Genomic DNA, 72,089 nt, shown 5'->3' on the forward strand with positions numbered 1-72,089 from the left:
CGTCAGATTGCAAGAACCTCACTATGGGTGGAACATGGTAAGCGGGTGAGACAGCTAGAGGTGAAAAGGTAAGATAGAAGATATAACAAGGTAAGATGAAAAGAACCTAAATACAAGGGTAACTAAGAGAGATTAGATCTCCTCTATTTGTAAAACAAGCTAAGGAAGTAGAGACATACTACAGGTGGAATAAGGTAGGAATGGAAGCTACAGAATGAGCTGAACAAGGGCCTAGAGCAGGACCACTTCCTGGGAAGAGCAGAGAACCTTGATCCAGACACTGGAGAAACCTGTAGTGGCTAGCAGTAGACCTTTTACGCAAGTCGATGTCATCTCATTATGGGGCATGTGTATACGGTTCAAGTGTCAACGGACCAAGTTAAAAACACTGAAGATGCCAGAGGCAACTCTTCCTGGCAGGCAGGAGATAAAAAGGCATGCCACACTGTCAGTCTTCTCGAGCCCACTGAGCTGCTGGTAATCACACTTAGATAAGGAGGATGAAATCTCATTATGGGGCATATGTACAAGAAACTGGCGGAGCGCAGTGTTACTTCAAAATTAGTAACCTTGCGCTCTGTAAGTTTCAAAACGCAGGGATGCGCTGTATTTACAAAAATAAGGCGCAGCCTGCGCTTCCCCTAGCGTTGGCGCTAAATAAGCTGCCTAGTGCCAGTGCAGGCACCGTGGCGCCGTTTTGCTAGGGTGTCTGTGCTGCAGGAGCAATTGTTTTATGCAGGAAGGGACACCTCCCTGCACATAAACAATCTTAACAGGTGATTTGCTCTATCCATGTGTGCTGCAGAATGCAGCACATGTGGAAAGAGCAATATACGAGGAGAAATAAAAAAATCCTACCGGTATCGGCTGTTTAAGACCAGTTATTTCCTGTTCCTAATTTTGGCGCTGTCCCATACCTTGTAATTATGGGGCAGCCTCCAAAAACAAAGGCAGTAAAAAAAATCAATGGGTGTTGCGGCGGAACGCCCACTGCAACACCCATTGCCAGCCCCTTTCACGCTAAGTGCTGTGTTAAGTGGCTTAACACCGCCTTGTAAATAAGGCGAAGCCCCTATTGCCACAAGAATGTTGTAAAAAGTGACGTAACTATGGCAATAGGGGCTTGTAAATATGCACCTTTGTGTCTGGCGTTTGTGATGTTCGAGATGTGTGGTAATTACGTGATATTCAGTGAAAGCAGCTGCTGGGTAAAGTAGAAAGATTTTATCATCAATAGTCGCACATTTTGGACACTCACGGTTTTCTTTTTGAGACTTCGACTAGTACTTCTATTATTTATCTAATCCAGTACACTGTCAAGAAATAGCTTGAAGCTTTTTTTGTAAATATGAGGAAATATTAATATACACTCACATTTAAGGTGGTTGCAGTAAACAATGCTTTTTTAAGTCTAACTTTAGTGTTTGGGAGTTTTGGGCATTGCTTTCCAAAATACATTTTAATGCAATTTATTAAAATCAAATCTATATTCAGCGATAATGTTTATTGGTCATTTGATTTAAATAAATAGTAGGCATGAACAAAATGTAAATTACACAATGGTAATTGCGCTTTAGTCCGAAATCAGTGGTTTTACATATTTCGCATAGGTAGTTCTACTTCATCTTATGATGTTTTACATAATTTTTCCTCACTATATTCTGGTCCAACCTAAAATGTCTTGCAGGAACTCTGAAATTGTATGTGTGCTGCAGCACATGTTACTTTGCAAACTTAAAGGAACATATTTTGATCACGTATTACATGTGACATTTTTATGTGATGGCTACCGGTTTTGGAAATCATATATTTTGACGTTAAATTTCATTACATTTCATGAATAGGACATGAAATCAAATTTTCATTTTGTAAAATGTATTTTGGGGTATCTCGAGTGATGTGACGAAAATGGACCACTGCATGGCTCTGGAGAACATGTGCCCCTTCTTCGAATTCTGTACAGCGAGTTTCTTTTGCTTTTAGATTTCTGGCCTCAGTGCACAAGGCAATCCTGCATGTGCGCTGTAGGCCCACTATTAAAGAACGCCACCCACAGTGGTGGTCTGTGGTCCTGAAGCGCACACCACATGCACCCTCCTAATCTAAGTTTGATTACCGTCAGCTCACTGGGCTCTAGAAGACTGACAATCAGGCAGGCCTTTTATCTCTTGCCTGCCAGGAAGAGTTACCTCTGGCATTTTCTGTGTTTTTACTTAGTCTGTTGACCCTTGAAAAAGGGCCCTGGATATGTGTAGTGTGTGTGTGTTCTATATGTCACTGTGGCGGCTCAGGAATCCATTTTGACTTCCTGCACTGGAATGTTAGGTAAGAGAATCCATATAGTAATGTCAGTTGCATAGCTTCGTTAAAGCATTCCTGTGAACATTTGTAGTGGACCAGAGACTACGACATAAAGGGTGGGAGACACAGGGGACCAATGAAATTTAGGTAATAACCCTAGCCCTTTCCAACTCTTGTTTTTCTGCTCCATTGTTCCCTAGAAGACTTAGGGCCAAATGTACGATCATTCCAATTTGCGCTCAATTGCGACTCACAAATTGAGAGTCGCATTTTGGAATGTACAACAGTGTCAGAGACACTGATTGCGATTCCCAGTGGGCTCGCAAAATGTGAGGCTCATGAATATTAATGAGACACTCGCAATTTGCGTCCCCATTGAGAATGGCTGGCCCTCCCAGGGATGGTGGACTGCTGGGCTCAGCAGACCTCCATGCCTGGGACTGCTTGTCAATAAAGCAGTTTTTAAAAAAAATGCAGCCTGCTTCCTTAAAGAAAACGGGACGCATTTAAAAAAAAAAAAAAGAGATGCTTTTGTTTAATTTTTTTTTTAAGGCTGGTAGTGGTCCCTGGGACCACTGCCTGCCCTTAAAAAATATATTTAGAGCCCGTCACTAAGGGGAAGGGACGGAGTCCCCTCCCATTTGCGACTCCATTACCACCCTTTTGAAGAGGGCAGTAACTTGCGAGTGTTTTGCGACCGCAATTGCAGTTGCAAAACATTCATATATGGCTAGAGAGTTTATATTACAAAGGGAAAGCCCATTCCTAATAGGGGGTCAATTTTTAGCAACTCGCAAAACAGTGTTTGTACATGGCCATGTAGGTTTTTGCGTGTGCAAACGGGTCACAAACCCGTTTTACGCACGCAAAAACTGGTCGTACATCTAGCCCTTAATGCAAACTGTTTGAAAGTTAGAAAATGTCTCTCTCTTTGGGGGCCTTGCTTTGGGTTTCTGATGACAAGGAATTCCCAACTTCATCTCACCTTCCTGCTGACCAGTCTCTGGAGGGACCGGTCTCTAAAAAATACTCAAAAGGCAGGCATTGTCTAAAATTTGAAACTAGTCCCACACCTGAGCCTGTGGAATAAACAAAATCCGTCAGCCAATTTGGTATGGAGCAGAAACTACCCATCATGCTGGCAAATTTCCCATCAAATAGAAACTTGGGTCACACAACAGTGAACTTTTCTGTTCTCCAGGGTCGGAGTCGATGACTGACTGCTGAGGACTCACTGACTCACTCCATATCAAGGCTCACCTGACGTTTCCGCAGGAACGAGATGCAAGAAGTTGAAGCAGGTCCCCCCTTCCCTTTATCTCTAAGTATGTCCAACGTAGTCAAAGCAAGACCAGTGTAGAAGGGAAAGAGGGGAAACAAGGAAAATTGAACTGAAGAAGGTCCCTCGGTGTGACCAGTGCAGCAGGGAGGCGCCAGTGGAAGATGTGTGTGACCCTGCAATAAAGAACAAGAGTGAGGCCCTATAAGGGCAAAAGCAAAGTAGAGTGTATATATCAATAATGTAAGTAACTATCTTCACTACCTGTTTTACTCCCCTCTTCCACTATAATCCAAAAGTGTTCCCTCAGGAGACAGAATAGTTCTATAGCAAGAGGAAGAGATACAAAGATAGAAATAAGCCAGTGTATACATATCAAGTATGCAATTTAGGAGTCCATGACAACTTTCTTACGCTTAATGTAGAAAAGGGAAAAGGCAAAATATAGCCCCCCAAAAAATAAATCTCTTATAAATATGACCAAAAAGGAGACTGATATATGTATTTTCAGATGTGCGCAATATAAAAAGTGCAAAACATATGCAGGCTAATATGTTGTCTCCTTGACTTCAGGAAACTAGCCACATACAGCAATCTTCAGACGCAGCCTTCTCAAGGTGTAATTAAAAAAGAATACAGATGCCCTTTGTCTAAAGCCAAGGGGGACATCACTCAGATAAGTATATGTTTGTATTGAAGCATACAAATATACGTAGCAGCGCAAGTGCGTTAACGCAATGGGAGATCCTTTTGAGTCTTAAGCGTATGCTTGTCTTTTCTTTTTTTTTGTAGGCAGAGCAGACACAGGAAATGCCAGGACCGGCAAGCAGCCCCTGCGAAATGGATGCCACGCCTCCAGGAAGAATCCAGAGGATGAAGGATGCCGCAACCGATACCGGCCGCCTGGACTACAAGGCGCCCGCAATTGTAAAGTCGGACCAACCCACCACACGGTGTTGCGATGGGGTGGTCCTAGAAAACACCCCACGACGCCCCCCCAGTTAGGCTGGCCCAGCGTGTGCTCGGCCAGCACGTAAACAAAGTAATAAAAAGCCCAGGGGACCTCGGCGTGGTTGGGTAACATACTGGCCACTAACCATACAACATGTGTGAGCCTCTTTGTGTCCAGCTAGGCCTATAGCCCGTGACACCACACTCGCGACAAGGTTGGTCTGTCTACCACCCCGCCATGCCTCATTGCCTCCTCAGAGCTCCATTGCTGGCACTGTCTCTGCGGGAGCACCCCTGCCGCGCCTCCCGCTCCGCCTACCTTGCCTGGGTATCGGCGTCTCGCGCCCTCATCCCCTGTGGGTGCGGCCGCGTGTCAGTCTCCTGTCCTGCAGGGCCGGTGTCCCGCAACTGCCTGCTAGTGCCCGGGTCCGTTTCCACTCTCCACTCTCTTAATGCGAAGGCCGTCCGCGCCGGCCTTCGCATTAAGAATCTGTGCCGCGCATGCGTGACCGGCACTATTGTCCTGCAGCCGTGGCATTCCTCCGCTGAGCCCTTCCAGCAAGACCCGGGGAGTGCGCCCTGCGCGCCAAAAGACTTGAGGACTCTGGAACGTTTTCTCCACATGCATTTGGCCCTACTGGTATCCTGCTGTGCATGGCGTGTCCCGCACTTCCTGCTGCGCGTCCGGCGCGTGTGCTGCCTCACGTAGTGCTGCGATCTGCCTGGCCTCACTCCCCAGCCACCAACTGTGCCTCCATTCGTCCTGCCTGCCCAGGACAACTACAGCTGGCAGTCTGCTCCTCATCTCACGCAGTGTGCATGACCAGCACCCACAGGTGCCCCATAACTCGCTCTTCGGCAGCAGCTCTACCTGCCACAGCACCCTGCTTTGCCCCCCAGCGCAAGCTCATGTACAGTGGCCCTGCCTGCCACCACAGCCTGCCCGAGGTGTACCTGAGGAGCACACTGCTAACCGCCCACAGTGTGTTTGTTTCCGCCTGACATGGCTATGGTGCCCCCATTGGAGCCTTTTGATATCACTGGACCCCGCCCTCTCAGGCAGCGCGCTGGAGAGACTGGGTTGAGCGCCTTGAGAATTTCTTTGAGGCTGCTGAGATTGTTGCCCCACGGAGGAGACACATGCTCCTGCATCTAGGGGGTGCGGAAATTCATAAAATCTCCAAATGCATCAGAGAACCTGGCCCACCCAGGAACTACGCCACGCTGCGCGATGCCATTACAGCATACTTCGAGCCACTTGCTAGCCCCGACTATGAACGCTTCCTGCTTCGCCAAGCCCCCCAACTACCTGAGGAGTCCGTGGATGTTTTCTACGCCAGGTTGAAGGAGCTAGCCAGTACCTGCACACTTACCGATGAAGATGATGAGATACGTGCCCAGTTTATCCAAGGCTGCGCGTCGGTCAAACTGCGCGAGCGCATCCTACAAGAAGACATTATGCCGATGAGGGACATCCTGAGACTTGGCCGTTCCAAAGAACTTTCGAAAGCCAGGGCTGCGCACATGGACCCCAAGCCGTCTGCGGTAGTTAAAGAAGAACCCGTATGCGCCCTCCGCACAGATGTCCAGGAGTAACGGCCCAGAACTACCCGGCCACGAACCGCCGTGCCCTCGCAGCCCTCCCATGGTCGATCCTGTGGTTGGTGTGGTGGCCCATCACCACACGACGGAGTTTGCCCAGCGCAAGGTAAAACCTGCAGTGCTTGCGGAAAAGTAAACCACTTCTCAAAGGTATGCCGGTCCATGCCAAGGAGAAGACAAAGTGGCCCACCAAGGAGAGTACGTGCGATCGAGCCATCACACGAGGGTCCCGCGAGCAGCAACATGGATGATGATGAGGCAGACACTGCAACTGTGCACGTGGTTCGAATGTTAAACACACTCTCAGCTACCCGACCAGCCACACCGATGTGTGATGTTAAAGTGCAAGACCAGTCAGTCGCCGCCCTGATTGACACAGGTGCCACCATCAACCTCATGGCAGGTAGCGTATACAGGGCCTACGAAACTCGCCAGCACTCCGCCCCACCCGGGTACAAGTCTACGCCTATGGCACCCGATCTCCACTCAAACTGTGTGGGGGTATTCCAAGCCGATCTATCCCATGAGGACGCCCACCGGCATGCCAAATTTATGTGTCACAGGAAGGATCCGGATTCCTGCTCGGCTGCAGAACCGTTCAAGACCTCAATCTGATCCGTTTTGCGTTCACTATTCACACCCTCAGCCTGCTGGACAGGTTCGACAGTTTGTTTGAAGGGATCAGATGTCTGAGAGGCCCAGCGACCCGCCTGCACATTGACAGGTCTGTTTCCCCTGTTGCGCTCAGCCACCGAAGAGTCGCATTTCACCTTCTTCCCAAGGTCAAAACGGAGCTACACATGCTAGAGCGAGCCGGGATCATAGAGCGGGTGAAAGGCCCCACCCCCTGGGTGTCGCCCATCGTCATCGTCCGCATCTGTGTGGACATGCGAGTCCCCAACCTCGCCATCAAGCGCAATGCCACCTGACCCCAAGGGTTAACGATCATTGGAGAGCTAGTTAGGCTCAAAGTGGTTTTTGAAGATGGACCTCCGCTCCGGATACCACCAGATCCCGCTCCATCCGAACTCTCGCCCTATAACGACATTCTCCACCCACGCCGGGCTGTGGCGGTACACTCGACTCAATTTTGGATCTCCAGTGCCACGGAGGTATTCCAAAACATCATCAAGAATGTCCCCCAAGGGCTGGATGGAGTTCTGAGCGTCAGTGATGACATTCTCGTGCATGCATCTACCCTGGAGGAACACATTCAACGCCTCCATGCAGTGTTCACCCGCCTCCTAGACAGTGGCCTCACCCTCCACTGCGAAAAGTATGAATTCTTACGAAGAGACATCAGTTTCTTTGGGTACCGATTTTCAGAAAAGGGCATTGGTCCCGATATAGACAAAGTGAAGGATATTCAAAACGCTCCTACCCCGACGTCCGTGTCCGGAGTCCGCAGCTTTCTGGGCATGGTGACGTACTGCGGACGTTTCATTAAGAATCTGTCGGACCTGACAGACCCTCTGCGGGACCTCACCAAAGCCTCCAGCCACTGGACATGGGAGACAGAACAAGACGAGATGTTCCAAAGGATGAAGGCATCCCTGTCCACCGATACCACCTTGGTTTACTTCGACCCCCGGCATGAGTCCCAGCTAGTGGTAGACCCTAGTCCCACAGGCCTCGGTGCAGTGTTGGCCCAAAAGCAGCCGTGTGGAGAGTGGGCTCCTGTCGCTTATGCCAGCAGAACCCTTACTCCAGTGGAACAGCACTACTCTCAAATCGAAAAAGAGGCCATTTCGATCTTGTGGGGTTGTCACCATTTCCACATCTACCTGTATGGACACCCGTTCGTCGTAGTCACTGACCACAAACCTCTCCTCCCATTGTTCCGGGGATCCTCTTCACGGCCCCCCCCCAAGAATTGAAAAGTGGGTGCTGCAACTTCAGGAGTTCCAATTCAACGTTGAATACCGACCGGGCACAAGCAATCCTGCCGATTTCTTGTCCCGCCACGCTCGACCAGTCACCAAGCCGGAGGCGACAGGGGCCTCCGCCACAGAAGAATACGTAAGAATGATCGTTGAAAGGTCCCGGCCTCTTCCCATCTCGCTAGACGAAGTCGTGCAAGCCACTAAAGAGGACGACTGCCTTCAGCTGGCTATCGTGGCACTCTCCTCAGGGGACTGGAGACCACTCCAAAGCCCGTCGTCATTACGCACTACAGAAGCCCAGGACACCCTAAGGGCCCTCTACAATGTGCGCAGCGAGCTGTCAGCATCCCCTGATGGCTGTCTCCTGAGAGGTCCTCGCCTGGTCCTACCCAAGTGCATGACCCAACAAGCCGCCCTCCTCGCACATGGTGCCCACCAGGGAATCGTGAAATCGAAGACTCGCCTCAGGAGCAAGGTGTGGTTTCCCGGCCTAAACCAACAAGTGGAGTCCATCATCCAGTGCTGCCCGATGTGCCTTGCAACTGGTCTCCCCAACCACCCTGTGCCAGTAATCACAGAAGTGGGCCCATCCTTTCATGGGAAAAAGCTAGTGCAGACTTCGGTAGTCTCCCAGGAGGGAAATACATGTTGGTTGTTATAGATGACTTTTCACGCTACCCGGAAGTGGAGATTGTCTCGTCCACTGAGGCAGGAGAAGTTATCCCGAAACTTGAGAAGATAATGGCAACTCACGGCCTGATGAAAGAACTCAAAACAGACAACGGACCGCCCTTCACAAGCACAGACATTTACGAGTACCTTTCATCTCAAGGGATCCAGCATCGCCGTGTAACTCCCAGTTGGCCACAGGCAAACGGAGAAGTCGAAAAGCTGATGCGACCACTGAACAAGACCATTCAGATCGCCCTGTCAGATGGTCGGGGTTTGGAGCATGCAATCTACCAGTTCCTCCGGGAGTATTGCCTCACACTGCACTGCACCACGGGAATCTCCCCGAGGCGCCTCTATTTCGGCAGAGCAGTAGCTGATACCATCCCACACCACCCTATGTGTGCCCAGTGCCCAAACCCTCTGAACCAGTCTATGGCATGGCGCACCAGCACTAACCAGGAAGCATCCAGACGATGCGTGTGGAAGATAGCTCCATAGCTGTCGGAGACCGAGTACTGGTACGTGATCGCCACCCGGGAGGAAAATTCAGGATGCCTTTTGAGGTGGACCCATGGACTGTAACAGAAGTCAAAGGTACCATGATAGTAGCCTCGCGAGGTACTGAGAAGGTAACCCGGAATGTGTCTTTCTTAAAAAAAATCTTCGCCGACGATTTTGATGAGTACACGGCACCCAGTGCGACCTACACCCCAGAACCCGACAGCTGCCAAGAACCACGAGAATGCAACAGTCAACCCATCACCATGCCAGGAGGAAGCAGCCAAGCGTCTGTTGCTTCTGGAGAAGACAGAATTCAAGAAAGCCCGAGCATCCAGTCGACGTCCGTGGTAGATGACTCACAGAGTGCTGCCTTGACTCCCCCAAGCAGAGGCAGCCAAGGTCGGTACAATCTGCGGCCTCATCCCAGGCCGTCCCAGAAGTACCTGGACTTCGTCACACGTTGCCGACCCCGGTGAGACGGAAGCCGAACTGAAAATCCGGGCTGACCAAGTAAGACTGTTCCTAAATGTTCCCACTGTCAGAGACTGATTATCTTAAGTTCAATGTTTGAAATGTTTTTCATTATGTTTATCTTATATTCTATGGGTAAAGGAGGAATGTAATGTCGGACCAACCCACCACGCTGTGTTGAGAGGGGGTGGTCCTTGAAAACACCCCAGGACGCCCCCCAGTTAGGCTGGCCCAGTGTGTACTCGGCCAGCACATAAACGAAGCAATAAAAAGCCCAGGGGACCTGGGCGTGGTTGAGTAATATACTGGCCACTGACCATACAACACGTGTGAGTCTCTTTGTGTCCAGCTAGGCCTATAGCCCACGACACCACAGCAATGAGGACTGACTTTCAGGGAAAGCTGAGACGAACTGGAAGAGGTAAGTGTGACCCAGAAAGAAAGGAGACGCCCGATGACTAGAAAGCGAAGTGCTCGATCTGTGTTCTCGGGTTGTTTTGTACCCGTGTTACTCCGCCCCTGCTGCAACTTTCTGCGGACGCAGAGCAACCATAACAGTACACCCCCCCAAAAAAAGTGCTCCCAACCGGTTTGGATTTACAGGGGTAACGTCTATGAAAAAGATGCACTAAATGAGGGGCATGGACATGTCCCACAGGTACCCAGGTAAGGTCCTCAGGGCCATAGCCCTTCCAATGCTCTAGATACTGTAGTCTACCCTGTGCCCTTCTGGAATCCACAATGGCTCCAACTTCATACTCAGGGTCATCTTCCAAAGTCACAAGAGCAGGAGGTACTGGCAACACTGTACCCTATACCACTGGTTTCAGTAGGGACACATGAAAACAGGGTGTATTTTCATTGTAGAAGGAAGTTCGAGTTTCAAGACCACAGGATTGTTTACTTTCAAAATCTTGTAGGGACCTATGAAATGTGGTTTACACTTTCTTGTTCCTTTAACCGTGATGTGGTGAGTAGACAACCAAGCCATGTCCCCAATTGCGTATTCAGGACCAGGTCTGCGATGGAGCTCAGTATTCTTTGTATACACCACTTTGGCTTTTTTAAGATTCGTTACTGCTGCCCTTTGTATTTCATGCATTTGCTTGACAAACTCCAGCGCAGCAGGAGTTGGCATGGAGATAGTAGGGAGTGACAACAGAAAGCGTGGATGAAACCCATCAGAGCAGAAAAAAGGGGAAATATCTATAGAAGAATGTATGCTGTTGTTGATGGATAATTCAGCTGCCCAAAGAAACGTGTCCCGATCTAAAGTAGATTGCAATAACTGACATCAAATGTGTTGTTCTAGACATTGATTTACCCTTTCTGTCTGTCCATCAGTTTGTGAGTGATGCCCTGAGGAGAAACGCACATCTATTTGTAAGAGCTTGCCTAACCCTTGCAAAAATTTGAAATAAACTGAGGTCCACGTCTGATATCATCACAGAAGTAACCCCACAATGGTTGTACAAATATTAAGACCAACTCTTTGGATGTAAGAAGTGCTTTCAAAGGAATAAAGTGGGACATCTCCGTTAACATGTCCACCACCATTAAAACAGCAGTGTTCGGTGGTTTTTGGTAACTCCACAATGAAATCCATAGAAATGGAATGCCAGGGACCGGGAGGAGTGGGCATTGGAACCAGAAGCCCAGCAGGGACCTTATGTGAACTCTTGCTTTGTGCACATACATGACATTTCTTTATGTATACTTTAGTGTCTGTTGTGAAATTAGGCCACCAGAACTGTCTTCTCAATAACTCTACTGTTTTTTTGTAACCTGGATGGCCTGTGAGTAGGTGAGCATAACTCCATTCCATGGCCTGTCTTTGTAACCCTACCATGGGACCTACTAAACCACCTATAATGTATAGGAAGTTGTGGACCCTAACCCCTTGATATTTTTCCTCCCAGGCCTTGACTTCCTCAGATGTTTGTGCTTGTAACACCTCCTGCAGGAAGGTGTCTTTGGAACACACAGCTCCAAGAATACGTTCCGTGGCAATAATAGGAGGGGGTTCACAGTTGTGTTCCTTAGCCTCATGTCCTAACTAGGACAAGGCAGCCGCCTTCCTTTGTTTCCTCCCATCTTGAAATTGTAAAACAAAATCAAATTCGCTAAAATACAGAGTTCAACATAATTGTCACATAGACAACGCCCTGACTGATTTCAGAAACAGGAGATTTCTATGGTCGTTAAGGACAGTAACTTTTTGTAAGGCTCCCATTAAATATTGGCGCCATTCCTCAAAAGCTTTTATTGTGGCTAGCAGTTTTTTGTCTTCCACAGAATAATTCTGCTCAGTAGTAATCAATTTGTGGGAGTAAAAATCCACCGGTTGTAAACACCCTGTAGTTACATCTCTCGCCATCTGTGAAGCATCAGCCTCTACAGTAACCGGTTCAGATGGGTCTGGATGTTTTAGTACTGGGGCATGAATGAAGACCTCTTTGAGTTTGTTAAAAGCTGCCTCGGCATCAGGGGACCATAGAAACGGCACTCCTTTCTTGAGTAGTTTAGTTATAGGGTGGGCCAGAGCTGAAAAGTTCTCAATCAACCGCCTATAAAAGTTTAAAAACCTAGAAAACTCTGTACCTCTTTCATGGATCTAGGAAACTGCCACCTTCAGATTCCTGAGACCTTTTGGGGATTCCTACCCACTCCATCAGGAGATAGGATAAACCCCAAAAAGGCAACTTGATCTGTGCGAAATTCACATTTATCCAGCGTCAAATGATTCTCTTTAAGTTTTGCGAATACTGCCCTAACATGTGTTTCATGCACAACTATGGTGGAAGAGTAAACCAGTATGTCTCTATGTATGCTATCGCATATATATCCAACATTTCTCTTGGTACCTCATTTATGAAAAACTGAAAGGCTGCAGGGACATTGCATTGCATAGCCCGAAAGGCATTACCAAGTATTCACATAGTCCAAACTTGGTACGGAAGGCAGTCTTCCATTAGTCCCCCTGCTACACCCTTACTAAATGATATGCTCCTCGAAGGTCGAGTTTAGTAAAGATTTTGACATGTTTCACTTGATCTAGTAAGGGTGGTATCAATGGTAACGGATGCCTGTTTTTTATAGTGGTCTCATTTAGTGCTCTATATTCAATGCAGCACCGGAATGCCCCCTTCCCATTTTGGAATAAAAAAAGAGGGGAGGAGGGAGAGGCCCAAGAAGGTTGGATAACCCCAATGTGCAGCATTTCGTCTAGGTATTCTCTTAGGTATATGTTCTCCTTTTCTGTGAAGGCATAGATCTGGCTGCACGGTCTCTGAGCTCCAGAGATTAGGTAAAATCTACAATCATATGGCCTATGTGGCAGAAGAAGGGTGGCCTTTTTGATTATCGAACCCTTCAGCTAAATCCCGATCACAAGAGGGTAATTCTGGACGTGTGGAATCCCAAGTTCAAGCTATGTTTGTTCGTCTTGCTTTTTTATACAAGTAATGATCACTACAATAATCAGGACAAAATGTCAGTGAATGCTTTCTCCAGTCTATAACAGGATGATGCTGAGTTAGCTATGGAATACCTAGTATGGCCGGGAATTGCGGAGACTGATAATGTTTCTGTATGTGAGTCAATAGCACATATAGTCAATTCTTCTGTAGCATGTGTAATGGGACCAGACTTGATTGTACTGCCAGCAGTGGTTTTAACGTCTTCTTTGGCAGACTTAAGGACAAAAGGTATCTTCATTTGCTTGGCCCATTGCAAGTCCATAAGCGTTTCCTATGGCGCCACAATCTAACATAATCTGCACCTTAATAGAGTGATCTACTCAGTGCAAACATGATGAAACAAACAAATGATATGAAGTTAGTATTGCGTTGTTCTGAGCGGTGTGTTGGGATACTATCAACCCTGATCCACCTGAAGCTCTAGTCCCCATAGGCTTCAGGCTTACAAGTTTCTCGATTCCTTACGTCTTTTAGGTTTAACAGGAAAATCCCATAAAAAATGGCCCTGCTTCCCACAATACAAACACAACTCCATTTCACGACAACATTGTCGCTCTTTATCACTAAGGTGACCAAAATACTTCCTATTTGCCTAGGTTCCATGTCAGACAAAGGATTTTCTGGCTCAGCTCTTTTACTCCTCTATTACTACCTGTGTGTCAGAACAACCTCTTTCTCTCTTTCTTAGATGAAGTCTATGATCATGTTTCACCACCAGATCTATGAGAACACTACATGCTTCTGGAGCGTCTACTACTTGAGCTAAAAGGGCTTTTAATTCATCCTTGAGTCCCTTGTAAAACAAGGCACTGCGTTTCGCTTCTAGACACCCTGCCTCTGCCACTAAACGGTTGAAATCTGAAATATACATCATCAGATCTTTGGTTCCCTGCTTAAGATTCAACAATTCAGAGTCATAAGATTGTATAAAAGAATCTCTGTCAAATAGTCTCTTTAATTAGTCCTTAAAAGCTGCGTAATCATAAAGAAGAGGATCATTACGATCAACTAAGGGAATGGACCAGGTAGTAGCTGTTCCCCCTAAATATGGCACCTTCCCAGTAGGACATGTGATGGCTTGACATTCATGGCAATCATGTCCTGCAGTTTTCCTCAAGAAGAGTGAAGCACCTATGGCAGATTGGTGCCAAAGAAACAAGACTGCTTATTGGCATTTATACATGAAAAAGCCAAAGTACAGTTATAAGTGAGGCACTACACCCCGATTACATACTGCAGTCAATAGTTACTTTTACCTCCCTTGATCATTGTTTTGACCCAGATTGGGCTGTTCACGTCTTTTGGGTTGTGAGGTTCTGTTTGGACTTGAGGACATTGGTGTCTCCTCCGCTAAGGTGGAGGGGCACCGCCCCACTTCATTTTTAGCAGTGCAAAAAGGAAAAAGAAAATGATAATTACACAATTTTATTATCATTTTATTTTTCCTCAGAGGCAGTTTTTGGGGCAGGTCTGTCATCACAGTCAGCAGTGGGAGGAGTGTTTGGTGCACTTAAGTGCGCATGATTGTTTGGCCAGCCGTCTTGGTCCGACCAGATAGTCATGCGCACTTAACATGTTCTCCAAATGGCTGTATTGCACAGCCTGGGTGCGGAACATGCACAGGCTCCCAGTCCCCGGCTCCCTGTCTGAGTGCTGAACCACAGCGCTCAAACCAATTGCGATGCTGCTGTCATGTTGGAGACAGAAGAGTTGTGATTGGCTAGAAGAGTCTGAGAGCATGTGTGCTTACGTGCGTCATGGACTGAAGAACGAAGGAGTGGTGGCGGATGGCGTTAAGAAGGTATGTTGTCTTTTCTTTTTCTTTTTTTTTCTAATCTCCCCTGCCCCCGCCATCGTTCCCTAACAGCTGCCACTGCCTGAGGAAGAACCCCAATGAATACCCATTGATCTCAATCTGATTTTCGAATCCACACCACCTCCATGAGTAAGCCTTGGACCTCTCGACTTTTCTACCAAAAATGCGAAAGGGTTGTACAAGGTACTCAGTTTTTCAGTTCAACAGTAAGGTAAAAGCCACTAAACACCCTTGATCAGTTAAATGTGTACCAAGTAAACCTCATTGCCCTGGGCACCTGAAAATGTTTCCACATCTTACATTAAAAGGTTACTTGAGGTACTGGTCCCGGGAACTGACTCAAAAAGAAAATGTCTCCCGAGAGATACTGTCTTCTGGAGCCATCCTTCTGCTCGAACAATTGCCTTGCAGCAAAAAAGCATGAAAAATTCCCAACAGTTTTCATAATATATGTAATTAGAAATTTCATAAACTATGCATTCCTTGTGTATCATTTCACATGGATGACCACCGAAGCATATTTTGTGTAATAAATATTGTTGTCACTAAAGTACATGTATTATCTAGGTGAAACATTTAACCCAGGCCCAACAAATAGGATCTTATCTGAGAACAGTAACAGAGCTGCTAAGCTCTATTTTGTCTTTCATGTGTGACTGTAGGCCCTCCTAAAAATATTCTGCCTAACCACAAAGACAAAAATGGTGAGTTACAACTTTTGGTTAATTCTCAGCTAAGCCAGGAATATGATAAGCATGCCATGCCTAGTAAGCTTCCATCCAACAAGAGTGATTCTATTGTATTCAACAGAGTTTTCTCGGGTAATAGTCGTCTTGGCAACTAAAGTGAGGCACTATTGAATTTCTGCATTAAACAAATACTTTTGAGTTTGGTGTGCTGGCATTCTGTAGTAAATAAGGATGGCCATCTTATCTAAGCATGGTGTGGCATCTTCATCAGATTTCACCGGGCATTGGTCTATGACTTGAGAATCCTGGCTCCTGCAGGATTCTAGAGCGACCTGATGTGAGGAATTGTGTCTGTGAAGTGACAGTTGGACAATGGCTGTGGCTGAGGTGTTACTAATAAATTTCATCTCCAATCTCTACTTGTGTGGAACTCATGTCTGTGAGTTGTTGCCCATTTTACACTGGTGGGGAGGGTGGGATGATGCCCTGAAACATTTCAACACGCTTTGATGGAGATGATGGGGTGTAGCAGGCATTCTCTGAAAGGTATTTGGAGTGCGTAAATAAATCCTTCCCCTACTACTAGTGATTACCCAGGGATATTTTGGGGTTTGCATCTGTGACTGGACTGGCACATTGACAATGTGAGTAGCCACTTCCTTTTTTGTCAGACTGACAAATATTAATTTGAAGGGGACCGCTAAATGGTGTATCACTTGACTTTGTCAAGTGGGGCAGAACAGAGATCAATTTGTTAATATTAAAGTGTTTTCATCTTAACCAGGCACTGGGAACATGTGTGTCCCCACTTACATTAATCTTCAAGGTAAGTTTATGGTGGAATGGGCTTTCTGACTGGGAGCTGGAGATAAGGGAGAGTGCAAGCCTGCTAAGGAGATCCATTTAATTAGCGTCAAGGAGGAGTTGCTACAGTTGCTGGTGTGTGCAGAAGCGCTGTGTAGAACCGGAGGTCATGCAACCGACAAAGTATCAACACGTGGGCGAGAAAGACCCAACACATGCTTTCTAGCTACACGGAGTGCCAGAGTGAGGGAAACTTTAACCCCTTGCATGCTCGTGACTGAACCATTCCGTCACGAGCCACGGTGGTGCTGTGCTGGTGACGGAATGGTTCCGTTACAGCCCGGCCGCCGCGCCTGCGCGGCGCTGATTACGCGCCTGCGCTGAGCGTTCTATTAGGCGGGCGGGGCCGTGACGGAACCATTCCGTCACAAGCAGAGCGCCACCGCGGCTCGTGACGGAGCGGTTACGTCACGAGCATGGCGGCGCCGAGCGGCCACCCCACCCCCCTAGCGCCGCAGCGGAATTACTGCCACGGCCAAGGGGTTAAAGACTCAACGCGCGGCAAAGAAAGTCTTAAAGCATGCTTTCTAGCCACGCTGAGCAGCGAAGTGAGATGGAGTAAGTGGCAAAAGGTTTTCTAAAACTATTCAATAGTTTGTAGGCCTAACTTGGGTTTGGAAAGAAAAACAGTGTTATTACTCCATTGCTTGGGAGCAGAAGGTCAAGAGATTTTAGAACATCTTCCAAACTTAGGGATTTAAGAAGCCAGGTGTTTAAATGATTATGCAGTGTGTGTATAAAGAAACTAGACAATCATTTTTTACCCAGAATTAGCACCATTTTGGAATGCTTACGCTTTGTTTAACGTTTACAAAAGGAAGGAGAAACTGCAGAGGAGTATGAAGTGGCAGCTCCTCCTCTAAGGCGGAGGAGCATCGCACCACAAGAAAAAAAAAATGATAATAACAATGCTATTTTCATTTTATTTTTCACTATTGTGGTGCGCTGTAAATGTGTGGGCGGGGTGGGGCTGTGCCTGCCACAGAGCAGGGGGAGGAGTGGAGAGCACACTTTAAAGTGTGCATGACTGTTTGGTCGGCCGTCTTGGGCCGACCAAACAGCCATGCACACTTTGCCTTTCTCCCCACTCTGCCCACCTCACAACTACTCCCCAGTAGCAGCCGCTACTGGGAGTTTGTCTGTACTGAAAAAAATTGCAGCTAAATGCAAGTTTAGAGAAAGTTGTGATGAGCACTTCAGAGACACCAAGGCAGGAAACCTAATTCCAGGTTGCTACAGGGGTAGATGTAATGGCATAAAGTATATGTGAAAATAGACTCGAACCAACCATGGTGGATAAAGGAGTTGGAATTACAGAAAACCCTTAAGGAATGTTATGATCATATGCATAAGACCAGGCTAATAGACTTTAAACTGGGTGATTGGGTAAGAGTGAAGGCTCCCACTGGTTACCCAGAGGGGTCAAAATTTACTTTCCCAATGAAGATAGTCAAACGGTTCCACAATGCAGTCTAGACTCAGGATGGTTGGATTTGGAAATTGGGAAGAGTGGGGAGGCATGTGTGGCCAAGTTAGTGTAGTGATGGCAAAACATAGTGCTGAATATGGGTCAAAAGATAATCATCTGGTTGGAAAGCATGATATGTCAGACAATAACAAATCTAAAGATAGTGTCAGAACCAGTGGGAGTGTGACCTGGCCCCCATGTTTTTTTACAAGAATATATGGTCAGTTGAATTTTCCTTCTTTCTAAAGTGATGATGGGATGGGAGATAATTGTTTTATGGATGGCCAACACATATTATTTTAGATATTAATGCAGAGCTAACTATGATGTTGTAAGGTAATCTTATATTGCTCTTGATTGTACATTTACATTCACCTTTAACCGCCTCCATTTTAGTTTTCCTTGTATAATATGCTCATGTAAATTTTGATATTCATTTAGTCATACTGCAATGTTTTCCAGTTCAAACATAGGATATAATTTGTTAGATGCTGGTATTTTTTGTATAAACAAAAGGGAGCTGTGTGGCATCTTCATCTTCATCAGCTGTCACAGGGGATTAGTCTATGGTATTCTGTAGTGATCCGTTGTGCCTGTGAAGTGACATTAGGACCAAAGCTGTGGCTGAGGTGTTACTAATAAACGTTGGGCCTCATTTAGGAAGTTTGGCCATAGTTGCAGCACCTGACGCCTTCCTGCTGCTCTGCCCTTCGTAAAAAAAAAGGGCAGGAATGCACCATATCTATCAGATATAGCGCATTCCTGTCCTTTTCCCCTGTGCTGTTGCACAATGGGCTGCCGTGCGCCAACGCAGGCACCTTTGCACCATGGTGCAAGGTTGCATGTGTTGCAGGGATGAGTATTTTTGTGCAGGAAAAACAATCACAAGAGGCTTTTTCCTCTTTCTGTGTGTGCTGCAGAGTGCAGCGCATATAGAACAAGCATTTGCAATGTAATAGGTCTCGCATTAGGAAAGTTTGAGCTATTGGTATGACACATTTTTTATTTATGTGTTGGTTTTGAAAATAGCGAAATTAATAGCGAAATTAATAGCTTTGTCATTTACAATGCCAATAGTTATAACTTTTGCAAATGTGACACCTACAGCATTTGTAATGCAATATGTATTGTATTTACGTGACTTTGTTGTATTGATATTCAAATAACAATGGCTTTTAATTTTTTTAAATAATTAATACTTAAATAAAAGTTATTGTAATTTATAATGGCAATAGCTTAAACTTTTGTAAATTACTTTTGCTGAAGATTAAGTTCAGTGTATTTTATTGTGACGCAAATCCAAGAACAGAAGTGAAATATTAACATCTTTTTGTGACATTTGTAATAAAGCTTGAAACATTGAGAGAACATATTTGAACCAGTTGTTGTTGAATGGTTGTCGTGGCGCTGAGTGATGTTGTGGTGTCGACGAGTGATGCTGTGGCGTTCAGTGATGCTGTGGTAGCGCATAGTGATGTTGTGGTGCCCCTGAGTGATGCTGTGGTGATGCGATAGATAGATAGATAGAGTGAGATAGATAGATAGATAGATAGATAGATAGATAAATAGATAGATAGATAGATAGATAGATAGATAGATAGATAGATAGATAGATAGATAGATAGATAGATAGATAGATAGATAGATAGATAGATAGATAGATAGATAGATAGATAGATAGATAGATAGATAGATAGATAGATAGATAGATAGATAGATAGATAGATAGATAGATAGATAGATAGATAGATAGATAGATAGATAGATAGATAGATAGATAGATAGATAGATAGATAGATAGATAGATAGAGTGAGGGAGATAGATAGATAGATAGATAGATAGATAGATAGATAGATAGATAGATAGATAGATAGATAGATAGATAGATAGATAGATAGATAGATAGATAGATAGATAGATAGATAGATAGATAGATAGAGTGAGGGCGATAGAGTGCATGACCTGCTCACATGCACTGGAAGCAAGCCACAGCTCCAGTGTATGACCTGCACAGGCACTGGAAGCAAGCCACAGCTCCAGCACATGGCCTGCTCACATGCACTGAAACAAGTTACAGCTCCAGTGCATGACCCTCTTACACTCATTAGAAGCGAGCCACAGCTCCAGTGCATGACCCGCTCACTTGCACTAGAAGTGAGCCACAGCTCCAGTGCATGACCTGCTCACTTGCACTAGAAGTGAGCCACAGAACCAGTTCATCGCCTGCTCACATGCACTGGAAGTAAGCCACAGCTCCAGGGCATGACCTGCTCACATGCACTGAAAGCAAGCTCCAGCTCCAGCGCATGACCTGATCACATGCACTAGAAGTGAGCCACAGATCCAGTGCATGACCCGCTCACTTGCACTAGAAGTGAGCCACAGCTCCAGTGCATGACCTGCATACATGCAATATAAGCAAGCCTCAACTCCAGTGCATGAACTGCTCACTTGCACTTGAAGAAAGTCCCACCTCCAATGCATGACATCCTCACGTGCACTGGAAGCAAGCCACAGCTCCAGTGCATAACCTGCTCACTTGCACTAGAAGCAAGCCACAGCTCCTGCACATGACCTGCTCAATTGCACTAGAAGCAAGCCACAGCTCCAGTGTATGACCTGCAATGCACTAGAAGCAAGCCACAGCTCCAGTGCATGACCTGCTCACATGCACTGGAAGCAAGCCACAGCTCCAGTGCATGACCTGCATATATGCAATATAAGCAAGCTTCAACTCCAGCGCATGAACTGCTCACTTGCACGAGAAGAAAGTCCAAGCTCCAGTGCATGACCTGCTCACATGCACTGGAAGCAAGCCACATCTCCAGTGCATGACCTGTTCACATGCACTTGAAGCAAGCCACAGCTCCAGTGCATGACCTGCTCACATGCACTGGAAGCAAGACACAGCTCAAGTGTATGGCCTGCACATGCACTAGAAGCAAGCCACAAATCCAGTGTATGACCTGCACATGCACTAGAAGCAAGCCACAGCTCCAGGGCATGACCTGCTCACTTGCACTAGAAGCGAGCCACAGCTCCAGTGCATGACCTGCTCACTTGCAGTAGAAGGGAGCCACAGCTCCAGTGCATGACCTGCTCACTGCCTGCAGTTTTATTCTGGAGATGAGGTGCATAGGCTGAACACATGATTATTTTCCACACTACAAGTCTAGTGCATAAGGTACTGACAAATTCCAGCTTCAGGCTGCAATTTAAGTGCTTCGACTGCAGCTGCAGGCCGCAATTTAAGTGCTTTGATGGCAGCAGGCTACAGTTCAAGTGCTTTGACTACAGCTGCAGTTTGAGTTCTTCCCAGCTGCAGGCCGCAGTTCAAGTGGTTTGACTGCAGCTGCAGGCCGCAGTTCAAGTGCTTCCCAGCTGCAGACCAGTTTAAGTGCTTCGACTGCAGCTGCAGGCCACAGTTCAAGTGCTTCCCAGCTGCAGACCGCAATTCGAGTGCTTCCCAGCTGCAGGCCTCATTTAAAGTACTTCATCTGCAGTAGAAGGCTGCAGCATAGATGCCTCCGATCTTGCACTGAGGGCCTCGCACGGGGAGGCGCTAATGAACGATAGACTGGAAGGGATGGATGGACAGAAAAAACACTGAAGCCGACAAGAGAGCAAGAATTCATGAAGCCAAGGTAGCGGGAGAGGGGAGGTGGGGGATGGGGACAGGAGGAGGGGGGTTGCTGAGGAGGACTCAGTGGAGATGGTGTTAACTGCTCAAAGGGCCAACTCACAGCTCAGAGAGCGAGAACGGGTGGGTAGGGTGATGGACCGTGTACTGCCGAGGGACGTGTGCTCAAAGGGGCAGATTACAATAGGTGACCCCCCTCATACACACACACACACACGCACACACACACACACACGCCTCAGACAGAGAGAAGGGGGACAAGGGACAAGAGTGCGGACAGGAAGGAGCACGGGGCTGGGGGAGTTCAGGGGCAGGGAGGGGCGGCGAAGAGTGAAGGAGGGAACAGAGAAGAGAGAGGTAGAGATAAACACGACAAGCAGAGGCAGTGAGGGGGAAATAAAGAAATTGAGCCGGGAGGGGGGAGGGGGGAGAGACTTTACTGCAAAATGAGTGCTCGTGGGATTTTGCATCATTTTGAATTAAACTAAGCAGAATGCGGAAAGAAACACAATGTGAATAACATTATGGAGAGCTGATGACTGCAGTATGTGGGTGGGGAGACACGGAAACACGGCTTTCCTTGGACCTGTGGTGTGGAAAATAATTATGTGTTCAGCCTATGCACCTCATCTCCAGAATAAAACTGCAGGCAGTGAGCAGGTCATGCACTGGAGCTGTGGCTGGGTGGAGGGGGCAGCACCATTGTAGCCACGCCCCCTAAAATTAAGGGGCAGTGAAGGGCCAAGCTGTATGGCAGTGGTTCCCAAAGTGTGCGCCGCGGCACCCCGGTGCGCCGTGATGCGAAGCCAGGGGCGCCGCAGCGCAGGATATGGGTCATGGAAATTTCAGCCGCGGCTGCAACATGCGGGGGGTGGGAGTTTAAAATGCCACCTTTAAAATGGTTTGGCCCAATAGCCCACTGCCGCCATACGCATACGTACGCACGCGTTGTATGTGCTTTAAAATGCGTACTCTCAGCATTTCCGGTATACTCAGCTCCGAGCGTTTGAGGATCGTTGTTGGTGACCGCTGCGCTGTGCCGTGCTGGACCCTCTTCATCAAGAAATCAGTAAGTAAGGGCTGAGAAATGCTCCATCCATTCCCCTGTTTAAGCAAATGTGAAAAGAAATTGGGTTGCGATTTTTGTTGCATGACTCGTGCCCTTCGGGGATATTATCTTGCAAGATAAACGTATTTAACGCACAGATGAGATTTCCCCCCCTACGTTTATTTGCTACCCGACCTCTACGAAACTGAGGTGACTTTTGACCTTCATAAGCTGCCCTAATGTAACTGGTGCTCTTCTGGTCGAGTTCGCGCTATATAAATCTGCAGCAAAAAATAATAATAAATAAATTCCAGCCGACCAACACACACAAAAAGGGCAAAACTATTCAACTGTCAAATCACATTCACGAACGTTCCTGTTATGACGGCTCTTTCAAATTCATGTGCAACTTTGTAGCAAGTCCATTATCAGGCAAAAAAGGATAATATTGAAGACATATTTTGGATTCGTAAATGGTGGAATTATTTAATGATTGGGAGAGAGGGTGTTCGTGCGCTGCTTAATAAACCTGTGGCAGTATCCTCTCTGGGAGCACAGATACGTGTGAAATGACTCTTTAATCTTCAGCCAAAGCAAGGGACCGCATGTGGCTGCCTCTTACTTATGAGTACGTTTTTGATCCATTTTTTGTCCTTGTAAGCACCTGCGTGTGGCTGCGGTTTTCCTGTCGAATTTCCAAATGAAAACTCTTGTATCAGGGGCATCACAGCAGTTTAAAATGAATAAATAATGTTATTGCCTAGCATCGAAGGTAATCAGAATTGCCTGGATATGACCACCTGTTTGACTAACCAGTGACCTATGAACCTGGTCGTAAAAGGAAGTACCAAATAATACAGAATTTATTGAAGAGAGGGAGCAGGAGTACAAACCTGCATTCCTGGTTTGCAACACTACCACTAGACCACATTTTTTCCAAAGGATTGGTGAATGGAATCACCAGCCCCAGCCTTTAACTTCCAATAACATCAGTTGGAAATGGTTTGAAAATGCAAACAATGGCAGCCACATATACTGAAGAAATTGTATATGCTCCTCAGTTAATATTCAAGCTCTGTAAAACATGTGGCACTTCATAAATTCCCAATTTTCAATACTTCTCTAAAGAGTTTTCCATGTTTTATCTGTAAATTAATGTTCGTTTAACCATACTCAACCCTACTGTACACACCTAGTTTGTTGGCTTTTTCTTCAGTTTAAGATGTGCCTGTATTTTATTGACTAGAGCACAATACCTTCATTGCATCCCAATTAATTTAAGGAAGACAGCAGGAAGTACTCCTGAGGTCAGGCTTAGTTACATCCCCCCCGCCCCCCTTAAAAAAAAAGGGGAGCCACGGCCAACTGCCAGTTAGGTCAAGGGAGCCATGGGTCAAAAAAGTTTGGGATCCACTGCTGTATGGTAAAGAAATGAGAATCACGCAGCAAGGAAAGGTGGATTATGCCATGAGTACGTTGGTATTTTGCCATTTTAACACACGGATACAAAATAAATCCTAGGGCTAGAAAAAATGTATTGGTTTGTTATAAGGAAAGTAAAACCCTTCTGCTTATCCTTGTCAAAATATTGTTTTTAAAAAGAATATGGCTTGCATGGAAGCACCATAAGTAAATATAACAATGTAACCTTTTTACCATCCAGAGGAAAGCAGATTGAAACTTACACGCAGATGTACTCAGGAGAACACAACCCCACGTATCACAAAGTTTGGCTGGATCAGCAATTGAATTGACCGAAGGAAGGGCTGGCAAATGGTGACCACTTGGGAGACTAAGAGGCAAATGGTGAGCATTTTGCGGCCGATTTGATGTTCTCAGTGGCCACGCGGCTCACTGAGAACATCAAAGCAGACGCAAAATTGCTCCCAAAGCTGCAGGCGGACAAATGGTGCGCGCGCCTGGCGCACATGCACTGTGCCCGATCCGCCTGCAGACATTGGGAGCATTTTTAAAGACCCTTACTAAACTCTCGCAGATTAATGCATGCGTATTAGATCAGCGAGACCTAAAAAGGGAAAACGAGGAGAAATAAAGATATTTTTCCTCATTGTGCCTCCTTTATGCCCCCCCCTGGGGAGGCGTACGTTTCTGGTGCTGCGTCAGAGTTATGATTTCTCATAAATATGGAGTAGTGTCAAAAAGCCATGTATGTTGCTGGGAAGTCCCCCAGCAACACACATTGCAGGCCCCTTTAACGCAGAAAAGTGTGTTAAAGGGAACCATATTTACGATGCAGCATTAAGCCAAAAAATAAGGGCTTAATGCTGCCTCGCAAATATGGAGCAGGCTCTTGCACCATGGAACGTCACCAAAAGGGACATTTCGGTGGCGCAAGGGGCCTCATAAATGGGGCCCTCCATCATTGATCTCTACTACTATGGAACTCCGTTCTGTGAGTTGTTGACAATTTTACACATGGTCCTTCAGAGACTGAAATCTTTACCAATTGGGTAGCCAAGCATGAACCACTCCATAATTGTACCATCTGACATCGCTTGAACACGAGCTTGTTCTGATAGGCTGAAGACCACTGTGTATTATTGCTACAGGAGACAGCCTCTAAGCTCATGGAGCTCATGGGACTTTGGCACTTGTGCAATGCAAAGTGGCACAAAAGGAAGAATATAGCAAAGTTTGTTTATGAAAAAGGATGTGAGTGCATCACAAAATGGCGCCGCCATGCATAGCACCAACCCCTGTTAACAGATGCAAAAGGTCATAATAGGAGGAAACAGCACAAAGAGTTCCAAGATTCCATGCAAAAAGAGAGATCCTAGCTCCAAATGAAATCAGGAACAACCAATTGTCAAAAGGTGCATTAACCTTCATTTCCATGAAATTTCACGTTACACAATTTAATCATGAGTGGTTCCCTGCATATAGAAACTTGCACTGGAGGGTGTCCCTGAGAACAAATATGAGGTGGTATGTTGCAATTGTGGCAATGCACAAGCCTTAGAGTCACGTAAAAACACACTTTTTCTGAATGCGCAATGCCAATTAAATTCTCACTCCCAGCCCCTTGTTAATACAGCTGTTGCATATCAGACTACTGTTTACTGAAAAATGTCATCTGACACAAGTATTCTGCACTAAACATTGTTACAAAAATGGCATCCCATTGGATACAGATTCCCTAATATTAACTCCAGTGGGGTGATATTTCGTATTCAACATTTAGGACAGAATATTTATGTCAGACGGTATTTTGGTTAAAATATTCTGGTATCAAGAAGGGGATTGGCTTAAACGGCCCTGTGCTCCAGGGGAGAAGAGAATGGAGAAGGTGGTAGGTTGTTGCTCTGACACAACCTCAGCATAGAGGCTCACAAGTATCAAGGCCACAGTTCTGGAACATTGATCTGATTTCCACCATATGAGCAACATTACAATGTTTTGTATGTTTTTCGATCATCTGGAAACTAAATAGTTTCTTGAAAACACCAAACTCTGCTTTTGTGAATAACAAAGAAAGTGTTCACCTTTACCCTCCAAAACGGCTACCAGGAGGAGGGATTACCGCCTGGCGACTAGGTATTGTCTGAAACTAAATTATGCTACTATACTGTTCATGCCTTTGATGTTACAATTTGTGCACTTTTCTTGGTGTGTTAGACAGTAGCAAGTCCCCCTTCCAGTCCTTACAAACTAGGGGGCATCTTTATGAGCCCCTTTGCATCGCTCTTGCACCTGGAAACGTGGTGCAAGAGCAATGCAGATGTTAACCTCAGGGCTGCGGCGGCTATTCCGCCGCAGCGCTAAGGGGGCGGGGGGGCCGCGCGGTGCGCCCATGCTGGTGACGGAACAGCTCTGTCACCAGCCGCAGTTGAGCTGTGCTCATGACGGAGCGGTTCTGTCATGGCCCCCCGCCCGCTTAATAGAACGCGCAGCGCAGGCGCGAAATCAGCGCCGCGCAGGTGCATCGGGCGGGCCATGACGGAACCGCTCCGTCATCAGCACAGCGCCACCGCGGCTGATGACGGAGCGGTTCCGTCATCAGCACGGAAAGGGTTACATCTTGAGTAATGCAACGCAACACAAATCGCTGGGTTGCATTACTATGCTCCAGGGAGGCATTTCCATGGGTGTTGCATGGGTGTTCCCACACAAAACACATGGATTTTGGCGCATTTCTAGATTTGCAAGACATGCAAACCTGGGACTGTACCAAAAAGATATGCCTCTCAGGAGAGGTGTAACATGGAGAAATATCTTTATTTCTCCACATTTTTCCTGAATACAGCACACTTAGAAAGAGGAAAAAGCCACTCAGAATTGTTTTTGTGCAGAAAGGTACCCCTTCCTGCACAAAAACAAGTCCTGCATGCAACGCAAGCACCCTTGTATCATGGTGCTAGGGTGCCTGTGTTAGAGTTAGGCTGCCCAAATGGCGCCAGTGCAAGGGAAAAGGAAAAGAATGTGGCATATTAGATAAATACAGCTCATTCGTGCCCTTTCCCTGTGATGCAGGGTTGTGCAGCAACTGCGCCACAAATGTCATAAATATTCCCTTAGGTTTCAGCCTGGCTACCCGCCACTCACAGTGTGCCAGTCCCTTCATTGCAAATGGCTCTGTTCCATCATTGGCGCCTCTTGACGAGCTGTGAATTGGGAAACCATTTTCCCATCAGTGGTTGGTCTCCTAGCAGCGAAGCCTCAGCGCTGTGCAATCACGGCTTGAGTGGTGGGTCGACCTTGAGTGTTATTGCGCGCTGATTGGAAGGGCGCACTTCACTTTTAGGAGCGCCGTCACGACACGTGGACAAACGAGCAGTCCTTTGCTCTGAAAATATGGCTAATTAGACAAATATACAACACAGTTGTCTTGATGCAAATGAGTCTCTTGCGCAAGGGAGCAGGGTTGTAATGCCCTGGGAGTGAGGAACGGAAAAGGTTTTAGTTGGCCATGTTATCCTAATATCGGGGGCGTGGCAATATAGAGTCAGGGTTTATCACCGGGGGCCATATTATCAAGAACAGGCGATAATGGGCTTGATAATATGTCCTTGTGAATTCCCATAGCAGCCCAGGTTCTGGTGTTAACCTGGGCTGCTATGGGAATTCACAAGGGCATATTATCAAGCCCATTATCGCCGCTTTAGCGGCAGTTTCCTGCCAATATAGCGGCGATAATTTTATCGCATGTTCTTGATAATATGCCCCCTAGAGTCCATTTTGGTGGAATAGAGGCACTATAAATATCTATTAATCACCTTTCTGACAACTGTAAGGAAAAAATCTTTACAATCCCGAGCGGTTTGTCTTGCCCGTGCCTGCTACGTTGTCAAACAACTTTGGATGTAAAATGTGACTTGAACTACAGCCTCCACAATTTCTCGACCCTCTCAAGTTGCACCTCAAAAACTGTGGCACAGGGGTACACCAGGATGCATAGTATATCCAGTCACATTTCTGCGGTTTGAACTCCAGATCTAGAACTTCAACCCCCAAGTCTCAGACTCTTTGAAGGGCAGCCCTCACCCTAGTTAACTGCGCGATTAGAGGCAGTGACCCATGCAACCGCACAATTAGCCATCGTTTAAAGTATACTACAAAGTTGGATTGGTCTCAGCAGCGGTCCATGCAGGTAAGCGTGATGGGGCGGGGTGGGGGGTATGTCGACAGACACTAAAATAGGAATCATTTATTTATTTAATTTTCCCTATTCTGTCGTCCTGCATCACCCACCCCCACCCTGCCTCACTGCGCTTACCTGCATAGACCGCCGCCGATTGGTATTTATATAGCATTTTCCAAACAACTTGTGAGACATCAGAACCCTAACTGAAGATCAAGCACATAGCTTTAAGTGGGATATTTAGATTGGGAGGTCTCTTAAAGGGGGAGTGGCCAAAGGGGCATCATTAGGAATCCTTCACAAGATGTGTGACCTATGTAATTATAGTTGTGGCCAAAAACATGTGTCCTAGAATCCTGTGCCACAGTGAGTCACCTGGCAGTGTGCCACATGTGTAGCTCTAGCAGTGTTTTCAGTTATTGCATCCAAATATATCAAAGGACAATGAACACACACAAGCCATACCTATTGGCTTTAGCAATGCTTCTTAGCACTGATTTGTGTTAGCTCTCAATCTCAGATAATTTGTATCTGAAATCTCTCTCTGTGTTAGTTATTTATGTCCTTTTTGTCCGCTCACCACTCTTTCAGAAGACCCTTCATCTGCATGTCCCACATATAATCACCTTCCTCTAATTCACAGTTTTTGAATCTTTCCTTGTGCATGTGCTTCTTTAGGCGGCATTTTCTTTTCGTTTGGTGTGTAAAAATGTCAACAGCTGTGTACTTCCTTCACACACTTTCCTATATGATTGTTATTACCATGCGCACAAATTTTACCATCACTTTGCAGTAAGAGGCCAAGCATTGGTTGAGCATGCAGTCTTAACACCTTTATGACCCAAGATCTGGTACTGTGAGAAAATCGCACTGCCTTCAGCCTCAACTGCAATGCACCCATATATACTCTGAGCACACCATGACACATAGGCCCTAATTACATGTTGGTAGGATAATTCTGTCCCATGCATAAACCTCTGTTTACGCACGGGACGGCAGTACAAGTTTGGTCTAACGGCCCCCCCACCCCAGGCCGACTTTAGCTTTGGTGGCTTGATCCCCTGGGGCCCAACAAACTAAGGCTGGGTGCTCTGGTGCCCATCCAGGGCACCCAGTGAGCACAGCTGGGGAATATATGATGTTACAACGCAAACAATTACAACGCATGCCTTTACAACGCGGTTTTTACATTGCAGCATCCATTACCACGCATGATTTTATAATGCATTCCATCACAACACATTTTTAGAAAATACATTTACAACACATTCCATTATAAAGCATACATTACAAAGCATACCATCACAACATATAATAATTTTAGGGCAAGTGTAGGGTAAGTGTTGGATAGTGTAGGGGTAAAAATGACTATTCCCATTCCAGTGAGTGCAACAGTAGAGTAAGTGTTGGATAGTGTAGGGGTAAAATTACTATCCCCATATAAAACCCATACCCACCCTAAAACTAAAAAATCCCCATTACTTACCTTATAATGTGTTGTAATGGCATGCGTTGTAATGGTATTCTTTGTAATGGCATGCGTTGTAGTGACATGTGTTGTAATTGCATGCGTTGTAATGGAATGCAATGTAAAGGCAGCTGTGTTATAATGACTGAGTTGTAGAGGGGCGTGGCTAGCAGCCAACGGAGATGGTCGCTGCCTGAAGAGGCTCCTGACCCCCGCCCGATAATCCTGACAATAATCCGCCTAAGAAGGGGGAACACCCCCTGAAACTCGGGGGGAGCCCCCACTGTAGACCCCGGTGTCTGCTCGGTGGCAAGCTTTGCCCCGGTGGCCGCTGTGCAGCGGAGGGGGAGCGCCGACGCGGCGACGCTCCGGGAGCGGACAAGATGGCGACTGCTTCGGCGCCCTGAGAGACTGCCCGGCGGCGCCCGCTGCCTGAGACCGCGACTGCAGTGCTGCAGCGGAGCCTTCCCCTGACTGCGGAGAGCCCGACTCGACGGGGGTGCATACCGCCCCGAGGTCCACGGAATTGACTCCCTGCGCCGGGTGAGCCTGCCGCGGCCCCTCTCCAGGAGAGGCGCCTGCGGGACTCCCCGGCTTCTGGGCCTACGAGGGAAGCTGCCTCTGTGGGGCGGTCGCCCCCGTTTCACCCCCTTCAGAAGACCAGCGTGCTGCGCCCCACATCTAGCGGAGCGCGCCCCGCCGGCGACAAGGAGGGCCCGGCCGTCCGGAAGGAGGCGGACCGCCCGAGCTGCGTGCCTGCCTGCCGGGGCGTCCGCCTACGCGACTCCCCGGCTTGGGGCCTGTGAAGGACCCGGGCTCTGCCGGCGGACAGGATTCAAGCGGAACCGGCTAAGCCCCCAGAGGTGGTTGATGTGAGGCCGATAGTACTCCAGGCGAGCCCGGGACCCCACCTGGCTACCAGGCTGCCTGCGGGCCGTGCATCGCCGCGATCGCTCCAGGGGACCGGAGAGACCCCCGAAGAAACGGACCTACCCACCACCCGCATGCGCACGCTGAAGGCAGATTGATAATAGCCTACATAGCCGACTTGAGGTGCATTCGGCGCCCGGATGGTGTTGCTGCACAAGACGGAGCTCGACCGCCGCCTGATATCAGGCACAAGCAGGACATTGCGGGCCTAACTTACTACGTAACTCCCCAGCCCCTACAGGCCTCGACCTCCCCTCCACATCAGCGGCTGTTATTTCCCAGTGGCACCAGGATTGCGCTGTGACGGAGGTGAGCTCCTAGAAGTAGAGCACCCACCGAGTGCACAGCGTGCCACCGCCCACGGGCTCCACCGCTGGCGCAAGCCCGGAGGGACTTGCCTGGACCGTATCGGAAGGGGGCACCAGTGCGGCACCACCAGAGAAGGGCACAGAGGACCATCGGTGTTATCGAGGAGAGCCTGCCCCCGACGACGAAACCGGCCCGGCCAGGCCGGGCCCCACGAGTGCCGAGGAGTGGGCACGTGTGCGGGCCTGAAGTGGCGGAGCGCCCACTGATTAGACTCGGGCTGGCACCGACCCCCGTGCCCTCCTCTGGATCGCCTCTCCAGGGAAACACCGAACGTCTGCGGGCCTCACTGGAGATCCGGTTCTACCGCGTACGATCAGGATGGGGAAACCCAGGGGTGCAAAGGGGGATGGGAACCCCGCCGCGGAGGCACCCGAGGACGGCTCGCAGACCCCGACGGACCTCCAAAAGATGCAAGACCGCATCCTAGAGGCAATCGCAGCCACGAAAGACGCCCTCCACCAAGACATTGCGCAGGTATCGACGGGGCTGGGACTCCTACGGGCGGACCACGGGAAGCTGGCGGACAGAGTCAAATCTGCCGAGATGTCTCTGAAGGACATGGTGCCGGCTCATAAGTCCATGGAGGGGCGGCTCGCGGAGGCGCTGGACCGTATACGAACCCTGGAGAGGCAGGCGGAAGATGCCGAAAACCGCAGTCGGCGGAACAACGTGCGCCTAGTGGGCCTTCCCGAGAAAAAAGAGGGCTCAGACATGGGGGGCTACCTGAATGACTGGCTGAAGACTGTGGTGGCTCCGGAGGGCCTATCGCCCTTTTTCACCATGGAAAGAGCGCACCGGGTGCCGGCCAAACCCCACAAACCGGGCCTACCACCTCGCCCAGTGGTCATCAAACTACTACATTACAAGGACAGAGACTGGCTACTGCAGAGGGCGAGAGAAGCAGGCCCCTTTCAAGTGGACAACAGCATAGGGAAGCATGCGGGGATACGCAGGACCCTACTAGACAACCTGGAAAACGCTGAGGGTAAGCTGAGAGAAGCCGAACGAGCGCGCCCTAACCGGCCCGAGCTTCAGGAGAAGGTCTGCGGAGCGAGGGGGGCTGTGGCAGTGGAGATAGAACGTCTCCGCAGCTTTGACTATAGGACGTATCTCACGAAGTCACACGCTGAGCGGGATAAAACAGGTACACTCCTGGCTTGGTTGGCGAACCCCGCCAGGAGCAGTAACCCGATCCTGGCCCTGCAGGGGACGGGGAACAGAGTCTGCAGCACGCAACCGGAGATCTTGGACAGCTTCAGATCGTATTATGAGAAATTGTACCTGAGCGCGCTGGGAGATCAGGATGAGGCGATAGATGCCTTTTTGAGCGAGCTGCAGCTGCCACGGCTAGACAAGGAACAGGCGGACGCCCTGAGTGGCCAAATTGAGCTGGCGGAAATAAGGGGAGCGGTGAAACGGATGGCAAGCAACAAAAACCCTGGTATAGACGGACTGCCTGTCGAATTCTGCGGCCGATACCTCGAACAACTGGCCCCAAAGCTACTAATAATGTACAATGAAGCCAAGGGTAGAGGCCGACTCCCCGAATCTATGTGCGAGGCCATAATGATCCCTCTGCTAAAACCGCGAAGGGAGAGCACTGACCCGGCATCTTATCGGCCACTGTCCATGTTAACGACAGATTACAAGATATTGAGCACAGTGTTGGCCTCCCGGTTACTGACCCACATGCAAGCATTGGTCCATAAGGACCAATCCGGCTTCATACCCACCCGCAACACAACACACAACATCCGCCGATTGCTCAGACTGACGGGTGATCCGCCTCCGGACGCAAGGGCTCCCCTCGTACTGGCTGTTGACATAGAGAAAGCCTTTGATAGCTTGGAATGGGAGTACCTCTATAAAGTGATGCAGAGTTTTGGCCTGGGTGAGGGGTACATCGGCTGGACAAAAGTTCTGTACTCATCGGCGAAGGCCAGAGTAAGAGTCGGGACTCTGGTGTCGCGCCAGTACGACGTGAAGCGGGGTACCAGACAGGGATGTGCACTTTCTCCCCTGTTATTTGCGCTGGCAATGGAACCTCTTGCAGAAATGGCCAGGCGGGGTGATTATTTTAACGGACTAGAACTCAGAGGGGCCCGGCACTTTATCTCACTCTATGCAGACGACATCCTCCTGTTTTTGGAGAATGCCGAGGGAGCTGTGGAAGGCGCAGAGAGACTGCTGGCGTGCTTCAGCGACTTGTCTGGCCTCAGAGTCAATTGGTCTAAAACCTGCCTTTTCCCCCTGCGGAAAGAGGAGGAGCAGCCCCCGACTCGTCCACTACTTAGGTGGGAACCAGACTGTCTGACCTATCTGGGAGTGTATATATACCACGAGGCAGCGGATATGCTGGACGGTAATATAGGCCGCTGTATCCGTGCTTTGCAGGGCAGTATGTCCTTCTGGGCTACCCTGCCTCTGTCGGTGGCGGGTCGTATATCTCTTCTGAAAATGATGGCGTTGCCGAGATTACTATACTACTTCAGGACTCTTCCCATCTGGGTGCCTGGAGCGATCTTTAGGAAACTGAGATCAACGATTATATCCTTTTTATGGGGAAAGGGCAGGCGCAGGATTGCGTTAGCTACGCTAATCCGACCTAAGGATGAGGGAGGCCTAGCAGTCCCAGATTTCGAGCTCTATTATCTAGCTGCCCAACTGCAGTCCTTTACACAGGAAATTGCGAGGGCTTACCGAGGGCCGGAACAGGAAAGGGACAATGGCACCCCTTGTCATGTACTGGCTTACATTGCCCTGCAGCAACAGATAGCACTCAACGTTCTGTCCCAGGAAGAACGGACATTCCGGCTCTGCTGGAATCGATCGCTAAAAAGGGCAGGAATCCAGCATCCATATGCGCCCGAATTCCCACTGGGCATGGTGACAGCATTACCGCACGGCGGAAACTGGTCGAGGCTACAGATATGGGAAGAAGCGGGGCTGCAGATGGTGGGGGATCTGTACGAGGACGGTGTGTTAACCCCGTATCAGACACTCCAGGAGCGCTACGACCTCCCGAGGGGGTACTATTTGCTGCATGCGGCAGTGGTGAGAGCTGTTCAGGCACACTGGGGAGAGGGGTTGAACGAGCCACCGACTATGCAGGTGTCCCAGTATACCATGATGTCGGCGGGCACCTTTAAAGCGGTGACGTGCCTCTATTCGAGGTTGCTGAGTGCGACCCTACAGCCTCTGGCAGCACTGAAGGCCAAGTGGGAAGCCGACCTCCAGACGGAAATCCCTGACACCACGTGGTTCCAACTGGTGCGGAGGGCTAGAAAGGGCACAAGGAATGCGCGTTTTTAACTGATTCACCTCTACATTCTCCACAGGGCTTACCTCACCCCGAGTAAGATCGCGAAATATTTCGGAGTTGAAGACGCGGCGTGCCCCAGATGCAAAGCGATAGGAGCGGATCTAGTGCATATGCTGAGAGACAGCCCTCACCTGCAGAACTATTGGAGGGAGGTAGGCGACACGTTAAATGAAGTGACGGACAGGGATTTGCACTATGATAAAGCGGTCAGTATATTACACTGGTTCCCACATACGCCCAAAAATAAAATAACAAGCAAATTCATTGAAATGGGTCTGCTTTTGGCTAAGAGAGAACTAACCAAGGGATGGAAGTCGAAAACGGGGCCGACACACCGGCGGTGGTTGAATGAATTTGTTAAATGGGCGGCGGCTGAGAGCACGATCAGATACCAACTGGCCCGCCGCAGCCCGGGCGAGCGAGCCCAGGAAGCAGCAATGGCTTGGGAGATACTGGTGCAGGCACTGCACGATAGCTCAGTGGAGGAGGAGGAGGTGGGGAGTGCGAGGAACCCGAGATCCATACTGGGTTAGCCCCGGTGCCGAATCCCTCGCCAGACACACACACACCCCTTGAACAATGAGAAGCTTTAATCAACCACCACATAGACGAGTTTGTTGTCTTATCCTTTATTATATTACTCACGGCGCTAGGCGTAGGCAATGACACTTGGGGGGAGGGGGGGATGTTTATTGAAGTTTATTGGTTTTACATAGTCGACACTAACCCACTAAGACCTAGTGGTAGAGGGGAATTGGGGAAGAAACTAAATAAGCAGACATTGATATACCCCATGTAGAGCCCATACTTATTGGACAATGTAACGATGCACCACGAACACTAACGATGCCGCCCAGCCTCCGGGATGTGGGCTGAATGGCCGTGTAAAATGCAAGTGTGTGGAGACAAGAGTGCGATGGTTCTGCAAAAACAGGTCCCATACCGTCTAATGTGAGATGTGCATTTGATTCTGCAATAAAAACCGTTAAAAAAAAAAAAATAATGACTGTGTTGTAAAGGTAGTGTGTTGTACTGACTGCGTTGTAATGGTTGTTTCTCCCGCTGGGGACTGCGGAGGATGCTCCATTGCCCCTGTGGTCTCTGCTGACTCCCCACCTCCAGCAGGAGCTGGCATTACTCCTGCATATAGGGAGCAGCCAAAAATTCTGCCCCCTGGCTACCCGGGGTTGAAACAGAAACAAGCACGTCTTTGCAATTTTACTGCAAAAAGTATTTTTTGATTGGATTGTGCCTATGAGGAAGAAGTTCTCCTCCCTACACAGGGATCCATAGGGAGTTTATTGAGATGGATACCACACACAAATAGTAGTTTTTATGTTACACACACATACAACATTCTTCTGCTTTGTTTTGGGTGTTGGTTCCGTTTCCTAATATAGGAAAGTTGCCGATGATGAAAGAGTGAGCAAGTTGGCGAGATCCAGCCAATCGCTCTTTGGTGTTTGCTTACGTGAGGCACTTCCTATAGATACACTTTGGTACTTTTGTTCCTCTCATATTTAGGATTCACCACTACGCATGGGACCTGTTTAGCTTTTATTAAAATACACTTAATGGGTTGGTTCATAGATATGCACTAAAACCTTATCCGCTTGAAAGTGAGAAGTGGTGGACCCAAAAAGTGCCTACTTGATATGTGACGCATGACAAGGGCTTCTTTTGTGTTATTGATTCTGAGTGGAGCCTTTGATGCTTTTATTTTCCCTCTATGCTCCTCCTTGTCTAACAGCACAGCAAGGGACCTTGCTGTGCTGCCCTATGCCAAAGTGAATGGGCAGGAGTGTACTGTATTTAAGCAACACAGTGCCTTCCTCTCTTGTCTCCCTGTGCTGAAGACATTTCAGCAGACTGGCACCAATGTAGACACCCTTGCACCATGGTGCAAAGGTGCCTCCGTTGCATGAAGGATTATTTTTGTGCAGGAAGGAGCACATTCCTATACAAAAAAAATCCTAAAAGGCGTTTTCCTCTTTCTATGTGTGTTGTAGAATGAAGCACACATCGAAGGAGCAAAAACCGAGGAGAAATAAGCGTATTTCTTCTCGTCATGCCTCCCCTTTGGAGGCGTGTGGGTTTGGTACTTCTCCAAGTATACATCACTTTATAAATCTGGTGCTGCGCCAAATTCTCTGGGTGTTGTATAGGAAAATGCACTGCAACGCTTCCTGGTCACAGAGTAAGGCAATGCAGTGATTTGCTACACAAGGTGCCTTTGTGTGGCTTCCTAAATCGAAATGAGAGCGCTGCGTCACACATGAACCACTTTATGTGGTGCACAAGTGATGCAGGGCTCTCATAAATAAGCCCCAGAATGTGTATCAGTAGTGCAGGATTTCTCTAAAAAAAATGAACAAGCACAGCAGAGGTACCATGAGCATAAGGCATCTTCTTAAATAAAACAAATACAGCATGGCCGCAGCAATGCAAGTTTATCTCATTACACAGAACATATGCAGAATTAGTAGTAGAAAGCCAAACGGTAGAGCAGGCTCCTTCTGTGAGGACCTCTTGTCCCTGGTGAGGTGTGCATACATTTATGCAAGGGCGGAGGCACTTTATGTGGCGCCGTTGTTTTTGACAATGTGCACTGGAGACACGGTGGGATCAAGGTTCTACTCTGATGTCCTCCTGCGCACAACAGTTTATGCAGGTGGGAGGCAGTGTTCAGACGTCTGTTATGCACTATGTTATGTTATTGGCATTTGTATCACGTGCGGCTACTCAAGAGTGTCCTGGTGCGGAAGCCATCTGAAAAAGTAGTGAAACTGAGAGTAGCGCAACTTAACTAAAAAACAGGGTCTTTAGTTGCTTCTTAAACAGCCTGAGGCCTTGAGTGTTCTGTAATTCAAAAGGAAGGGCATTCCAGGCTTCTACGGCCTTAAAAGATTGAGAGCTGCCTCCATTTGAGTGAGTCGAAAGCGGGGAACCACTGCTAGATGCTGCAGAGCTGAACGCAGTTGTCTTCTGGGGATATAGAAGCTAAAGTGTCTCCTAAGATAGGGCGGCCCAGATCTATGCAGGGCTCCATGAGCGAGAATGAGGGCTTTAAACTGGACACGTCAGGCCACAGGAAGCGAATGTAGGTCCCGTAGGTGTTGTTCCATACTAAATCTTCCAGGGATGCCGAGCAGAACTCTAGCTGCAGCATTTTGTATTGTTTGCAGAAGTCTCCAGTGATGCCCTGAGACTAATAATGGACCTCAGTCTCGAACCCTGCACTCATTCACCTTCATCCATCTGTTAGGAGGTCCATCATCTTGCCATCATAGATCGTGTGGTGGCTCTCAGGGCCTCTAAAATGGTCCTCACATTTGACCAGCCAGCTCCACTAGGCCCCTGTCTGCCCCTCAGGGGCCCTTGGCCAGCCCCCATAATCCCTTTGCCAACACTAAAATACCCCAAGATGGACCTCACCTCAACTTAATCTCAATCATTCTCAGAGACCCTCTACTAATCCTAAAACACCCCCAGCCGATTCTGAGATAGTCATTCAGGCATACTCCTCCTGAAGGGCTTGTCAATGCCCCTCCTGGGCATCTCCCTTCCTACAGGCAGGCGTAAACTGCGGATAACGCACTGGAAGTGACCAAGGCCTAATCCAGTCCTTTCTAATGCTAAAATGGCCTAGCAGATACTCACCCCAGTCTCATGTCCACCACATATTCCGTGACCTTGACTGCCTCTTAGAAAAGCAACTCATCCCATCCACAGAATTGCTCTCCTGACGCAGGTATTATTTTACCAATGCTCCCCTTTGGACCCTCACTTGGGGCCATATTATCAAGAATGGCGATAACATTATTGCCGCTTTAGCGGCAGGAAACTGCAGCTAAAGTGGCGATAAGGGGCTTAACAATATGCCCTTGTGAATTCCCATAGAAGCCCAGGTTTGATGTCCTTAACACCAGAACATGGGCTTCTATGGGAATTCACAAGGGGATATTATCAAGCCCGTATCGCCGCTTTAGCTGCAGTTTCCTGCTGCTAAAGTGGCGATAATGTTATCGCCGTTCTTGATAATATGGCCCTTGGAGTCTTAAGGGAAACCAACCCTAGTCCCTCCCCTGAGCCTGCAGATCTCTTTGTGGCTTTCTTACTCCTTTTACCAGTATTTGTACACTACTTTTTACCCTTTGCAATATCTCTTAGAGCTTTTGGAATCCAGGTGCCCTTTCGAGAAGGTTCTGTGATTTTCCACTGGCCAGAGTAGCGATGGTCTCATGTCACTGTGTTTTGTCAGCGAGGAGAAGATAGAACTGTCCAATGTGATGTTCTTGAGTGCATCGAATATTCGATCACAAAATCATTTCCATATCTCAATTTTGTCAGTTGCATCTATATTTGGGAAAAGTATAAACGTTTCAGAGACATGTCAGATTTATTAAGTGTAGCCATCCCTGAGAGATTCGGGTAAACTTGCAGGCAGTAAATGTATTTAGTAAATGTTAATAACTTTAGGGACATGTTGGTAAGTTTAATGGTGACTTTTCAAGAATTAGATATACATCCATACATTTCAGGGATGTTTTTCGGGAAATACAAGACTTAAGGACAAATTAGGAAGATTCTCATAAGTTCAGGGAGAATTGTGTGTTACTGCCATGTTGAGCAGTGGACAAGCACTGTGAAGGCATATCAGCAAGGCCAGGCCATAATTATCGCTAAGCGCACTAACGCTGGTTCCCATCGCGGAGATAGCGTGCTATCAGCAACGCATATCTCCAATGCGATAGGAATCCAAGCGTTAGCTGGAAAACAGTGTGAATATCGCTAGAAATCCAGCGATAATCGCACTGCGACCGGCGAAACCTTGCTGATAGGGCAGGGTGTTCTTATCCATGTAATCCACCCACATTGGATTACATGGCTAAATCAGATTACAAGCAGGCGTAAGGAAAGTAGCGATAACCGTGGTTAGCGCTACCTTTCTTATCACTTTGCCTGTTAGCGCGAAGCTTGATAATTGGAGAAATGTCGGTTAGCGACATTTCTCCATTTATTTCGGGGAGGAACGCCCACTTTGCATCTCATTAGAGATGTAAAGCTGGGCGTTGCTGTAACTGGCACAAAATCAGCAAAACACACGATAGCATGTCTTTGCTGATAAGGCGATGAAAGTATCGCCGCTTTTTGCCCAAAAGCGGACGCAAAAGTGGCGATAATTTCATAGCGCCGCCTTGCTGATATGCCGCGTGGTGCGTAAGAACATAATACTATTCTCTCAGGCATGGCAACCGGCTCCTGGTTGCAGTGGTATGTAAACAGCAGGAACGTCAATACATTTATAAATCAACACAAAAAAACAACCTGTAAAGCCCAAAACAGTTCAAGTGAAAGTCTGGAGGAATAAGCCATGGAAAAAGGTAAAATACAAACCGGAAAATAAAATTCATATTTATTCACATTTTCCTACTTCTGTGGAACATATTTTATGAGCCATTGGGAAAGGGGGGCAGGAAAAAACTTTAGAACGTAAGGAAATCTAGACAAAAGCCTCAAAGTATGCCTCTTTTCTTCTCCTGGTGGCCTTCTGATTTATTTGTGTTTTTTTATTTGCCACCCAGATGCCAATGGGTCGTAAGGATGTATTTCACTTGATTTCTACTGAGGGAGGTTGTTGGGCTGGGCTAGGCTCTCTTTTGTTTTACTGAACTCTGATCTGCATAAGAAGAGCCTGCACCATGGCTGCATGAACCTGCATGCAGCATGCACATTTTTTACGAGTAGGTTTGGTTCGCCCGTTTCACAGTTATGAGCCTTCCGGGTTGACCTTCAGTGAGGACCTCTGATTTTTCGTTTTTAGGTTTCGAACTGAGCACCTGCTACATACACTTTACTGATTAAACTCCGCTAGCGGTAACCACACATGTAAAGAGCTAGAATTGTGCATAGATTAAAATAACAGTTGATGGAGCGAGATAGAAAACAAAATTTTGTTTAAACTCGTGAAGTCACATTTCCATAACATGAATAATAATATTAATGATTTGTGATATGTCGTGCTAATACAACTTAGATTAAACTTTACACATGGGGGGACTAACATGTGTGCTCATAAACGTGCATAATTGTTGCATCTTTTTGTTCGTGCAAAATAATAAAATAATTTATTGTTTTCGTTTTTGTCATTACTAACTGCTGCAAACTTAAAAGAAGCATGTGCTTGTTTTGCTTTTCCTTGTCTGTGTGATGTCATTTCTACTATTCTAGGTGCATATAAGTCTCATGGATTAATGAAGACTGGTAGATATAAACGCTGCTTTATTTGTTTGCATTTGCTAGGTAACATTAGATTAATCGGGTGGGTTAATTAATTAGTAAATCCTGGGGTGGATACAGAATCTACATTATTTCTTACATTAATACTTTTCTTGTGTTTGTTTTATACTAGAAAGCATAAGTTGCCTGCTTTTGGGCCTAGTTTGCTCGAGTTACAAAAAGGCTGAATTTTACTTCTGCAAAAGTCACGAGACGCCCATTCTGAAATAAAGTGTTCGTTAAAAGCTGCATTCACAAAGCAAAAACTGACGTGCTATCATCTTTCTGTCGGACGTGGCCAAGGTCGAAAAAGAACATTTTGTCAGCCCTTAACTTGGCATCCGCGGAAGTCAATTGGAAGCAGTGAGAACATTAATGTACATTTGTTGCAAACCTAGGAAGCTCCTGGTTGCATTCAGAAAAGACAATGGTCCTTAAGAAAAGTGACCTAATGGAACTTTTGAAATATGGGTGACATGTCACTTGTCACTCTCAGCCAATGGGACGTCGAAGATTTCTGAAAACTTTCCTTTGCGTAGTTTAGTTAGTGTAGAAAGGTATAAAAAGTCATGCCCCTAGGGATGGGCTGGCTGCTGCTTTCTGACTTTCCGATGAGGGTGAAGTGCTGTCGGACATTGCGTGGAGCACGTAAGAATCCTCAAAGAACTTTACTTTAATTTCTATCTATTTAGCTCAGTTAGGGACTTAGGTTTTAGAAATGCTAAACTTTAAATACTCACTTTAACTTTGATTCACTTGCTTAAATTGTATTTTTCTCATGTTTCTTTACAATCATGCTTGCTTCAATGCTAATAAATTACTTTTATAAAACTATCAATTAAAATACCATAATTTAGTAAATAAAATCTTACTTTTGACAAACAAGCTGGTCTTGGTTATTCAGAAGTGCAGGTTACTATTAGCTAGATCACGTCGCCTATGGTGGTCGTTTAAATAATTAGGATTTATTCTAATGACAATATTCTTTCCGCAGATGTATAAAATTGTATATAGTTTGTAGATAATGTGTATATAGATTTAATCTGACCACCTGATTCAGTAGGCCCAAAATATGTCAGGTTTATAAATGGGTCCATAATTTAGTATAGAATTTTGTTTATAGGTTATGAAGTTGGGTAGCGTTGTTTATGATATATTTTCTATAGCCCGCTGGATCAATTCTCTGGTAGCAGAAATTGATGGTTGCTAAGGGTAACCAAGGTAATATGTTGGTTGCTAAGGGTTACTAAAGTGTTATGGTATGGAAATAGGATCGACGTTTTAACACATGTTGAGTTCGTTTTTCGTGCTATCTGTAAGCTATACCGGTATAGATTGTGTGGCGAGAAATTAGTCACGCAAGCCATCTGTTCTGTTTGTAGTGATATCGCCGAGTATCACAAGAGGTATCGCCGTGTACCATAGTGTTGTCGCCGAGCAGCACAGTTTTAGGGCTAGGTGTGAATTTTGTATAGTGAGGGTTTTCTAAGAAATTAGAGCAGCATGAGAATAGGGACAAAGCGCCTTCCATAAAACTCACTGTGATAAGAGTATTAGTTATATCCGAGCTTGAATGAAGGGTAAAGTAGCGTCGGTGCATGACTATCTATAAACAGGTTAGAGTCCTGTACGGGTACATGTTTCATATCTATAAACAGGTGAGAGCCCTGTACGGATAACGTCGTTATTTTGTTAACGGTGCATGATTTCTATAAACAGGTGAGAGTCCTGTACGGATTTCATGTGTGTTTGAAATTAGGGAATTTTCCGTGTGAAAGTGCGAATTTGATTTGTATTTTATGTTCAAGTGGAACTCTTAGAACTGTCACTTCGCGGTGCGTTCAGAGCAAAGCGAGTTCATAATTATACGTGTTAGAAGGGTGGAGTAAGGGTTACTCTACTGACAATTGGATATTATCCTTAGTGTGAATAGCGCCGTCTATTCCGAAGTGTGGATACTTGAATGTATGTAAACTATCCTAAATAGTGAAACGAACAGATGATGTCCTTATAGTCATTGTTAAGAATTAATTTACACTGAAAGTGTTCTTAAAATGGCGCTGTGAAAAGATTTTGTGAAGGAGGGGTAAGCGCCAGGAGTGAGAAACGAGAAACCGCAGCTGCTGTGTACGTCACAGAGCCGCGCTGGGATTGGGTGACCTACGTCACAAGCTATATTCTGATTGGCTCTTGAGTCTCTGACGACCTGTAAGCTGATTGGTCCTTCAGAAAAACTCCAATTTTATTGGTTGAGCAGAAAAGTGACGTAGCTCAACTGTCATTGGCTTGTTGGTGTGTTTCGCGCACGGATTGGTTGTTTTGCGGAACATCCCGGAAATATTTTACGAACGATTTTGTGAATTAGATTTAACTCTTAAAAATGAGTTATCATTTTAAACATGTTGAGAAAAAGCCAACATTATTTCAGAAGTTTAAGAATTTATTTTCACCTGATAAGAAAATTGAAACACGAGGTGGTAAACTACTTCATAAGTATAAAACACCTGCAGCGTATATGGAAGGTGAATATGGATATCATACTGTCTTATGGTTCGATAGTTGGAAACGCTATACTAAGAACGACGGTGTTTTAACTTGGCCTGATGATGGTTCATTTAATGTAAAAGTCTTGAGAAATTTACGAGAGAAAATGAATGCTCTTGTTCCGAAACCGAGACCAACTCAATTTGAAGCTTTAGTTGAGTGGGAAGATGAGATGTATCAGTTACAAAGAGAAGCTAGTGGAATTAAAAGACCTTCTAAAAATCCACCTTGGAGAAGAGAAACTCATGAAGATAGATTGCGAATGTGGAGACAGGGAAACATGAGTGAAGGATTGTATTTAATACAAGAAATGGTAATGGGTACTCCTACAGGGAAATCTATGGAAAGTGAATCTGAGGATGCAGTTATGGAAGAAATATATACTACAGCTAGAAAGAATCAACCTTTGAGACCTCCTAGATCATGGTCTACTCCGGTGGTTTCTACTGAAACTTCACCGAGTGCATCTCCAATTAATGAAGCTCCTAAACTTTATCCAAATAATTGTGAAATCATTGAAACACCTAGAAGACCAGAATTTGATAATGCTCGAAATGAAGGTAGACATTTTACAATGGCTCCAAGGGCAAGAGAAGCTCCAAAAGATTATATAAGAGAGGCAAGAAATGTTGAAGATGTCGATTATAATGAATATTTAAGATCTAAAGAAGAATTAATAAAAAGAATGACAAAAGGCATGGAAGCTGTGACAGTTCCAGTAACGATTGGTCCTGTTCAGCCTGTATTTGACCAAAAAGAAACAAACAAGACAGGATTAACTATTCCTTTGAATGCAGAAATTCAAAAGGTTGCTGAAAAATTTTATTCAGACTTATCTGAAATAAACTCTTCTAAATCGAGAATGCCTGATTTAACCTTTAATGAGGATTTATCTCCAAAAACACCAATGGGTGCTATATCAGATATAGGGAGTCCTGAAGTCAGGGTAACCACACCAAAACTTGATGTGGCCAAATTAAAAGCGAATATCGAAGAATTAATAATCGGAACAATCGGTCCAGATAGTTTAAATTACTATCGAGATGATGAACTACTGTTCATTTGTAAAAGCATTCAGTGGAAAACAAAAAATAAATATGATCAACTAGAGGATCTAGCAGCAGAACTTGAAATCGATGTGAGCAAACAAAAGAATTTTGCGAAACATTACAGATTAGACTTTTCAGAAAGTGACATTGAGAGTTTGAACTCAATGGGAAGAATAGTACATATAAAAGATTTGATTGTTTATATCAAAAAGCTAGGAGAACTGAATAAGTGGAGAGTAAAATGGACGAAAAAGAAGGAAGATGAAAGATTGGAAAAATTGTCAAAACAATTTCCAATGAGAGAAATTGCAGGTGGAGGATATGTTCATGTCCCTTGGTCGAGACAGGACATTCTGTTATTTACAAATGACTTTCCAAAATTGAGGGAAAAACCAGTTGAGTGGTACAGGCAAGTCGATAGATTTATCAAAGTGTCAAAAGTTCTGTGGATTGATTTAGATGGATTTTTTGACATTGTCGTTCCATCAGATCTTTGGACAGAATGTAAAATATCAATTAGTTGGCCAAAAACAGAACCTGAGCGAATCAAAGAAACAGGTGCTCCAAATCCACTTGTAATGGATTTTTATGAAAAAGTGATTGTTTGGATGAAAAACAAAATTCCACCCAAAGAAGTCGATTGGGTTAAAATAGAAAGGACAGAACAGGAAACAAAAGAATCAGTTCATTCTTTTTATGAAAGACTACTGTTAATCTTTAAACAATATAGTGGTTATGAAAAACTAGACGAAAAGGATATGAGCCATTTTGTCTATAGATTTGTTTATGGACTAAAACCTGAAATTGGAGAAATGATCAGAAATAGCATTGTCGGATGGCAATCACTATCTGTAGATGATATTCTAAGAAAGGCTAAATATTGCAGTGATGAAATAGAAGTAAAACAGAAAAAGCTCAAGGAGAAAGCCATGTGGGCTCAGGTAAAAGTGGCTGAGCAACAGATTGCCAGCATGGGTAATAAGAACACTAATTTTGTTCAAACTGGAAATACAAACCAGATACAAGGAAAGTTTAAAAGTAATAATTTCCCAAATTAATTTAGCCCAAAGATTGAGGAGTTGAAACAAAGATTACCTTGTTTTAATTGTGGCGAAATTGGACATTGGAGAGACGAGTGTCCTCATCCTCCTAAAAACTTAAAGAATCCCTTATTGAATCCACAGATGCAGAATGGTGTTGACCTGCAGCGACAGCTACAGATGCAACAGGGGTTAAACGAATTAAATATTCAGCGACAGTTGCAGCAACAGCAACAGCAACAGGTGAATAATCGTCAAGACCAATTGCCACAACCACCTTTTCCGAATTGTGGGGGAGTCCAAAAATATAATCCAAACGTGGGATTTCAGGGAAGTGAACAGGTAATAAAACCACAAAAACAGCAAAAGCAACAAAGAGTCCAAATGCAAAATGCTTCACAACAATTTTTATTAGCAGAAAGTCAAGACAGCGATTCAGATGATTATTGCTGACGGTGCCCGAGAGAGGAGGAAGAGTGTGTTGTTGGAGCCACTCTTGAGGTTGACCAGTCTGGTCCTTTTGTAAACAGGAAAGTTAATGATGTAGACATCACTTTTCTAGTGGACACTGGTGCTACCCGTTCTACTGTTAGATCAGTGGAAATTGAAAACCTACCTCTCTCTGGGGATACCATCCAAGTTGTCGGAGTAAGTAATCAGCAAATTAAAACTGACTTAACTGATCCAGTTCCAGTTGAAATTGGAAATTACAGAGACAAACACAGATTTGTGGTTTGTAATAGTAGTCCAGTGAATCTATTGGGCAGAGACATCCTATGTAAAATGAATTGCAGAATATATTGTTCTCCTGATGGAGTTGAGTTACAAACAATGGAGGAAGATGGTTTATACAGAATGACAATGATGATGATGGAAGCAGAAGAAACAAAATTGTTTCCTGCATTTGAAGAAAAGGATTTACCTGAAGAACTCAAGGAAACAGTGAAATCTGAAATATGGGATTTTACTGGGAACGAGATGGGTCTAATGAAAAATGTAGATCCAGTAAAAATTACATTGAAACAGGGAATAGAATTTCCTAACATTCCACAGTATAAAATGAAAACAGAAACAATTGAAGGTATTACACCTATAATTGAAAAATTAATCAAACAAGGCGTATTAAAAGAAATGGAGAGTAGTCCTTGTAATTCACCAATTATGGGAGTTAAAAAGTCTAACGGAACATTTAGAATCGTACAAGATTTGAGAAAGGTTAATCAAATTGTTGTTCCATGTTGTCCTGTGGTTCCAAATCCAGCAGTAATTCTATTCCAGATTCCACATGATGCTGAATGGTATACAGTCATTGACCTTTGCAATGCATTCTTTACTGTCCCCTTACATCCAGACAGTTACGAAATCTTTGCTTTCAGATTCCAAGGTAAGACCCTCGGATGGTCAAGAATCCCTCAGGGCTATACAGAAAGTCCTTCAATCTTTAATGAATTGTTAAAAAGATCATTAGAAGACCTAGATTTACCTGGTAGGTCAACGTTAGTGCAGTATATTGATGATCTGTTGATAGCTGCAAAGACAAGAGAAAATTGTGTGACAGACACAATAATTCTGTTAAATCGCCTTGCAGTAGAAGGACATAAAGTATCCCCAGCAAAACTACAGTTTTGCAAACAAGAAGTAAAATATCTTGGTCACAGAATTGCAAAGGGAAAAAGACAAGTAACAATAGAGAGAATAAAAATGATTCAAGCAATGTTACCACCAAGAACACAGAGACAGGTCAGAATGTTCTTGGGAATGGTTGGTTACTGTCGTCAATGGATAAGTGGATTTTCAGTAATTGCAAAACCACTACAAAGACTGACAAAGTCAGATGTAAAAGATCCAATTATTCTCAATGATGCTGAGATGGATTCTTTTGAAAACCTGAAAAAGAGCTTATGTCAAGCTCCTGCTTTAGGTATGCCAAATTATGAGAAAGATTTTGAACTGTATTGCAGTGAGAGAGAAGGATGTGCATTATCTGTGTTGATTCAGAGACATGGAAATCTAAAGAAACCTATTGCATACTTCTCTGCAGTTCTTGATCCAATTGCAAAAGCATTACCAGGTTGCTTAAAAGCAGTTGCAGCTACAAGTATTAGTCTCGAACAAAGTGAGGGGATCATTATGGGATTTCCTGTGAAAGTTTTTGTACCTCATTCAGTAGAAATATTATTGACAAGAGGTAAGACGCAGCATTTAACAAGTAGCAGATTGACAAAGTATGAGAAAATCATACTAGGAGCAGATAATGTTTCAATTTCAAGATGTTTAAATCTGAATCCTTCTACATTACTGCCTGATTCTGAAATTGTTGATGACATTGAAACAGAACATGAATGTTTAGATGTCATGGAATTCTGCACTAAACCAAGAAAAGACATCAAAGACAGACATTTGTCAGAATCGGATTTTGTATACTTTGTAGATGGGTCATGCTTAAGATCCGAAGGAGGTGTCTTAAAAGCTTCATATTCAGTTTGTACAGTCAAAGATGTCGAAGAAGCATCATGTCTTGAAGGAGTTCGTTCAGCACAAGTGGCTGAATTAATTGCTTTGATTCGTGCATGTGAAATATCAAAAGATATAAGAGTTACCAGCATTACTGATAGTCAGTATGGGTATGGAGTTGTGCATGATTATGGACAACTCTGGTCACAGAGAGGATACATGACATCAGCAGGATCACCAATTAAAAATGCAGTTTTCATTAGGAGATTAATTGAAGCAATACAATTGCCGAAAGAAATCGCCATTGTTAAGTGTGCAGCGCACACTAGAGGAATTGATTATATTTCCAAGGGAAATGCCTTCGCAGATGAAACAGCTAAATACTGCGCAAGGAAAAATTATGCATACAATCGGGAGAGAAGTAAAGAAACTGATTCAAATTCATTAATGCTAACAACAGTTGTAGAAACATGGCATGAGATTAGAGATTTACAAAATGAAGCAGAAGATGAAGAAAAGGACTTGTGGTTAAGATCAGATTGTAGACCACGTGAAGAAGATGGAGTGTGGGTTTACAAAGATGGCAGAGTAGTCTTACCAAATTGCTTGATTGCTGACATGGCCAGATTATATCATGGTCCAGCACATCTAGGAAGAGATTCAATGGTTAGACTTTTCAGAGAAACATGGTTCAATACTAAGTTTAGAACTATTGCAGAATCTTTTTGTCAAAGGTGTTTGTCATGCCAACAAATGAATCCAAACAGAAAATCAGTGGTGGGACAGGAATAATTGGTCGAGAGGGTGGTCCCTTTACCAGATTACAAATGGATTTCATTGAAATGCCCTTACACAATTGTTTGAAATATGTGCTTGTAATTGTTTGCTTGTTTTCAAGATGGGTAGAGGCTTTCCCTACATGACATTGTGATTCAATTACAGTAGCAAAACTAATGCTCAGAGAAATCATCCCAAGGTACGGTTTTCCAGTCACTATTGAGAGTGATGGAGGAAGCCATTTTGATAACAAACTGATGAAGTTAATTTGCGAAGCTTTGAGCATTGAGCAGAAAATACACTGTGCATACAGACCAGAGGCATCAGGGGTGGTTGAACAAATTAATGGAACAATTAAAAACAGAATTGGAAAAATGTGTCTTGAAACAGGTGTAAAGTGGACTGATGCTCTTCCACTTGTTTTGATGTCATTAAGAAGTACACCAGATAAAAAGACAGGTTTGAGTCCTCATGAAATTTTAATGGGAAGAGTTATGAGGCAAGCTTTTGTACCTGTAGGTAAACTGTTGAGCATAAATGACAGTGCTATTTTGGATTACTGTAAAATGTTATCTGATATGGTAACTTCTGTGTCTAATCAGGTGGGAACTGAAGCACAATCAAATGAAAAGGTTTTGACACATGATCTGAGACCTGGCGATTGGGTCAGAACGAAAGTACATCGGAGAAGGAATTGTCTAGCTCCTAGATGGCAGAAGCCTAGGCAGATAATTTTGATCACTACTAATGCTGTAAAGTGCAGAGGATTGAAACGCTGGATTCATCCTAGTCATACTATTCCAGTACCAACTCCTGAGAGTTCTGATGTTGAAAGTGATACCACAGATGATTCTGATTCTGAAGCAGAAGGCGAAACAGAAGGTGAAATAAATCCAGATTCTGTAGATCGACAAGAAAGTCGACATCTGGAAACTGTGCCAGTGAATGGAAATTTGACAAGAAAAGACTTGGAAATCATTGAAATAGATTCTGAAGGTGAAGAGAATCTATTAAAAGGAAAGATAACTGAGGATTCAGTTGTCTCTATCGAAGACAAAGAAGCAGAACAAAAAGAGGTTTCAGACCAGGAGAGTATCGAAAGGCAGAGAACAAACTCTGAAGTAAGGAACAGAAATCCGAAATCTGGGAAGTTAAGGGTAATTGAAGAAGAGGAGGAAGAAGAATTACCGAGTACCAGTAATGGAAAGCAAAATGAAGTTCCTGAAGGAGTGAAATTGCCGAATAGAGAAGTTCCTGAGTCAATTGAAATTTCAGATTACGAAACTGAAGAAAGTGACGTAGATGGTGAAAGTGAAAACAGAAAGAAAAGGACTTGGAAGTCAGAATCAAATAATTCTGAACCAAAGAAGAAGTACGTGAGAAAAGCAGACTACTGGCCTGGTGGAAGATTGAGAGTCAGATTAATCAAGAAACCAAAAGAACAAGTTGAAGAAATCAGTAGTCAAAAGAGTCCTGGAAAAGAAGTTGGAGTTGGAAGGAAGATTGAAGTAGTGTCGAGAAAAGGAAAAAGAATAGTAAGACCAAACCAAAAATACAAGTCTCCTGAGTGGACTTATTTAGTAATTCCACCTGTTATTGACATATATGGTAGTAGTGAAGAAGAAGACGAAGTCCAAGAAATTAGTGACAATGATTGAAGTACAGAAACATTAAATTAGCAAAAGGCTGAAGAAAATTTGTTAGTTGACACAAGGTCGAAGAAAAACTGTTTAGTTGAAGAAAAACTTATGTATGACATAAGGTCGAAGAAATCTTGTTTAGGGTTTAAAAAAAAAAAAAAATAATAATTTAAAAGGGGGGTGTAAACATAAATTTAGAATTTTAAAATTTTGTTTTATTTTTTATTTTGAGGCTAAACTAACCAAAAATGCCTTATGTTAAGGAGAGCACTTCAAAGTGTTCTGTTTTTAAGAGATGCTGTAAGATGACTCTGGTGTGTCTGCTCATTTTAATTCTGCTCTGGTTGGTTTTAGCTGTGATTATCCCTTTGGAGATGAATAGAGAATTACACAAAGTTAACATAACAAGCAAAGCTCTGGTTAGCCAAACTAAACATAGTGCGTCCGCAAAAGTTATTGATCATCAGCCTAACATTCATCAAGATAAATCAATTAGTGATTTTTCAAGTAATACATTCACAAAGCTATTGAGTGAATATGTTAAGGTAATGGATGCAAAAGACTGCTACGTCTGCGTTAAGTTACCTGCTTCTGTTTCTGAGGGAGTAACATATAATATGCTTCCTCTCACTTATGCTGTAACATGTAGTGTGTTAACTAGCTTATTTTATCAAACTGGACGTTTAGAATATTACTATTCAAATTATGATGAAATTTTTGCAAATATTAAGATTGAAAATGCTTTAAATAAGCACAAGAAAGCAAAGCAAATGAGAGAATTTTTCCTTGTTACTAACGGACTTACTTATGAGTATGCTTATAAAAATAATCTAACTTGCAAATTAAGTGCTGAAGGAAAGAAATTTTTGAATATGGTTGAGGAGAGAAGAGCAATTTATAAGAGGAATGAATTAGTCAAGCAGACTAAGTCTAATTTCTGGCAGAAAGAGGATGAGAAGTTAAATGGCAAAATGCTTGAAAATATTGCAATTCACATACACAAACCAGTTAGTGGAAAACTTTGCATTAGGAGAGATAACACACTTTTTGATAATTATTTTGTAGGTGCAAGTAACTGTGAAGATACTTATCAGATTTTGGGAGGTTGGGGATTCAAAGGTGGAAAGGATCCAATCTTTCCTGGGATTTATTTTGTTTGTGGTGACAAAGCCTACTACAACCTTCCAGACCACTGGTATGGAACTTGTTATGTGGGAATTGTTTTTCCTAAAGTGTTTCATGTTGACAGAGATTCAGAAGGATTGTTTAAAATTCATAATTATGTAAATAGAGTTAAAAGAGAAACTTTTACTGAAGTTCTGGGAGATATTTTTCAAGCAGTAATACCTTTTGTTGGTATAACCTTAAATGCAGGGAGAATCAGAAAATTATCCACTATAGTTGATAGATTATCAACTGACACAGCTGATGGGTTTCAATTAGTGAATGTTGAAGTTATTGCAATTAGATCCATGGTAATTCAAGACCGCCTTGCTTTAGACATACTCCTAGCAAAAGAGGGAGGAGTCTGTGGCATTTTACATGTACAACATTGTTGCACATATATACCTGACGAAAGTAAGAATATTGAAATGTACATCAAGAATATTACACAAATGCATTCAGAGATAATTCCTTTAGAAGAAGATGATTTTACAGGGAAACTTTCAAAAAGGTTCCAAGCAATTAAAAACTGGTTTCACGATATTGGAAGTTCAATTCTTGGCAAGATTTTGGCACCTTTGATTATAATAATATTCATTTTTATTTTGACCAAAATAGGTTGTTTGTTACATAAAAGAAAGAAGCAGTTGAAAGAAAAGAAAAGAATCTATAAACTTAGAAAAGAAGAAGAAAGGGAGATCGAATTACAGGAGTTACATAGAGAGCGTTATGCTAATTCCAAAGATTGTGCAGAAACAGACTTTTAGGATAACTGATACAAACGAATTTGAATCGATTTCTTGGAAATTTAAATTACCAAAATTTTGAGTGCTGGTGTGGTGATTTGTTAATCACCAGATGAGGGAGTTGATGGAGCGAGATAGAAAACAAAATTTTGTTTAAACTCGTGAAGTCACATTTCCATAACATGAATAATAATATTAATGATTTGTGATATGTCGTGCTAATACAACTTAGATTAAACTTTACACATGGGGGGACTAACATGTGTGCTCATAAACGTGCATAATTGTTGCATCTTTTTGTTCGTGCAAAATAATAAAATAATTTATTGTTTTCGTTTTTGTCATTACTAACTGCTGCAAACTTAAAAGAAGCATGTGCTTGTTTTGCTTTTCCTTGTCTGTGTGATGTCATTTCTACTATTCTAGGTGCATATAAGTCTCATGGATTAATGAAGACTGGTAGATATAAACGCTGCTTTATTTGTTTGCATTTGCTAGGTAACATTAGATTAATCGGGTGGGTTAATTAATTAGTAAATCCTGGGGTGGATACAGAATCTACATTATTTCTTACATTAATACTTTTCTTGTGTTTGTTTTATACTAGAAAGCATAAGTTGCCTGCTTTTGGGCCTAGTTTGCTCGAGTTACAAAAAGGCTGAATTTTACTTCTGCAAAAGTCACGAGACGCCCATTCTGAAATAAAGTGTTCGTTAAAAGCTGCATTCACAAAGCAAAAACTGACGTGCTATCATCTTTCTGTCGGACGTGGCCAAGGTCGAAAAAGAACATTTTGTCAGCCCTTAACTTGGCATCCGCGGAAGTCAATTGGAAGCAGTGAGAACATTAATGTACATTTGTTGCAAACCTAGGAAGCTCCTGGTTGCATTCAGAAAAGACAATGGTCCTTAAGAAAAGTGACCTAATGGAACTTTTGAAATATGGGTGACATGTCACTTGTCACTCTCAGCCAATGGGACGTCGAAGATTTCTGAAAACTTTCCTTTGCGTAGTTTAGTTAGTGTAGAAAGGTATAAAAAGTCATGCCCCTAGGGATGGGCTGGCTGCTGCTTTCTGACTTTCCGATGAGGGTGAAGTGCTGTCGGACATTGCGTGGAGCACGTAAGAATCCTCAAAGAACTTTACTTTAATTTCTATCTATTTAGCTCAGTTAGGGACTTAGGTTTTAGAAATGCTAAACTTTAAATACTCACTTTAACTTTGATTCACTTGCTTAAATTGTATTTTTCTCATGTTTCTTTACAATCATGCTTGCTTCAATGCTAATAAATTACTTTTATAAAACTATCAATTAAAATACCATAATTTAGTAAATAAAATCTTACTTTTGACAAACAAGCTGGTCTTGGTTATTCAGAAGTGCAGGTTACTATTAGCTAGATCACGTCGCCTATGGTGGTCGTTTAAATAATTAGGATTTATTCTAATGACAATATTCTTTCCGCAGATGTATAAAATTGTATATAGTTTGTAGATAATGTGTATATAGATTTAATCTGACCACCTGATTCAGTAGGCCCAAAATATGTCAGGTTTATAAATGGGTCCATAATTTAGTATAGAATTTTGTTTATAGGTTATGAAGTTGGGTAGCGTTGTTTATGATATATTTTCTATAGCCCGCTGGATCACAGTCAGTTTCAAAGCAGAAAAAAGTCATTAAGCTTTGCCACATTCGTTGAACTAGAAACGGTCACAGAGGACTACATTGACCACAAGGCACTGCGAGACTTACTGGGTGGTGTTTTATCTAAAACCGAAGGGTGAAGACTTTTGGTTCTTGGCAAGTGCTGTGAATGTTGCCTCATGACATTGAGGGAAAGATGTTCCGGGCCAATTGTTGTGCAGCAGAGGGGACGTCCTTTGCAGAAAAATGCTGTGTTCCCTTTCTCTCACTGAGAGTTAACGCTTTGCACAGATGAACTACAATGAAATCCATGCACTATGAAGCCAACTAGTTGTGTTTCATCCCAAATGTTCTTGTGTAAAGATGACTCCCAGGCAAATACCTACACCCAGCACAAGAGGCTCTTGCAATAACAAGCCTCCAAATGAATACTTAAGGAGAACTGACCTTAAAAGATATGCTGCAATCGTGTTTATGATAAAAAAATATGCATTGCAATAAAATGACTATCAAAGTTTACCTCAAGGAATGAACTTCAAATTCGCTCAAAAAGACTATGTTGTTCACAAAGCCATGTGAGTGCTACTGAGCCATTTTTCATGTGAAAGCCACAGACGAAGGCTGTCGGTGAGCGCCATTTTGTTCTGTTGAGTGCTGTCATGTGGAGCTTGCTTTGTAGAGATGGTTGCTGGAGCCACTGGCTGTGCTCCAAAGTGTACTTCTCCAGCAGAAACAAACTGAGAAAATAACATAGAAGGAGGCACTGGGTTTCAGACGTTAAGCTGTTGACATGTTTGGCACCCAGCGCCTGCCCTGCTCCAATCCCTTCCCTAGCCATACAAGAGAAATACAGTTGTTGTGCGCTATCATTCGGAATAAATAAAAGTAACATACACGTGCACTGCAAGAAAAGTAGCTAGTCTCAATTAGTCATGGAATAAATTTACGATTTAAATTCACTGAAATTTGAATTATCCAATTTCATGCAATTTTCACCCATATTTTTCAGGCGCACAATTATTAGGCATGGGCATGAAATTCCGCTCTGCTCACAGAGTTTGCAGAGTTTTTTCACTCTGCGTTCTGTGTACCGTGCAGAGTTTGGAGTGTTTTCCTTGCTCCAGCTCACCAACAGTTGGTGAGCGAGGGAAATCTTATCCAGACTACCTGCCCTGCGGGATTACTCAGTGCGGGGGTCGCGGATGACCGCTACAGCTCGTATTGAGAAACTTTCCATTTGCTTTGAGGAAGCAGATGCTCGAGTAGGACATCTATTCGAGTGGCAGAAAGAAGCAGCACCCTCTTGCCCTGCTCATGGTGCTGTTTATGCAGATTTTCCTGCACGGAACAAACACCAGTGCTCAAAATCAGCGCAAACACCGCGATCTAATGCACTTCGTCACTTGCGGAACTCCGTGTAGCGCAGCAGAGTTTCAGAAAGTGGAACTCCGCGAACTCCACTCCACCTCAACAATTATGACAATAGTGAAAATGAACAATTAAATGTATTATAAGGTAACAGGTGTTCAGTTTTGCCTCGCTGAATGGTGCTCCAGACAGAGTACTCTTTGGCACATCCATGCTAGTAAGTGAACAATGTAGGAGGAAACAGACTTTAGATGTTATGCAACAGACCTGTTGCACAAGAGGGAAACAAGTGTTCATAGCTGGATTTATAACTTTGCTGAAAATATTGGTAAATTGCATTGCAAGAAACAAAAAATCTATTAGCCTTCGCCTCATTGATGGAGCAGCAACTTTACAGAGATGCTGTATCTTAATCACGGAGCTCCGAGTACTATCTCTTCTAAACTATTGGTGATTGACAGTTTGCTGTGAGTGTAGTTAAAGGTGGATTTCTTCCTTTTGTACTCTGTGACCTCGTAATACTTTTCTCAGGGAACAATGTATCAAATCAGAATACACATGCTCTTTGTTACTCACTAAAAGGACTTCACTGCGCAGGCTCATTGTGCATAAGAACAATGTGCTTCAAATCTTGCATAAGTGAATTTGGAACGGTTGAATGGCAAGAGCATATGAAATTTTCATGCACCATCCTGTGTACTTCCTAATGCATCTTTTCTTAAAGCTGCGTTAGCTCTCTGATGTTTTTTTTGCCAACTTGTCAATGGGTGACGCAGAGTTCAAGACTGCCACTTCCAATTCTGAGTAGCTCCTCAGGTCCAAGGTACCCCTTCCCCTTTGAGAATGTAAATAATAACATTTTTAAGAGCAGGCAGTGGTCCGATAGACCACTGCCTACTCTAAAAAAATGAAACTTCAAGGTTTAATTTCTTTCTTTTTAAATGCATCTTGTTTTCCTTTACAAATATGGTGCTATGCTGACCTCAGCAGGCCACCATACCAGTGATGGCTGTGATTCCTAATAGGTCCCAACCTGCGACCTACCTCATTAATATTCATGAGGTAGGTCGATTGGTGACCCACAAGAAATCCCGGAATGAAACTCAATGAGTTTCATGCATTAGGAATATCGATTTCCTAATTTGAATTCGGAGGGGATCACAATTAGGAAATCGGTATTCCTAATCTTTGTACATCTGGCCCATAGTTCCTTACACAATCTCTACGTTTGTGCTAAAACATACTTATTTATTGCTGGAAAGTTTGCAAACTCTCAAGCATAACTCAATAAAAATGCATTGCTTTACTAATTGTCAGCAGCACCTGCAGGTCTTATGGGTCAAGGCACTTGATGCCAACAATACTTGGAGATACTTGTCTGCCATGAGCTGGTACTGAGAATGTGGCTCCAGAGTGCCAGTTATTGCAGCGCAGGGTGTTGTCTCTCACCCAAGTCACCCAAATCAATTAGTTTTGGGAAAAAAATGTGTTTTCCAAGTATTTCAATTACATTTCAATTCCATTCAAACTTTCTCTTGGAGACATTTTTTACTTTTCACTTTTGGTAATGTTAGTTGCATCTGCTCAAACACTTGTACACTACATAGAAAAGTTACTGCATGTGCACCAGAAGTCATATGCTAGCACAGGAATAATCAAAGTATTTATTTATTTATTTATGCGATTTATATAGCGCAAACAAATGCCCAAGGGCGTCTCGGCGCTGGAGTATGGCCCGGGGGCCACATACGGCTAGCTGCAACCGCCTGGTGAACAGTCACACTGGGCTCCGGTTCACTTAACAGCGCAGGAACATTCAGAAAGTTGTGAAATAAACGGGCATACTTTATTTGGACGTTAATTAAAGTAGCTGTAAATAAGAAAAGAAGGTGTCCTAGGACACGTATCTTTAGGAACACCTTTAGTTTTCAAGACATCTTGCACTAAACATGTTAAAACATGATAAACTCTCTGCAAACTTCAAAAAAGTGTATTTTAACAACATGCATGAGTATTTTACCTTAATTGATCAAATTGTATCACTGCATTAGAGGCGCCTATTAGCAGTGATAGTTTTCAAACATAATCTTGGAAACATTCCTGCTGCCCCCATTCTGAAAGCAATGCCATTAGTGAACCAAGAGGCAAGTCATTTGTCACATGCATCTTGTGTGCAGCCTTGGTTGTTATTTAAGTGGAACAACATTATAGTTTATCAAATAAAACAGAAGAGAAGGTTTTGTACAGCACACATCCTGAACTCGTATATTTTAAGGGGCTCTCACATGTGACAATGAAGAAATAGGTTGTAAAGTGAAATTTACCAATTGCATAGGATCACACAATTCCGTCAAGTGTGGAAGCCAGGACTGAGGCCAGGTTTTCTGGTTTCACATTTTGCAATTCAGCCACCAGACGAGTATCTCTACCTCTCATGTTTTACATTAGAAGTTAATGCTTTGACTTTCATTCTTGGTGCATCGTAATAGAACGTTGGTGGCAGACAGAAGTCACATGAAGGCTCAGTTTGTTGTCCACACCGTGCATCTGCTTCGTGTCCCGCTTCGCCTACCTTTCACCACCTGACCCTCGCTTTGCTGGCATCAGTGCAGCCCACAGGCCAAGCCACGGACAGTACTTTGCTGCATTCTGGGAAATGTTTACGGGTACCCATGTGAAAGTAGGTGGAAAAAATGGTAAGGTAATTCAAGAAGTATCTAGAAGATTTTTGATGTGCCCTTGTCATCCTAAATCTTTAAGCGATGGACTGGGCAGTCTATAATATTGACACACTTACTAAATTATCACCTAAAACATTTTCACTGGCTCATAAAAAGAAGAATGGTCTATGTGGAACCTTCCAGCATCTATATTAGAAGTACCTCTTGTTAGAAGGGGCAGTCTCCGAGGGCCAGGTTATGCTCACCCGGTCACCCCAAGACCCACCTCTCCTACAGATCTTGCCGAGTCTTATTGTGAGGTCCTCACCGGGGAGGACTTCGAGCCTAGGATCGTACACACGGAGCCCACACCACACCTACGAACAGACACCACGCCGTTGGATTCTAGTATTAAGTTCTTTATATAGGGGATAAAAGAAGGAAGCACTCTTATTTACACAGTGATCAAAGGACCACAAGGTCTTGGAGGGTTCGGAAAGGGGGAAGCGGGACAGTCTTTTAGTCTCAGGGCCGGTACGAGGCGTATCCAGCGCACAGCTCTCAATCCTCGAGCTGGGGGATAGGGAAGATGGTGGTCGTACTGGCTGCTTCACTTACGTCGAGTCCGCTCGGTCGTGATGGTGGTCTCGATGGTCCAGCCGGACCAGAGTACTCCTCGAGCCGCGACGAGGTCAGCAGGGCTTGATCTGGGGAAGTTCGGGAGGAGCCGCGACAGCGTCAGCAGGGCTCCGATGGTTATAGTTCAGCTTGAGCCGCGACAGCGTCAGCAGGGCTCCGATGGTTATAGTTCAGCTTGAGCGGCTACAGCGTCAGCAGGGCTCCGATGGTTATAGTTCAGCTTGAGCCGAGACAGCGTCAGCAGGGCTCCGATGGTTATAGTTCAGCTTGAGCCGCGACAGCGTCAGCAGGGCTCCGATGGTTATAGTTCAGCTTGAGCCGCGACAGCGTCAGCAGGGCTCTGATGGTTACAAGATCAGCTTGAGCCGCGACAGCGTCAGCAGGGCTCTGATGGTTACAGTTCCGTTTGAGCCGCGACAGCGTCAGCAGGGCTCCGATGGTTTATAGTTCAGCTTGAGCCGTGACAGCGTCAGCAGGGCTCCGATGTTCCAGATGAGTTCTCCTTAGGGTCAGCCGCGATCAGATCAGCAGGCTTCAGGTCCAAGATACAACTGTCCGCTAGTTGTCGGGCGGGCCCAGATATAGTCCAGGGGCTCTTTGAAGTCCAGACCCTCGCAGGCGGAGGTCTCAAGCCCTGGGGGCTGGTCGTCGGCGAGGTCCGGCGGTTGGCTCTTTGATCCTTTGAGAAATGGGTCCGGGCATTCCCAGACGCCCAGCAGGTCTGGAGCCAGCACTCAGGGAGGCCAAAGGTGCGATCGAAAATGGCCCACAGGGGAGGGCCAAAGGTGTGACAGATACCAGTCTCTCAGGGGAGGCCAAAGGTGCCATCGAAACTGCCTGGCTTATCACACTCGGGGAGCCCTTTACCCCCAGCCGGGACTGGCGCGCCTTTGGAGTCTGGGTTTCGCTGGGGCCGGGGTCACGCTAGGCCCAGGGAGACAGGGATCTCGGGAAGGGAAAATGGCTGCCGGGCCTTGTGGGGCATGCAAGGTTAGGTGCTAGGAGCCGGGAGCGGGACGGGGACAGGCGGACCTGGTCGTGGGTTACGGGGGGCTCGGGCTTATCGGGGGAGAGACGACCAGGCTTCAGGGTGCAGGCTACTCTTACGGGGATGCTGCGCAGGGGGCCCAGGGTGCAGACCTAAGCTCGCAGGGTGTGGTGGGACAGGCGCGAACCACGCCACGAGGCAGGGTCCAACACGTGTCCCCCCCAGCTGAAGGCGGGGAGAACTACCCATCCTCTTGGGGGTTCTCTTCGCTGAGGCGGAAGAATCGGGACAGGCCGTCTGCGTTGGCGTGGTCAACACCAGGCCGGTGCTCAACAGTGAAGTCCATCCCCTGGAGGGAGATGGACCAGCGCAGCAATTTGGGATTCTCCCCTCTCATCTGCATTAGCCACCGGAGAGGTCGGTGGTCGGTTTGAGCCCGGAAGTGAGTACCGAACAGGTAGGGCCTCAGCTTCTTCAGGGCCCAAACCACCGCGAAGGCTTCCCACTCGATGGTGCTCCACCTTTGTTCATGAGGGAGCAGCCTCCGGCTAATGAACGCCACTGGCTGATCCAGGCCGTTCTCGTTCACCTGGGACAGAACTGCTCCGATGCCATGCTCGGACGCGTCCGTCTGGACTACAAACTCTCGGGAGTAGTCGGGGGCTTGTAAGACTGGGGCCGTACACATGGCATCTTTCAAGGTTTCGAACGCCTCTTGGCAGGCGGGGGTCCAGCTGACCTTTTTCGGCTGATTTTTGGAGGTTAACTCCGTGAGGGGGGTCACAATGCTGCCGTACCCCTTTATGAATCTTCGGTAGTACCCCGTGAGTCCTAGGAACGCCCGCACTTCCATCTGGGTCGTGGGGGCCTCCCAGGCCACGATTGCATCGATCTTGGGCTGGAGGGGGGCTACGAGGCCGCTTCCGACCTGGTGCCCGAGGTAGATTACGGACCCTTGTCCGATCTGGCACTTGCTTGCCTTAATGGTGAGACCAGCCCTTCTCAGGGCGGTCAGCACCGCCCAGAGGTGCTGGAGGTGCTCGGGCCAGTGGGAACTGTAGACTGCGATATCGTCCAGATATGCAGCGCTGAACTCTTCCAACCCAGCCAGTACCTGGTTCACCAGCCTCTGGAAGGTGGCAGGGGCGTTCTTCATTCCGAAAGGCATCACTCGGAAATGGTAGTGACCATCCGGGGTGGAAAAGGCGGACCTCTCTCGGGCCCCTTCGGTGAGGGCGATCTGCCAGTATCCGCTGGTCAGGTCGAAGGTACTGAGGAAGCGAGCCGCCCCGAGGCGATCAATAAGTTCGTCTGCTCGGGGGATGGGATGAGCATCGGTTCTGGTGACTGCGTTGAGCCCGCGGTAGTCAACGCAGGACCTCAGCTCAGGAACAGCACCAGGGGCGGAGGCCTTCGGAACCAGGACCACGGGGCTAGCCCATGGGCTGTCAGAGGCTTCGACCACCCCGAGAGCTAGCATCTTTGATACCTCGGCCTTGATGCAGGCCCGGACCCGGTCGGGGACGCGGTAGGCTCGGTGCCGTACCGGGGGACTGTCCCCGGTGTCCACGTCGTGGACACACCAGCTGGTGACGCTGGGGGTGAGGGAGAAGAGGTCCGAGAACTGTCCCAGTAACTGGCGACAATCCTCGCGCTGCTCGGGAGAGAGGGAGGAGGAGAGACTCACTCCCTCTACGGAGCCGTCTTTCTCTCTGGTACACAGGAGATCGGGGAGAGGCTCCGTTTCTTCCTCTTCCCCGTCGTCCGTGGCGAGGAGCAAGCTCAACTCGGACCGGGCGAAGTGGGGCTTGAGGCGGTTCACGTGAAGGACCCGCAAGGGGTTCCTGGGGGACTCTACATCGATGAGGTAGGTCACCTGACTCTTGCGCTCTACCACCTTGAAGGGCCCTGTCCACTTGTCTTGCAGGGCACAGGGCTCCACGGGGGCCATCACCCAGACCTGCTGTCCGGGTTGAAACTCGACCAGAGTGTCATTCTGGTCGTACCACCGTTTCATCTCTTTCTGACTGGCCTCGAGGTTGGCCTCGGCCAGTTTTCGGAACTTACTAGTCTGGTTCCTGAGGGCCAGGATGTATCGAAACACATCCGGAGGGGGCTCTGGGGCCACCATCTCCCAACCTTCCTTGACCAGGCTAAGGGGTCCCCTGACGGGGTGCCCGTAGAGGAGCTCGAAGGGGCTGAACCCCAGGGACTTCTGGGGGACTTCGCGGTATGCGAAGAGGAGACAGGGAAGGAGGACGTCCCACTTACGTCTCAGGGGCTCTTCGAGACCCATGATCATTCCCTTGAGGGTCCGGTTGAATCGTTCCACCAGACCGTTACCCTGGGGGTGATATGGGGTGGTGAATTTGTACGTCACCCCACATTGTTGCCAAAGGGACTTCATGTATTTCGAGATGAAGTTGGTCCCTCGGTCGCTGACGACTTCTCGGGGGAATCCCACCCGAGAGAAGATCCCCATGAGGGCCCGCCCCACTACGGGGGCCGTCACCGTTCGGAGGGGAATGGCTTCGGGGTAGCGGGTGGCATGGTCCACCAGGACAAGGATACAGCGGTGGCCCAAGGAGGTCCGGGGGTCGAGGGGGCCCACAATGTCGATTCCCACCCTTTCAAAGGGGGTACTGACCATGGGGAAGGGTTGGAGGGGGGCCTTGCGCCTCCCGCCGCTCTTTCCACTAGACTGACACGTGGGGCAGGACTTGCAGTGGGCCCCCACATCAGAGCGCATGCCCGGCCAGTAGAAGTGCGTGACTAGGCGGTGATACGTTTTGTCTTGCCCCAAGTGTCCCGCCAGGGGCACATCATGGGCCAGGTTCAGGAGGAAGCCGCGGAAGCGTAGGGGTACTACCAGCACTCGGGCCGACCCTAGCTCGGCCGATTTTTGTTCGCTGTACAAGAGGCCGTTTTCCCAATAGACAAAGTGGGAGCCGGACTGGTCACCGGCGGCCTGGGCGGTGGCCTGCTGCCGTGGCCCGACCAAGGGCGGACAGGAGGTCTGTTCTAGGCAGAAGTCTTCTCGGGACAGTCCTCCTTCCTGGCGCCACTGGGCCAGCTCAGGAAGGTCGTCCAAGCTCGGGGTCGGTTTGACGCCAGGGCCGAGGGGACCTGCGTCGGGGGGGAGCTCTCCCCAGATAACAGCTCAGGGGTCTCAGAGGATTCAGGGACCTCGGGGTCCTCGGGGATAGCCGGTGCTGCCTCGGGAGTTGCCCCTCGGGCGGTCATCGACCGGGTGTTCACACAGGCCCATTCGGGCAGGCCCACCATCTCCAGGTGGGTCCTCTTCTCAACCCGCTGCCATGGGGAGCTCTCTAGGTCGTTGCCGAGCAGGCAGTCTACGGGCATGTCTGAGCGGACCGCCACTCGTAACTCTCCGGAGACGCCCCCCCATTCGAACGAGACTTGGGCTATCCGGCAGGTGCGGACGGAGTTATCAGCTGCGATCACCCTACAGGAGATGTGGGGAACAATCTGGGCTTCGGTGACTAGGTGGCGTTTGACTGCGGTGATACTGGCCCCGGTGTCCCGGAGCGCCCCTATGTGGTGGCCATTGACAGTCACCTGCTGTCGGTATTTCTCGGTGTTGTCGGGTAGGGGGGCTCCTGGGACCATCTCCCTATCACCCAGGGAGACTAACATCATAGCTGCGGGGTCAGCTCCCTCGAACTCCTCTTCTCCCTCTTCTTCTAGGGCTACTGAGGTGATGTGGCGCACTGGGGGCCCTGCAGCGACCGGCTTCTTAAATAAATGGCAGCGGGGGTCATTGGCATAGTGCCCTGGTTGCTGGCAATGGAAGCAGGCTTGACTGACTCGGGGCCCTGGCTTGGCTGGGGGGAACCCTGCGCGCGCTGTGGGAGGTGAGGTGCCGGGCTGGTTTCTGGGGGGACTGCGTGGGGACCCTATCTGGGATCCCCTCTGTCTATTCTGACCCCCCCCCTCCCCTCGGGCGGGATGGTCCTTGTTCGTTTCGGCCAGAGTCTCCCCCGGGCCCCCGGGGTACTCTGGTGCTCACCCAGCGATCGGCCTCGACAGCCAGTTTCCGGGGGTCAGCCAACTTGCTGTCCAGGAGGTGCTGTCGGAGTTCCACAAAGCAGTTCAGAGACAAATGTTCATAGGCAAAAGGTCCATGAGCCCCTCGAAGGTGGACACCTTGCTGCCCTTGATCCACCCTTCCAGGGCCCGACTGTAGAAGTTGACATATTCTACCCATGTGGTGCCGGGGATATTCTTGCATTCTCGGAAGCGTTGGCGGTACATTTCAGGGGTGAGACCGTACCTTGTGAGGAGGGCTTCTTTCATGTGGCTGTAGGAGGTCCGTTCGGCAGATGGTAGGTCGAGTAGGGTGTCTCTCCCTTCACTCAAGAATCGACCCCACAGCCCGGCTCCCCAATCTTTCTGCGGAACTCGGTGAGAGGTCATGGCGACCTCGTAGGCCTTGAACCATTGCTGGATATCATCGTTCTTATAATATTCTTTGACCACATCCTTGGGAATATGGACCTTGGGTTCCACCGGGGGAACGGACTCTCGGGTTGCCGATGTTCTGTTGTCTTCGGTCCGGGCCTTTAGTTCGATCTCCTTCATGCTGCGCTCGTGCTCCAGCTGGAGTCTTTTCCCTTTGTGTTCTCTCTGGAGTTTCTTCTCCTTCAGTTCTCTCTGGAGCTTCTTCTCCTCCAGTTCTCCCTGCAGCCACAGCTGCTCGATGGCTAGTTTTTTCTCGGCCAGTTTGAGTTCTCCTTCCATTTTCAGACGGGCTAGTTCCAGCTTTCGGTTGCGTTCTCGGTCGGTCATCTCCTCTCGAGACAGACCTCTCTCCATGCTGTGAGTCCGCGTCGGGGACTCTGCTCTTTCTTGCTCTGGGGCGTGGCTTTCGGTCAGGGGTGCTCCCTCTCCACCGTCTTCTGTCGGCGGGGGAGGTTGTGCTCCGGCCTCCACCCAGGAGGTCAGGACTTGATGAAAGTCTTCTTTGGTGTTCAATCCCGTTGTCGGGATGTGGAGATCTTTGCAGAATTGCTTCATTTGCCAGTGCGTATAGTCCTTCAGGAGCTCCACCTGGAAGGTAGTCTCGTCTTCCGTGATGCTCATGGTTGTTTTTCTTTGTTCGGGTAGTGTGTCAGTACTGTACGATCCTTAGACGTAGGTTCTTATCGCGACGCTGCCACCAATGTTAGAAGGGGCAGTCTCCGAGGGCCAGGTTATGCTCACCCGGTCACCCCAAGACCCACCTCTCCTACAGATCTTGCTGAGTCTATTGTGAGGTCCTCACCGGGGAGGACTTCGTGCCTAGGATCGTACACACGGAGCCCACACCACACCTACGAACAGACACCACGCCGTTGGATTCTAGTATTAAGTTCTTTATATAGGGTATAAAAGAAGGAAGCACTCTTATTTACACAGTGACCGAAGGACCACAAAGTCTTGGAGGGTTCGGAAAGGGGGAAGCGGGACAGTCTTTTAGTCTCAGGGCCGGTACGAGGCGTATCCAGCGCACAGCTCTCAATCCTCGAGCTGGGGGATACGGAAGATGGTGGTCGTACTGGCTGCTTCACTTACGTCGAGTCGGCTCGGTCGTGATGGTGGTCTCGTTGGTCCAGCCGGACCAGAGTACTCCTCGAGCCGCGACGAGGTCGGCAGGGCTTGATCTGGGGAAGTTCGGGAGGAGCCGCGACAGCGTCAGCAGGGCTCCGATGGTTATAGTTCAGCTTGAGCCGCGACAGCGTCAGCAGGGCTCCGATGGTTATAGTTCAGCTTGAGCCGCGACAGCGTCAGCAGGGCTCCGATGGTTATAGTTCAGCTTGAGCCGCGACAGCGTCAGCAGGGCTCCGATGGTTATAGTTCAGCTTGAGCCGCGACAGCGTCAGCAGGGCTCTGATGGTTACAAGATCAGCTCGAGCCGCGACAGCGTCAGCAGGGCTCCGATGGTTACAGTTCCGTTTGAGCCGCGACAGCGTCAGCAGGGCTCCGATGGTTTATAGTTCAGCTTGAGCCGCGACAGCGTCAGCAGGGCTCCGATGTTCCAGATGAGTTCTCCTTAGGGTCAGCCGCGATCAGATCAGCAGGCTTCAGGTCCAAGATACAACTGCCCGCTAGTTGTCGGGCGGGCCCAGATATAGTCCAGGGGCTCTTTGAAGTCCAGACCCTCGCAGGCGGAGGTCTCAAGCCCTGGGGGCTGGTCGTCGGCGAGGTCCGGCGGTTGGCTCTTTGATCCTTTGAGAAATGGGTCCGGGCATTCCCAGACGCCCAGCAGGTCTGGAGCCAGCACTCAGGGAGGCCAAAGGTGCGATCGAAAATGGCCCACAGGGGAGGGCCAAAGGTGTGACAGATACCAGTCTCTCAGGGGAGGCCGGAGGTGCCATCGAAACTGCCTGGGTTATCACACTCGGGGAGCCCTTTACCCCCAATACTGGCGCGCCTTTGGAGTCTGGGTTTCGCTGGGGCCGGGGTCACGCTAGGCCCAGGGAGACAGGGATCTCGGGAAGGGAAAATGGCTGCCGGGCCTTGTGGGGCATGCAAGGTTAGGTGCTCGGAGCCGGGAGCGGGACAGGGACAGGCGGACCTGGTCGTGGGTTATGGGGGGCTCGGGCTTATCGAGGGAGAGACGACCAGGCTTCAGGGTGCAGGCTACTCTTACGGGGATGCTGCGCAGGGGGCCCAGGGTGCAGACCTAAGCTCGCAGGGTGTGGTGGGACAGGCGCGAACCACGCCACGAGGCCGGGTCCAACACCTCTTATTTTCTATCTACAGTCAGTCCCAGCACTTCAACACCAAAAAGTAAACAGTGTGGCCCCAATGTAAGATGGGGCTATCTCTATTAAACCCCAAACCCTTCGCAACTCATAGTTCAATCTTATGAGTTTAATCAGATCTAGGACATTACTGAAGATGTTGCTGTTTTTGATGGACATGGCAACTACAAAAAGTATATGGTATGATATTACCCGGACAAAATCACTTATTTCTGTTTATTTACCATCCAGCTAGTAGCCACATTCTCAGCCTTCTCAACATCACCAATAATCCAATGCAAACAACCAGTACCCCTAGACTAGAGCAACCACTTTGCCATCCCTATTGTTATATTCCATATAGATACAACATATAATCACAGGTAACACTAAAACCTCTCACCTATATCCTTCCCTACATTTCATACATAACGGTTCATAGGGACTGACCTTTTACCTAGGTCAGACTGCATTAAGGACACAGGTTTTTCCCTGGTTCGATACTCATACATTATGCATAAAGTTTCTTGGAAGCACAGCAGGACTCACAGCAGGATGAACATCTCCTGTATAATATCTATGTTAAAGCCCGACGTCATCCTTTTAGGCCGACACACTAAAACAGCAAGGTAGGACTCCTGGGGGAGCCCTGTGGGTATATATACATTATGTCTTGCTTAGACAGACAGAGGAGACCGTGACTTCCCGGCTGACACACTGACCAGAGACTCTGAGGTTCCTGCATGCAGACGCTCCAGCAAGCAGTGGTCTAACATCCCTCACAGGGTATCCAACTCGAGACCATGACGGGGTCCCATATTCTCTCCTTACTCAATTAATGGGGTTGATTGGACCTTAGAGGGATTCTTGGCATAACGCATACCACCTACACTGATGCTAGGTACATTTAGGTAACTCTAGTTAGGCATCATAGGAGTATGCACTTTCTTATCATGTGTTTTATGTACTTGTATATATTCATGATTACTGCAAGATGGTAGAACTGTACCATCCCTTTACTTTCGTAGTACTGCTAATCATATATCTCTGCTACTGTTAATGGTTGTTACAGCAAATCTCGTATACACTAGAATAAATACTGTTCAAAAAATACTTATTGAAACACCCAGACTGTTTATTCTGTGTATCTCTCAGACAAACTAAGTGAGCACGAGTGACTGAGCGAAAAATAGTATATTGTTTCCACGATCCTGGGGGATCAGGGTTGTCATGTTCTGAGGTTGCCAGAAACGATTCTCTCCCCAGTAAGAAGAGATTCTAATGGCACTGTGAGCTAGCTAATGCAAACAGGTTAACATATCTGGTGAGGGTGCTCAGAACCAGTCTGCCACCAAACTCACAGTTTGTTATCTGAAAGTGCAGATCCAGTGTAGGATGTGTAGGAACTACACAAAACTATCTCCCAGCTCAGTGTCCTACCAATAAACCTAAGTCTACACTAAAGCAAAGCCCAACATTTCAGTTCATTCAAAGACCTCTCTGTAGATAACTAGTGTTTAAACTAGTCTCTCATCCTATCAAATCCATGTCAAAATCCTACACCCTTATAAACATTTTTTTTAAGTTATGTGGATATACATATCCCAACTACAACATGCAACTACAAGCCAAATCCCTGAGCACCCTGGTACTTTAAAGACCTTGCTGACAATAAAGAATTCCTCTAACAGACGGTAAAAAAATGGAAGAAAAACAGAACTACAGAGGACCTTTGATACTGGAGTCCTTCAACAGAACATGCAGACAGCTCACCTCATCATCCTAAGCAAGGTACCCTACCAATACCATCAATGAAGCCATGAATAGAAGCATAACACAGTTCAAGACAATCAAGCACTGCATCAACCCCCTGCTGGAGCCATCTATTCCTCACTCCACAGAAAAGTGCAATGCCATCCACAAAATATCCAACAGCACATTGACAATATCAAGCCTGTGTCATCTCCTAGTCCCACCCTGTGCTATATAATCCTGCTGTGGTCAGCTTTAAAAGCTCTTTCTTGCCAATGCATTCAACTACTGCAATGCCACTTCTTGTGAGGATAATAGCTTACCCTTGTCCTTCAACAAAGCTTTGTCTGTTGACACTCTTTCAGCCCTTCTCACCACTGTCAATGCCTGCCTCATGCAGGATGAGTTCTCAGAAGTCCTCAAGACAGGCCAGATCCTTTCACCACTAAAGAAACATACAATAGACACTGGTGCCCAGGCCACCTAGCGGTACATCACTCACCTACTAAGATCTATGAAAAAGTAGACTATGTTCAACTCCAAGACAACATCAATACTAACCACCTCCTGAAAGACTATTGTTCTGGCAGATCATGCTGCAGCATGAAGACCCCTACCTTACACAATGTTAATGCCCTCTTGCCACAGATAAATATGACCAATGCCTCCCTATAGTGCTGATATCTCTCAGATGCCTTTGACACAGTCGAGCATCCCACCCTCACACGCACCCTGGAGCCTTGAATGGGATTCACTAGCAATGTCCAGGACTGGTTCTCCTACCTTTCCAATAGATACAAGTTTGTTCACGTAGACATCTCCGATCCCAAGAGATCCTTATAATATCTGGAGTTCACCCAGATTTGATAGTGTCTCCTGTCATCTTCATCCTTTACATGACATTAACTGATGCTCTACTCACAGATAACAGCACCAAGATTCAATGGTGAGCCAATGATACACATCTCTGTTTAAAAGCCTCCTTTGTTTCTGATATTCAATGCCTCAAACATTGACTACAGACCTGGATGTCTAGCACCTAGCTAAACTCAACTAAACTAAGACAGAACACATATTATTTTCCAAGAGCAACAAACAGGCAACAGTAATAGCCTGGCTCAATAACATTAACCTTGACAGCTTCAAACCCCAACTTTGACCAAATACCAAGTCACTTGAACACCAACGTCACACTCAGGAAACAACATGCTAAAAAAGCAAAACTTGCCTGGTGCCAGCTCTCTTTTGTAAATAAAAAAATGAAAATGTTTCTTCTGGAAAGTGACTTCAGAACTGCTGTTCAAGCCCTTGTACTCTTGCATCTAAATGATATCAATGCCATGCTCCATGGCCTCCAAGACTCCACACTTAAGGGTATCCTACACGCAACTGCACATCTCATCCAGGGCCTGAGGAAATGTATCACATCTCCACTAGCATGATGAAACTCCATTGGGTCCTCTTGCTAGCCCACTCTCCTTTCAAAATCAGCTGCAGCCTTTGCAAAGCAATCACAACCAATACCCCAAGCTTATTTTACAGACAAGCTTGCCATCTCTGGTGGTACTAAGCATACCAGAAGCCAGGACACCATCAGACTGCAGAATACCAAATATAAAAAAATGAAAAACAAATCAAAATGCATGTTCTATCTATGTACCCAGGATCTGGACCAACAACCTTGTAGCCACCAGTATAGCACAAATGCTGCTCCAGTTTAGAGAGTGTTGAAAACTCTCTCTTTAACACTAAATCACAATGCTTTAAGTATCCACAACCCAGTTACCTTTCTTACCGCTCGTTAACTTTACAATGCTTGTCTTTGACCATGTACAGAGCTCTGCTGCCTTTTGGCTGGATTTGCAGTAGCAAAAAACAATATACATACACACCTACAAAAGTCACAATTCTGAGAAAACTCACATGCACAAACATATGAGCAATGAGTACTAATTGTAGTGTTCTGAAGAACTACTAAAAATTTACAACAGAAATAATATGCTACTTTGCACACACCTATGCCACACTTACAGAAATAAAAATATTTTAGAGCAGTTTTCAAGTTTACAGTTAACATGCCCAGTCTCTGAAATCAAATAAAGATGTGTTTTTGCTACTTCTCTGTAAGGAGTATGGAGAAGACGAGAAGAACAGCCATTTGACTCTTGTATAAATCTGTGTGAAACTTACATGTTCAAATCTTGGATACACAGGTTTTGGTGCTCCGTGGATAGACCTCCTCTTTTGGTGGAAATGGATAGCTGAGGATTAAACGATATAGGCAGTTATGCAGGATGGATCCCATAGATTTTATTAGGGGCCCACATAAGCACTGCATCATGCCAGGGTTACCAAATACCACAGGTGCCAACTGTGGATTCCACATCATACGTATTTCTTGCAAAGCCCTGAACTTCCTGTAACATTATCTAGTTCTTGCAGGTTCTTCTTCATCTCTGCTTCCAATCTATGTCAATGTTTTCCTTCCTTCTTGTTCCTTTTCTGCATTTCCCCCTCTTGCTCATGGTCACAGTCTGGTGATGAAAAACTAATTGGATATAAAAACGGTTGCTAGTGTCCATCACCCACAAACAGGCACAAGGTAAGGACAGGGAGGTTGTACCACATTGTGTTATGGTCAAATGGGGGGAAAGCTGTATTAAGGGGAGGGAAGGATGCTGACGAATTTGGGGGTGGAGCAGTGAGCTTTCAAGTGGAGGTGTTAGAAACAAGGGATCATATCTCAAAGGGAAGAGTAGGTTCTAGGCCCACACATTCAGAATGTTTGGCTGGCAAGCCGCCCGAGCTTTATTCTGCAATCCACTCAATCCTAATTCACCTGGACCAGGATGCAGGGGTGAGTCAGCTTTTAAACACATACAAGAGATTGACCAATTGCGCAATGGCGCATCAGTGACATCTAGTGTACAATAGGAGTATGACCTTGGTTGATTTACAGGAGGGACTTTCAATGGGCCTCTTGGCCACAGGTGACTACTGTGGCATCTGTCTCTGTGGTGAGAGGCAGGAAAAAGTGATGAATGAGGCCAATGAGAGGAAGAATGATGGACGACGAATGCTGACAGACCACGGGACAAAATAGAGAAGACTATATTTTTGAGCCAGTGTTCCCGGTAAATGCATGCCAAAGTTGATAACAAGGTATGCTGGTGGGCTACAGTTGAGTAGGCTAGTCAAAGTGAGTTTAAGACCCTTCCTCCCAGAAGGGGTAAACGTTCCTTGACAAATATTACCATCTTAAGTAGACGCTAGCTGATATATCTGGTCTCCGTTTTATGTACGAGGAAGAGAACGTAAAGTCAATTAAATTTATGTTGCCACTTCCTCCTAATCCCTCTATACCATGGATTTTATCGTAGTCAAATGCATGGCAGTTCTGCAGTTCAGTATTGAACAGGTCACTAATGTCAACATTCCTTTCTCTCTCAGGAGCCCTGCAATCCCACAAAATACAGGTTGTATTAAATGTTATGTGTTTTAAACAAGCGGCCATGTCTCACAGGGTCCAGGCGATGTGGCATGGGTGTCTCCCCACAGATGGCATCTTCTAGCATCGGCAGCGTGGGCAGTAAGTCATGGGACCTAAAGACCAAGAAGATAAGGGGTCCCCTGGCAACTGTTTGAATGAACAAAATACAGCAGTAATCAGGATTTAGGGATCCCATAAGGCCCGACTCCACTGCACCTGGTGCACCAAGGAGCTATGTCACTCTCTTGCATTGTTCCTGTTTTTCTTGAAATACGACACAATGTCCGTCGAATCAAGGAAATTATCTCGTGGGGATTTATTGAAATATAGAAAATGATTCCTGATCATTCCAGAAACAGGTCAGAGAACCGCGGCGTCCTCTCTATAGATGCCAAAATAGGTGAAATCAGAGAAAAGTATTTTGGACTATTTCTGTGTAAAACTAGTCTCACCTCACAAACAACTCATCCAGCCAGGGGCGGCTCTAGGCTCATGGCGGCCCTGGGCAGGGAGCGTAGGTAGGGGGCCCCCGGGAGAGGGGATCCGGGCGGGGCGGAGCGCAGAGGCCAGTGAAGAGGGGGGGGGAGGGTCTGAGTGTTTTTGGAAGTGGAACAGAGCCGGAAGCCGCCAAATCCCTGCCAGGGGCCGCCTAGCAAATATGTATCCATCCTCAGAGGATTATTATATTAAGGATATATATTGGCGTGGTGGCCCCTGGGGTTTGGTGGCCCTGTGCAGGTGCACAGCTTGCA

The sequence above is a fragment of the Lissotriton helveticus genome, chromosome 3_1 (assembly GCF_964261635.1).
Source record: "Lissotriton helveticus chromosome 3_1, aLisHel1.1, whole genome shotgun sequence".
Taxonomy (NCBI): Eukaryota; Metazoa; Chordata; class Amphibia; order Caudata; family Salamandridae; genus Lissotriton; species Lissotriton helveticus.